At 40.4% G+C, this 72089-nt stretch overlaps 1 protein-coding gene across 1 annotated transcript; it reads left to right on the forward strand.

Annotated features, from left to right (window-relative positions):
* Positions 1-6343: 6343 nt before the first annotated feature.
* katnal1.S (katanin p60 subunit A-like 1 S homeolog) lies at positions 6344-42507 on the forward strand. Its single transcript, XM_018250262.2, has 11 exons — positions 6344-6685; positions 11885-12056; positions 13459-13619; positions 16564-16720; positions 23365-23492; positions 24869-24974; positions 28389-28547; positions 30621-30747; positions 31313-31447; positions 39134-39260; positions 42019-42507. The coding sequence occupies exons 2-11, from the start codon at positions 11895-11897 to the stop codon at positions 42215-42217; spliced, it is 1461 nt and encodes a 486-aa protein (XP_018105751.1). The 5' UTR covers positions 6344-6685; positions 11885-11894; the 3' UTR covers positions 42218-42507.
* The last annotated feature ends 29582 nt before the right edge of the window (positions 42508-72089 follow it).

The raw sequence follows: 72089 nt of genomic DNA on the forward strand, positions 1-72089 counted from the left end.
ATACTCCTCCTCTCACCTAGCCTAAGGTTTGTCTTTATAGGGGAAAGATTGGGGGGGGGGAGTTCGGTCCCTTTCTTTGAAACTAGGGGGCCCATTCATTAAGTTTGAGTGAAGGAATAGAAGAAAAAATGCTTTGAATTTCGAAATATTTTTTTGGCTACTTCGACCATCGAATGGGCTACTTCGACCTTCGACTATGACTTTGAATCGAACGTTTCGAACTAAAAATCGTTCGACCATTCGACCATTCGATAGTCGAAGTACTGTCTCTTTAAGAAAAAGCTTTGACCCCCTAGTTCGCCACCTAAAAGCTACCGAACTCAATGTTAGCCTATGGGGAAGGTCCACATAGGCTTGGCTAACTTTTTTTGGTCGAAGGATAATCCTTTGATCGTTGGATTAAAATCCTTCGAATTGTTCGATTCAAAGGATTATTCGTTCGATCGAAGTATTTGCGCAAAATCCTTCGACTTCGATATTCGAAGTCAAAGGATTTTTATTCCACAGTCGAATATCGAGGGTTAATTAACCCTCGATATTTGACCCTTGATGCATTTGCCCCTAGATGTGAGAGACTTGATCTGTTTGACCGGGAAAGAATGTAGACAGAACAGGAAGAAGAGTACTCCTACATAGGCAATCCTCCAAAAAGGAGTAAATCCTCCTGAGAGAATACAGGATTGGAAGCACCAAATTGTTTCACATAAACCTAAATTGGGGCCAATGTATAGCGTAAGCAGATCTTCATATCTAGTAGCACATCTGTTGGTTTGACACTGTTCCCCTCTTTGCACACTTTTCAACTAGAACTGCTACCTTTATCAATCGAGACCCACCATAAGCAAAAACAATCAACCTAATAACCTGGAGAAAAGAGATCAGGATTGGCCACAATTTAATTTGAAACAGGCACCATTCAGATCATAATAATCCAAGCAATGGCAGCATTAAAAGCTCAAACAGAGAATCAGATTATTATGAGAGACAAGTAATAAAGACAGTATACAATTCACCCAGTTCAACCAAGCTCAGGTTTTTGGAGATGCTTCGCTCAACCAGTGCAGGGATTCTTTTGTGGGCTGAGAGAGCTCAGTGTGAGAATGTTGGAACAGTTGAGAGAAAATAAATTCATAGAAATTCCTTCTCACATAAGAAGAATTTGCCTCTGTAGCTTTGTATTCTCTGGAGATCTACAGTATATAGACATTTTGTCTTCAAAAAAACCGAGACAACATTTTGATCAATTAAAGGAACCGCTGCAGTGATCTCTTTGCATTGAAAGAACAGCATATCCATCTCATGTTTGAGAATAAATAAAGGGCTAAAAATGGCGTCAGTCATTTAATGGCAATAATTGAAATCAAGGTCAGGTGTCAACATTGGGAATTAAGGGAAATTGCATTTGAATCTATTTTCCTGCCATTCAGCATTCACCTCTGCACATACCCAATGTTACACACAATGAACCTTTACTTTTTGTTACTTTACATAGTTAGTTACATAGTTAAATTGGGTTGAAAAAAGACAAAGTCCATCAAGTTCAACCCCTCCAAATGAAAACCCAGCATCCATACACACACCCCTCCCTACTTTTAATTAAAATGCTATATACCCATACCTATACTAACTATAGAGTTTAGTATCACAATAGCCTTTGATATTATGTCTGTCCAAAAAATCATCCCAGCCATTCTTATAGTCATTAACTGAATCAGCATCACAACATCACCCGGCAGTGCATTCCACAACCTCACTGTCCTGACTGTGAAGAACCCCCTACGTTGCTTCAAATGAAAGTTCTTTTCTTCTAGTCTAAAGGGGAGGCCTCTGGTACGGTGATCCACTTTATGGGTAAAAAGGTCCCCTGCCATTTGTCTATAATGTCCTCTAATGTACTTGTAAAGTGTAATCATGTCCCCTCACAAGCGCCTTTTTTCCAGAGAAAACAACCCCAACCTTGACAGTCTACCCTCATAATTTAAGTCTTCCGTCCCTCTAACCAATTTAGTTGCACTTAGTCTCTGTACTCTCTCCAGCTCATTTATATCCCTCTTAAGGACTGGAGTCCAAAACTGAACTGCATACTCCAGATGAGGCCTCACCAGGGACCTATAAAGAGGCATAATTATGTTTTCATCCCTTGAGTTAATGCCCTTTTTTATGCAAGACAGAACTTTATTTGCTTTAGTAGCCACAGAATGACACTGCCCAGAATTAGACAACGTGTTATCTACAAAGACCCCTAGATCCTTTCACATCATTGCAATAGCCATCCTCGTTTTTTATGTACACAGTTCTCTTGGGATTTCATTATTTTCCATCACGAATACTCAGAAAGTAATTGAGAGTGAATGTAATGAGCAGTTGTTTCATACTTGGGAAGATGTGGGAATGAAAGCTGCGTTGCACAAATTCTGTTGCACTGCACTTTGATCTGAAGGTTTGCTGCGGGATCATATTCAAGGTTAAGTGCTGGAGGATGAAATTAGAAGTATAAATCAGCAAGTCTTTATAGAGGACAAAATATGTCAAACAAAAGTATTTGCTTTTCATGATATAGGAAGGAGGATGTTGTACAGTGGGGGTTGCGATACTTGGATTTTGTCAAAGCTTTTGATATAGTGCTGCATAATAAAATTTGCATTTGTTGGTCTTGGTGATAGATAATGTTTCTACAAAGAAAACTCAACCCGCACTAAACCCTAACAAGCAAAACCTTAATCCGCTCCTAACCTGCGATTGTAGGACCCGCACCCTACATGTGCCCGTGTCTTCTGGCTCTGTATGTTCTGAACATGCCTGTGGTTCCAAGAAAGGAAATCTTTGTGAGCAGTGGAGGAATGTACTTCCCCAGTCTAATCCACACCCAACCCTAGCATACAATGGTTGGCAAATCTCAATCCACATCACTAGTTTGCAGACCAAAAAAACCTTTGCAAATGACAATTGATCTGACATGAGAATCTGGACAAACTAGCAATCTGGGCAGCTAAGTGTTAGATGAGATTCAGTGTTTATAAATAGAAGGTTCTACACATGGGATTTATAATATGCAGGTCACTTATATCCTTAATGGCACTAAGTTAGGCAAATCCTTGATGGAGAAGGACTTGACCATAACAAAACAATGGCAGTCAGCAGTGGGAAGAGCAGTGGGAAGAGCAAGCAAAGCAATTGTGTATTATAACGAGTATAAATTGATGAAAGAAGAGACTAATTTGTAAACCCTGAAAACACTGGTGGCCCCATCTGAAATATGTAGTGCAGTTTTGGTCTACAGTTCCCAAAAGAGACATTATTGAAATAGAGAAACCCCATAGAAGATGTTTGAAGCTATTAAAATGTATTGACCAAAGTTCCATCTTAAAATGTCGTAAGAAGTTGTAGAATTCTTTCCCTGAAGTGCTTGTATTTGGCAGATGCATTAGATAGCTTCAAGAAAAGGTTGTATGCTTTTTAGCAAGTGAGAGGATACAGGGTTACTTAAAGTTGCTTTTAGTAGAAGTTGATGCAGATATTGGTCCGATCATCAGAAAGGTAATGTTCCATGAGGCAAACTGGAAATGGCTTTAAATCCCTTCAGAAGAGGACCATATTTGTCCATTGGTCCCCAGATGTATGCATGGCATTAAACGGCACTGAAAAAAATGGTTCTGCCAGGATCTGTGCCAGGGTCCTAAAGATACCCAGTTGGTGCTTGTATTACATCTTTACCAAGGAGCTTTAAATTCCTGGAGAAAGTGACAAACGATTGTACAGGTATGGGACCTGTTATCCAGAATGCTCGGGACCTGGGGTTTTCCAGATAGCGGATCTTTCCATAATTTGGGTCTTCATGCCTTAAGTCTACTAGAAAGTCATTTAAACATTAAATAAACCCAATAGGCTGGTTTTGCTTCCAATAAGGATTAATTATATCTTAGTTGGGATCAAGTACAAGCTACTGTTTTATTATTACAGAGAAAAAGGAAATCATTTTAAAAAATTTGGATTATTTGGATAAAATGGAGTCTATGGGAGACATCCATTCCATAATTCGGAGCTTTCTGGATATCGGGTTTCCGGATAAGGGATCCTTTACCTGTACATTGTATTACAGCAGCTTTACCCAATTGACCCATTCTCTTACTTATTTTTCTAACTGATACATTTATTAGTGTTATATATCTAGTGAATGATTGGAAATTGGAAACTCTTAGAATAATTGAGGCATTTCCACAAGGGTGACAGTAAGTCTATGTATGGTTGTTCTTTGCATCTGGAGTGTCGAATAAGAATTAACCCGTGTCATTTTGGATTGTAAGTGATTTTCAGTTGGCTACTAACCCAAAAGGACTCAAAAAAGTGAATATTAATAATTTAAGACTGTATAAACTGCTCATTGAATAATGTTCCAAAGTATGTCATTGGTTCTGCTAAAAAAAAGTAACAAACAAAATTCATTTGAATAAATATTTGATTTATAGATTTAGATAAATAACTATAGATATACAATTATAACAAATTTACAGAAAGGTTAATGGTACAGAGGGCACAAATCTACATCTGCCAACTTCTTTTGACTTCAGTGGCAAATACCTAATACCTCTAATAGAGGTGGTTCTCATTCTACAAGCACTCTAATTGGAATTTTGGGGGCAAGTACCACTGGTGCCACATCTTCTCCACCGACTAAAATATGCCAGTCGGTTGGTCATATCTTTTCTGGGCTTGGACCAACAATGCGTTGTGTTCTTGAAGTTGTTTTTCTTTCTCAGCCGAACAAAAATACAGTGCCTTATTTCTGTGTTCTTCAATTGACTCTTAACAATTCATCTTTTGTCTTTTTTTTTTCTTCTCTAAATATGCTATATACTGGGCATGTTCTATATGGAAGCCATGATCTCCTCTTGTCGCTGCTAATTTGTGAATTTCTTCTTTCAGCTGCATAAGCATCAGAATACTCTGTCTCATCTCCTCCTCATCATCTTCCATTTGTCTGTTCAATTTAATTATCATTTCTTCAAGATCTTTGATATGTTTTTCTGTATTTTGTTTCTCTTCCTTGTTATATTCACCAAACATGGTGCTTAGAGTAAACTCTCCATTCATTATCTGAGACATTTTGTGCCTTAAGCTACTAAAAAAATGCTTTACCTTTTAAACAAAACAGGGATTGTTTGTCCATATATTGCAATATATTTAAGATGGCCAACTACGTCAAAGTCACTCCATATCTGGCCAGTCCTACGATCAATTTTCATCTGATTCATTAAGAATTCTATTGCTTCATTATACATTTTACAAAGGGACTTAGATTTACCTGCAACTTACTTGCTGCTTTCAAGGTTAAAACTCCCAAATATGGTTGCCCTTTTATGAGACACCAGTGGGATCACCCGACTATAGTTGGAAAGGTCCCTTTAGCAGTAAAGATCTCTTTCTCCAAAGATGCCCCAGTAGCTCCCCATCTTCTTTTCTGCTGATTCACTGCACATGCTCTGTGCTGCTGTCACTTACTGAGCTTAGGGACCCACTCACAATATACAGTACACATAGAATAGAAATGTCACAATATAAGGCTGATTAGTAATTAATACAGATAATTACTACATGGCAGCACAGAAACCAGTGCAATTAGCATCAGAATTTAATAATCATCCCTGTATAATCATCAGCTTATATTACAGACCAACCTCATTTTCTGCTTGATAATTAGTGACGAGCCCTAAGCTTAGCTTCTCAACAGCTGCTCAGAGCCCACTGAGCATGTGAGTGTCACAGACACTTTCCAAGATGGTGACCCCCTGTGACAAGTTTGAAGTCCTGGATCATTGCTGCTATTGACAAGCTGAAACTTTAGGCTGGTGCAATAAGTTCACTATATAAAATATAGGATTTTAGCCCTATTCATTTTTAGGGTTTGGTTCTCCTTTAAGAAATAGGGAATGGCCATGAAATAGGCCAAATGGTCCATTGGCATCTGGGCCCACTGGGAGCTTTGCTGGTATCCCGGCAGGCCAGTCCAACACTGCTATAGCCACCTACATTGTTCAGGGGGTATAGTTTTCCTTTAATATCAGACATTACAAGCACTGTGGCCAAATGCACCACTAACACCACATTGATACCAATAAAAACGATGAAAAATAAAAGGCTGTTACTACATTGCCTCTTTTTAAGGAACAATTTTATTGTTGGGTTTATATCAATGAATCACTGAGCAGATTCTGTGAGGATTCCAGGCCCTGCTCGGCAAAATCAAAGCAGATCTTGTGCCCCAGGCGTCCTTTGTGTCTAAGCATCCGACTGGCAACCATGGCAACGTGGCAAATTCGAGAGCAGGATAACGGCTCGTGATCTGGGAGGCGGGGAAGCGTCTGCATCCGCCATAGAACACAGACACAGCCCCAAATGGCAGCTTTTTGCCTACACCAACCTCCTGGAGAGGGTAGTTAACTAACTAGGCTTTCCTGTCAACGCACCATTGCATATTATCAGCTGTGACGCGAACCCCTGCGAAATTCCCAAAGCATGCTGGGAGATGTAGTTTAGCTGGTTATTTGTGAGGGAGATGTGGCTGCGTGTGGAACTACAAGCCCCAAGAGGCATCGCAGTCACAGCATCGTCTGTAAAACAGGGTGCTCCCTTTCATTACAATCGTGGTGCAGCCTGTAACCTCTGGATTCAACTGCGCGGAATCCGGGTAAGCAGGTGGCTCATACCATTTGTGGGGGTCGATGTGGGGCTTTATAAAGAGATACTGTAGAGTGTAATCATTGTGACCTACTTACAGTTTCCATGATGATAATACAGTGTTATTAGGTGGGACTCATATATTGCTATGGGCCTCCAGATTTTGTGGTTAGGTTGCCAATATAACGTTTTCTGATTGAATATGGGAAGATAATTCCATTTACCTTTGTTTTCCTCTAAGAAAATGTTAAAAGTGATTTAATTATGATATAACACGGCCCCAACTTGTGGCCCAGAAAAACAACTGGTGGAAGGTCATACCAACCAACATTTGAAAAACAGAGGGACAAAAATGTGTGCTGCGCTAAGTGCTGCGAATTGTTCGGTCACTCCCATTTTATGGCCACACCCCCCTAATTACCATGTACATTTTACAAAATGTATCAGGTTATGGAAGTTTGAACACAATTCTGGGAGTTTTAGTGCAGTTTTATCTGTTATAACAGTTTTGCTAATGAAAGTGAATTGCCCTTTAAGCTGCAAGTCTCAGTTCTCCCAAGAGACCTGCTTATGTTAAATTGTTACAATCGTTTCTTTGCTTATCTTAAATTGTTACAAACGAATCCAAGTGCAGCTGCTGGGTGTTCTGGGCTCTCTGCCAACAAGGCTCTTATTTTAAGTACGTTTCAGAAACGTTGTATCTATTTCTTGATACTCAGAGTAATGGATAGCACGCCCAATTTGAAAAAATAATAGAAAATTTATTACAAAAAGGAAAAGAAAAATACAAAAATTCTACAAAAAGATTAATAAAATAACAGTGAGCCCAACACATTTTGACCTTAAGGGTCTTCCTCACAAATAGACAAAAAAACAAAAGGCCTGCCTTTTTGTTTTTTTGTCTTTTTTTTTGTCTATTTGTGCCCCTGAGGAAGAAATCGATGGCTACAAATCTTCCCATGTGCCACTTCCCCAAGGGGTTGGTGAGATATATGTTGCTCATGAGCCATTGGTGGGGGAACACTGAATTAGACAGTCCCTTGTATGGATTGTGAATGTATCATCAATATGTTTCCAATGCTTCTGTGCAAGTCCAGAACTGACTGCCTGCCTGTCAAATCAGTGTCAAATATATTTTGGAGAGAGCTTTGGACCAATCAGATTTCATTGTGAGATCTTTCAGTGCAGTAACAAGTTAGGGCTGTCTGTCCTAAACTGAATTCTTAACTGGAACAAATGAGAAAGCATATGATTAGGCATATGGACCACTGTAGGTTGTTGAAAAGACATAAATATATTATTCTGAGTATACCTGTTTTATCCCAAGAGAGGACAAGGTTTTTGGATCTTAAACCAACTGTTGATGGTGTAGTTTAGACTAAGCTGCAGAAGAGTGCTAGGAGACCGCTCAGGGGAACTGTTGCCCCTGATGTAATTCTAGAGAATATCCTTTGTAACTTCCCAGGATATTAGGTCCTGGAAATGGCATAGCAGAACATGCAAAAGTATGAGATTAAAAATTTACTCCCCAGAGCAGAATGAGGTTTAATCAGCATGGTCACCCACCAGCAGTCATGGTAGGCAGCAAACAAGTAAATCTGAAGAACCAAGAGGCTATCAGCATACCAATGCAAACTGGAACTGGCAAGTTTTAGAGGGGGAGCTGTTGCTTAAATTGAGCTAAATATAAAGAGCAACACTTGGAAACTCTAAAATGAGGAATATTATTATTATCATGGATACCATATTCCACAGCAAGAAAAAATAGAGGGATCTGGTTTGTAAATTTCTGATGTTTATGGGAAAGGACATCTCTGGCACTATAAGAAGTCATTTATTTATATATATATATATATATATATATATATATATATATATATATATATATATATATAGCCCGAGGGAAAGCAGTATATTAATGACAGTTAGAGAAGTGTTTGGATAATGTCAGTATTGGGAACACAGATGAAACAGGTGGATGCTTATTTATCAACATTCTCATTTTAGTGGTTTTTAGAGGTTTCTGAAACCACGACTAAACTCACTTTCTCTAAAACCACGAATATCATGAAATTTATTATAAGATATAAAATTAAAAAGTACAAATGGAAAAAAAAATGCTGAGCGAAGTGGTAAAAAATACAAATACCTCTAAAACCTCTAAAAATGTGAGATTTTTTGGACGAAAACCTTTAAAAGTCTGAACTGTATTTTTGTGGTTTTTACACTTAATAAATCACATTTTTTGGAGTTTTCAATAAATATAGAAAAACCACAAATGTTTTGAAATTTGTAGAAAAAATAGAAATTCGATTGTTAGTAAATAGACCCTGTAATGTTGAGGAGATTGCCTTCAGAGCATAATCCAAGAAGGGAAGTTTCTCTTCTTCAAAGAGATTTTTCCTTCGTTTTTGTACTTCTGCCAAACAAAAATAAACTTATCTGACATGCTAGCAAATTTTTTAACTGTTTTTGGAGAATATAACTACAGTATGTTGTTGAAATAGATGACACCTGTTTGGCACAAAAGATTCCATTTTCTGGAATACAGCAGAATCTTTGGACATTTCAAACATCACTTAATAGAATAAAGTGGTTGTTTTTGGTGTTGGATGCTCTCTTCCCTTTGTCTCTGTCCCGTTTCGGTTCGCCGGAACAATTCTTGAAACTCCAAAAAAATGCATTGAAGCGCTCGACAATGTTTACATGTGCAACTTTTTTGTCCAAATGCATTAAAGTTAATGGGCGTCAAAATTATTTTTTGTTGCAAATTTTTTTGTCTGTGAATTTTCACAGCAGTTTTGCAAAACAATTCGTAGGTCGTGAAATGCAGAATTTTGCCGCAAATCCATGCCTGGCGAATAAATTTGTTCATCACTACTAAACAAGTATGTCCTTTATCCCCGTGTTTGATTTCAGTGTAATTTAATGACCCTAGAATGGCACAATAATCTCTGTATGTAAGATAGGCGCAAGATGTGTTGCATAATGCTGAGAATCAGCATTGTCATTGGTCGATTCTCTTGTTTAAAGGACCAGTAACACCAAAAAAAATAAGTGATTTAAAGAAATGACAATATAATGTACTGTTGAGCTGGACTAGTAAAATTGGTGTGTTTATTTCAGAAACACAACTATAGTTTATATAAACAAGCTGCTGTGTAGCCATGGGGGCAGCCATTCAAGCACAGAATACACAGTAGATAACAGATAAGTTCTGAAGAATCCCATTGTCTACTACAGAGCTTATCTGTTATCTGCTGTGTATCCTTCCTGTTTCAGCCTTGAATGGCTGCCCCATGGCTACACAGCAGCTTGTTTTATATATAGTTGTGTTTCTGAAGCAAACACATCAGTTGTATCAGTGCAGCACAATTCAGTAAAACAGTTTGATTTTTTTGGTGTTAATGTTGCTTTAAGGTTTTGGTCAGTTGAATGCTGACTGGGGAATTGGGTTCCATGTGTAATTATGTTTTTTCTCAAATTCTATAAAGAATTAGGGGGTGCAGTGGTGCTTTATAGTTGAGTTCAGTGTCCCTTTAATAAACTCCATTGAATCCTGGAAGATGTGTGACATCAACATGTGTTGAAATTAGATAATTATTAATATTATATATTGAGTTCCCTATAATCTTTTTTTCATGGCAGAAATACTTGCATGGGAAAATTCATCTAAATGTTTTATCAAATAATTGGTGTTCCCAGATAAACTAGCTATGCACTAGCAAATGGGCATTTCACTTTATTCTCCTGTAGTGTTATTACATTTACAAGAATGCATGTAAAAGGGAAAAAATGTGTGTTGCAGCTTTTAGAAACACCAAGAGGAACTTTTCGGAGGCTCGCAGCTGCTGCCTAATAATAATAACAGTCTCCAATCCCTACCTCAATTTTTCTTTTCAGAATTGGAAGAATGGATAACTTAGCCTTTGAAATCTTTAGTTTTGGAATGAAATGTGCTTCAGCTTGGGATAAAACAGTGACGCTGAGTCCTGGGAACTGTGCTACTTAGAAGATAAATTTATGTATAATGTGTACAGCAGAAAACACTGTTTTGTTATATCTTTTGCCTTTTAACAATGTAACAATTTAACAAATTTAACAATTTGTATTTTGCTTCTGCTTGATTTAGATTGCAGTACATATGTTGAAACAATCTAGAACAAATACATTCCCAACATTTTATAATTATCATTAGTGATGGGCGAATAAATTTGGCAGGCAAGGATTCGCAGCGAATTTCCTTGTTTCACCGCCCGTTAATAAATTCGCAATACTGCGGCGAAAATTCGACAAAAAAAAAAATTGGTGCTTCAGACGCACGTCAAAATGATGTGGGGGTTTCCAAATAACAGATATTTCTGTAATTTGGATTTTCTACTAGAAAATCATGTAACATTGAATAAACCCAAAAAGCTGGTTTTGCTTCCAGTAAGGATTAATTATATCTTATTTGGAAGTACAAGCTACTGTTTTATTATTACAGAGAAAAGGGAAATCATTTTTAAAAATCCAGATGATTTGGATAAAATGGAGTCAATGGGGCAGATTCATTAAGTGCCGAATTTGCGCTAGTGTCCACTTCGCTCACATCACAACACTTCACCAGGTGCAGATTCGCCAGGACAACGCTAATGCACTAAAATCGGAAGTTGCGTCCAGGGCGCCAAACGCTGGCGAAGTTACGCTATCATTAAGTTAAAGTTGAGTGGACGTATATGTTGCAGCAAATACATTACACTACACAAGCCTGGGAAACCTTAATAAAATAAAGTTATTATATTGCCCTACACATGAGCCCAGTGTATAGTTTATGTGCCATCTGTTAGGAAATGTAGGGGGGACGCCGGGTACCCCAGAAAAAAATTACGATCTTTTGCAGCCTATCACCCTGAAAAATGAAAAGACGCCAGCATTTTTTGGGACATTTGAACTATTTTTTTAGGAAGTGCTATCTACTCTATTGTACTTCGCCTGGTCTGAGGTGGCAAAGGCAAGTCTGGCGCAAGAGGTAACGTTCAATAAAATCCGCATCTTAGTGAATTTGCGAAGTTACGTCCATTTGCCAGATAATGGGTTTCTGGATAACAGATCCCATACCTGTATTATTATTATTAAAATTACAGTATTGACAACGATAACAAAACAGTAATAATAAATATTAGTTAGTATATTACTCTAATCTTAATCCAGATGTCCTTGTCTCTAGGTGTGCAAGAATGAATCTAGCAGAGATCTGTGACAATGCTAAAAAGGGAAGAGAATATGCTCTGCTTGGGAATTACGATTCCTCCATGGTGTATTACCAGGGTGTAATCCAGCAGATTCAGAAGCACTTTCAGACTATCCGAGACCCAGTGGTGAAAGTGAAGTGGCAACAGGTGAATGTGATAATGTGCAATAAGTATTATGGCATTTTACTCTTTGTTATGATTGGCTAATACAGGTATGGGACCTGTTATCCAGAATGCCAAGGACCTGGGGTTTTCCAGATTTGGATCTTTATACCTTAATTCTACTAGAAAATCATGTAAACATAAACCCAGTTTTGCTTCCAATAAGGATTAATTATATCTTAGATTGGATCAAGTACAAGCTATTATTACAGAGAAAAAGAAAATCAGTTTCTAAAATTTGGATTATTTAGATAAAATGGAATCTATGGGAGACGGCCTTTCCGTTATTCTGAGCTTTGTGGAGAAGGGGGTTCCTTGTAACGGATCCCATACCTGTACTGATATTTTTATTGTTTCTATCCTGGGCATTCTATCTGCTCTTGGATGACCAACAATTAATGAACTGCTCAGGTGTCAGATTGCTTTTGCTCATGATTCCCTCCTGGCATGACCAAACAGAGCAAACAGGACTAACCTGGGGTTGGACTATGTCAATTCAGATCAAGTCTGCAACTCATTGGTTCTAATGGAATCAAAATGACAGCTACTTTACTGTTTAAACGTTTTTATTGTTTTTCACATTAAACAAGCAGGATTTCAAACCAAAGAACAAAGCTATACAATGAGGCACAGCAATACAACTTGTTGTGGCTAAATGCACAGAAAGGAAAATAAAATCTAGTTTTTAATTGGTGATTTTAATGGCTTACTTGAGACCCTGGGATGGCTCTTCTGTTTGCCTAGGGTACTACAGTAGGAGTGTTACCTTTCGATTTAAGTCTTCTTCCTTGATTCTCTTCATGTCCTGGTCTGGGAGCACATGGGCAGTAGACTGAAAATCTGAACTTGGAAAAAAGCCAAAGGAAGAAGATTGTGTCGCAGTGCTCCTACAGTAGTACCTGGGGTCAGTGCATTTTACACTGACTCATCATTTTGCCACTCCTCCCCAGTAATTGCGACTTTCCATCTCCATTAAATCTCATACATAGAATCTAAGGAAATATATAGTGAATAAAGTACCCTCTCTTGTAAAATATAAGGATATTATTAGTTACCGAGGAGTTTCATGACCATATAAAAACACGAGGCCGAAGGCTGAAGGCTGAAGGTAACTTCTAATATCCTCATATTTTACAACTGGGGGTACTTTATTTATTATAATACACAAATTTTAGTGAGTCATGTGACAGAAATGACATCACTACTCACCGTTTATAACTGATGACATCACTACTCACCGTTTATAAGGATATAATTTACAGGATATTCATGGCTTTTGTGTATTATATTAATATTATAAAATATGGAAAAATGCTTCATCCTTTCTATTATGTGCCAAACAGTACAGTGTGTGATTTCATTGGATGATTTCTGTGTGCTAATTTAGGTATGTCAAGAATTAGTGGAGGAGTATGAGCAAGTGAAAACTATTGTTAGCACCCTAGAATCCTTTAAAATCGAAAAACCAGCAGAGTTCCCTGTTGCAGTAGCAGAGGAACCTGTCAAGGACCCAGCAGTTTGGCCTCCTCCAGTTCCAGCGGAACACAGGTGCGTGAACACAATGCTGTACTATATGTTTACAGGAAGGCAAATAACCTAAACATTAAAGGAATTGTTTAGTATTAAAATAAAAACTGGGTAGATAGGCTGTTCAAAATAAAAAAGTGTTTTCAATAGAGTTAGTTAACCAAAAATGTAATGTATAAAGGCTGGAGTGACTGGATGTGTAACATAATATTCAGAACACTACTTCCTGCTTTTCAGCTCTCATAGTTTCCACTGATTTACCTGGTTACCTGGTAGCAACCAATCAGAGACTTGAGGGTGGGGCACATGGGTCATAACTGTTGCTTTTGAATCTGACATACAGTCATATGAAAAAGTTTGGGAACCCCTCTCAGCCTGCATAATAATTTACTCCACTTTCAACAAAAAAGATACCAGTGGTATGTCTTTCATTTCCCAGAAACATCTGGGGTGTTTTCTGAACAAAGATTTTTAGTGAATCAGTATTCAGTTGTATGAATTAAAACTGGCTGTGCAAAAATTTGGGTACCCTTGTAATTTTGCTCATTTGAATGCATGTAACTGGCAACACCAAACTGCTTGTGAAGCCTTGAACCTCATAGGCAGGTGTGTCCAATCATGAGAAAAGGTATTTTAGGTGGCCAATTACAAGTTGTACTTCTGTTTGACTCTCCTCTGAAGAGTGACAGCATGGGATCCTCAAAGCAACTCTCAAAAGATCTGAAAACAAAGATTGTTCAGTATCATGGTTTAGGGGAATGCTACAAAAAGCTATCTCAGAGGTTTAAACTGTCAGTTTCAACTGTAAGGAATGTAATCAAGAAATGGAAGGCCATAGGCACAGTACTGTAAAACCCAGGCCTGGCAGGCCAAGGAGCGGCATATTCGGAGGATTGTGAGAATGGTTAAAGACAACCCAAAGATCACCTCCAAAGATCTGCAAGAACATCTTGCTGCAGATGGTGTATCTATACATCGTTCTACAATTCAGTGCAATTTGCACATCTGTATGGCAGGGTGATGAGAAAGAAGCCCTTTTTGCACTCACGCCACAAACAGAGTCGCTTCTTGTATTCAAAAGCTCATTTACACAAGCCACAGTCATTTTGGAACAAAGTGCTTTGGACTGATGAGGCAAAAATTGAGTTATCTAATCATAAAAAAAAAGCGCTTTACATGGTGGAAGAAGAAGAACACCACATTCCAAGAAAAACTCCTGCTACCTACTGTCAAATTTGGTGGAGGTTCCATCATGCTGTGGGGCTGTGTGACTAGTTTAGGGACTGGGGCCCTTGTTAAAGTTGAGGGTCGGATGAATTCATTTCAATATCAACAAATTCTTCAGGATAATGTTCAAGCATCAGTCACACAGTTGAAGTTATGCAGGGGTTGGATATTCCAACAAGACAATGACCCTAAACACACTTTGAAATCTACAAAGTACAATATTCTGGAATGGCCATCACAGTCCCCCCGACTTGAATATCATGGGAAATCTATGGGATGATTTTAAGCAGGCTGTCCATGCTCGGCAGCCATCAAATTTAACTGAACTGGAGAGATTTTGTAAGGATGAATGGTCAAAAATACCGCCATCCAGAATCCAGACACTCATCAAAGGCTATAGGAGGCGTCTAGAGGCTGTTACATTTGCAAAAGGAGCTTAACTAAGTATTGATGTAATATCTCTGTTGGGGTGCCCAAATTTATGCACCTGTCTAATTTTGTTATGATACATATTGCATATTTTCTGTTGATCCAATAAACTTTATGTCAATGCTGAAATACTACTGTTTCCATAAGGCATGTTATATATTAAAAGCAAGTTGCTACTTTGAAATCTCAGTCAATGATAACCAAAACTCCAAAGAATTAAGTGGGGTTCACACATTTTTTGATATGTCTGTACATGCTAAATGATCAATTGCAAACTCATTAACAATTATGTCCCATGTGGACCCCTTAAAGTTGTTGACTAACTGCTGACTATAGAGCTGAAAAGCAGGAAGCAGTGTTCTGGCTATTATGTTCCACATCCAGTCACTCCAGCCTTTATACATTACATTTTTGGCTAACTAACTATATTAGAAACATTTTTTATTTTGCACTGCCTAACTATTTACCCAGTTTTTATTTTTACATTGAATTGTTCCTTTAAACAAAAGAAGGCAGTGTCTAATTTCAGGGCTGCCAATTAAAAAAAAATATAATTATGTATAAAAAATTTTAACTACATAAAAGATTTAAGGCTACTTCATTCTAGGGTCTTTAACCTATGAAGGCATGACAATGTCCAGCATATATTTCTCATTTATGGCGTACACTTGTAAAATAGAGAGTAACAGGGATTGTAGTAAAACTTGCAAGGAGATCAAATTTGCAAATAAAAATATGCATGTCGCAATGAAATATTCGTCATTAAGCTTTTATTGCATTGGTTAGGATTTGACCAAATCACAAACTGAATTCAGGATTTGGGGCATCCATATTTATTATATATTTTAGCTTTGCTTACTAGTTGGCTTGTGCTAAATATTTTTCTATACAATTGAATTGGTCCCACACTCAAACAGCTTCTCTGTCCAGGAATTTCCATGCCTCATACAGCATAAACAAAACCATGTTTTGGCCACTCTTCATCTAGTTGGGTACCCACTGGTCCTTGAATGGGGCCAAAACAATGACCTGACCAGTGGATCAGTATATGTTGTGGATACAGTCCTCTTAGCAGTTACTATAGGCCCCCATGTGATCCAGTTGTTGGCTTTGTAGAGACATTTGGATCAGGCTTGTTTGACAAAGATATGTTTGCCCAGTTTAAATGTAATGGCACACAGGACTTTTCAATAGTCTTCTCAGGGACTGTCACCAGGGAGGATGGGCATCTGACAGCCTGCACAAATGTAGACAATTTCTGTTTTTTCCTCTGTTTTGCTGTTTGCTTGATATAATTTGGGTTCTCCAGGGCTCCTCAAGTCAGACGACCTAACAGAGAGGTAAAGCCCTTAAGGAAGGAATCTCCAGCAGTACAACCGCATGGACCTGTTGGGAGAGCACAACCCATTTCGAAAAGTGATAGGCCCTCCAACAGAGATGGCAGAGCACGAGGCAAAGATGATAAGGTAAGAAAGATGCCAGTGCTGTCACCATCCAGTTTTTTTAAATGGGACCCAAACATTGAAAAGTTGAAAGTTACAAAGTGGCTTTTCTACTCACAGTATAAAGATTTCCCCTAAAATTTGGGATCACAATAATACTGTATGTTGTGCCATAGGTGCAGAGATTTTTGGATAAATGCTAATGAACACAAGTTATTTTACAAATGGCAGAAAGTATCCCTATAAGACTGGGGTGTTCTCTTTAAAATGCCATATTTTAAATAGTGAACTTATTGCACCAGCCTAAAGTTTCAGCATCGCAACAGCAGCAATGATCCAGGACTTCAAAATTGTCACAGGGGGTCACCATCTTGGAAAGTGTCTGTGACACTCACATGCTCAGTGGGCTCTGAGCAGCTGTTGAGAAGCTAAGCTTAGGGGTCGTCGCAAATTATCAAGCAGAAAATGAGGTTGGTCTGTAAAATAAGCTGATTCTACAGGGCTGATTATTGAATTCTGATGCTAATTGCACTGGTCTCTGTGCTGCCATGTAGTAATTATCTGTATTAATTACTAATCAGCTTTATATTGTGACATTTCTATTCTATGTGTACTGTATATTGTGAGTGGGTCCCTAAGCTCAGTAAGTGACAGCAGCACAGAGCATGTGCAGTGAATCAGCAGAAAAGAAGATGGGGAGCTACTGGGGCATCTTTGGAGACACAGATCTTTACTGCTAAAGGTCTGTGGTTGCCTTGGGCTGGTACAGAAGCACAAAACATAATGTACAGCATTTCTAGCTACTTCTTTAGTTAGGCTTTAGTTCTCATTTAAAGATAATAAGAGATCACAAATAAATCCCTAGAACAGTGCTATCCAACTTCTGTGTTATCGAGGGCCGACATTTTTCTGGCCTACATGGTGGAGTGCTGATAATGGAAGCCATTGTTGACCACTCCCTGTTTTTAAACCACACCCACTTTAAACCATGTTACCACAAGACCATATCCACATTAATTGTAGGGATATCACTTATCACTTTTATCCATATAAATCCATATACCTCCTCATCCCCTGTGGATAACACAGCACCCCCAACACGTGATTAAACACCTTAGGGACCCATAACAATAATTTATTTTCAAATTCTAATAAACCCCCAGAAAAAATACCAGGCTTATGTTTCACAGATAGAGTATGGTAACACAGGCAGATAAGGGCATACAGGCTGAGAAGGGCACACAGGCTGAGAAGGGCACACACAGGAAGCATATGGAAGGCAGAACAGAGTAGGAGACAGGGAAACCCATCAGGACCACTCTAAGATGTACTACATACAGTGACACAGCGCTGGTGCCCCATCAGCATTTTCTATAAAGTGTGAACAGGTGACCAATGTGGCAGTTTCAGTCTGGGTCTCAGGTAGAACAGTATAGGCCTTTAGGGTGTGAACAATAGAGGTGTCAATGGTGTAGAGGGTGTGAACAATGCAGGGGGATTAAATGTGTGAACAATACAGGAGATTACATCTGAATTTGAGGTTTAAACAGTGCAGGGGCAAATTAATCTGGTAGTGATATCATATAAATTTTACACATGGTAAGCAGACACAGCAGGTAGGTGGGGGGCCACATAAAGGGGGGGTCGCTGGCCGCCTGTTGGACAGCCCCGCCCTAGAAGAATAGTAGTATTATGAGATACACAACTTTTTATTTTTATTTCAACCCATCACTCATTAATTAGTTAAAGTTCATTCTGAGCTTTCATTTACTGTTTAAAAGATAAATGTTAGCAGCATTTTAAAGGACAGGGAAAGATGGGTTCATGGAGGGGGGGGGTGATCTTAGGCAATCCAGTTACTAAGAGGGTATACCATTCTATTCTGCCAGTGGTCCCATTCTATTTTGCTTGTGGTGTCATTCATAATAGATCCCACCCAACCTTTTAGTGAAGAGGGAGTTGCAAAGCATTTCATTAACTTGAGAAAAACTTAAAGGGTAAGTTAAAATGTATCTAGACTACACAGAATACTCCTCTGAGCACTTTTTGCAGTTTACATTGCTATTTGAATGTGTTTCTGATATTTGCAGTTTTAGGCTGCTTCTAATAGCAGGCTTGTATTCCAGAGTCAGAGGGTTAACTGGCTGTGTAAGCAATGCATTGTTATTTAGCATTGCTGAGATACAGGCTTTCAATGAAAGCTGCTAAGCCAAAAGAGAAACAGTCTGAATAAGGGTACTGTACAAAAATTCATTTTTTGGTTTTAGATCACATTTATTCACACTCATTGGCCCCAGTTATGAATTATTCTGAACATAGGCGTGAATTGCCATTTTAATAACCTGCTTGCAGTTGTCTCTAGAAAGACAGGATCAAATGCTGTATTCACTTAAGGCAGCTCTTAGATTTCTGCTGATAGACAGGACTCCTTGCAGTGTGAGCAGAAAATGAACTGCAGTGCTTGTGGCAGCTATAAAATGGGATAATTCCTCCTTAGAGAAAGATCCTTCAACCAGGATGACAACAGACTAAGTACCCCAGAGAGCTGTACCTGCCTGTGCAGCTGGATGTTATCAGTGTATTGAAATATTTTAGTATTGTATTGTAAGATGCACCTTCCTTTAAATCCTTCTGGGATTTCACAAATCTGTTGCATCTCTGGGGTTCAAAAAATTATCATTGCATTGTTCAATATTGAGCATTCATTTGGATGGATGTTTTGCAGGTAAATTGGTATTGAGATAAATGCTGCCAGGCATGGGTTTGATGGCGCATGAATGCCTTTGATAATTGAGATGTTTGAGCAGAAAAAAGAGGATGGCTCCTATAATTCAAGCGGCATCTGTCCAATTATACAAAGATGCTTTGTATCTCATTCTCCTTTTCATTTATATTTTTGGCCCATGGTGTATTCCTTTCTACACCTGACACCATGTTTAGATGCTTCCCAATAGTCCCATTAACCTGTCCAGGGCCCCACACATGTACAATATAGAAACATTTCTAATTCTAAGCATTAGTGCATGGTCCTGGACATCCAAAATGGACTAATGAGAAGCAGCTGATGAAAGGGTAAATAGGAATATAACTTGGGTCAGTTATTTTTCATTAAAGAGGAGCACCAGCCAAGTCCAAGGGAGCAATCATAACGATTTTCACTTTTCTAATCCTTAAGGGGATTCTGTTGTGAATTTTATTATGTCATTTTTATTTCTAAATTACACTGTTTACACTGCAAATAATTCACTCTACAATATAAAATTTAATTCCCGAACTAGCAAGTGTATTTTTTTAGGCAGCCACCTCAGGTCATTTTGCCTGGTTATGTGATTTCAGAAAGAGCCAGATGGAACTGCTTTCAGGCTGTTTTTCCTTCTCAATGTAACTGAATGTGTCACAGTGGGACCCGGATTTTACTATTGAGTGCTGTTCTTAGATCTACCAGGCAGCTGTTATCTTGTGGTAGGGAGCTGTTATCTGGTTACCTTACCATTGTTCTTTTGTTTGGCTGCTGGGGGGAAAGGGAGGGGGGGTGATATCACTCCAACTTGCAGTACAGCAGTAAAGAGTGACTGAACTGGGGCAGCTGTGAAACTGACAATATGTCTAGCCCCATGTCAGATTTTAAAATTACAAATAAAAAAAATCTGTTTGCTCTTTTGAGAAACTGATTTCAGTGTAGTAATTCTGCTGGAGCAGCACTATTAACTGATGTGTTTTGAAAAAAACATGTTTTACCATGACAATATCCATTTAAAGGAGAAGGAAACAAAAAAAATGACACCTACATCATTAGGTTTGCCATCAACACCCTTCTGAAACGCCACATTAAGTGTCAGGACTGCCAGAAGTACCCAACGGCGCTGTTTACATTCCCGGCGGTCACAGTGAAGATCCAAGATGGCGGCGCCCATGCTGAACACATGGCTGCAGCGTCACTGCATGATGATGTCATCACTGGTGCCGGGATCTCGTCATAAAAGGGCGCCCAAAATACTGTGATGGCGCCCAATAATAGGATTTGCTGCCATTGATCCTGGGTTCCTGTTTGTGTTTCCTGATTCCTGCTCCCAGCCTGTTTCCAGCTCCCAGCCTGATTCCTGCTCTTGCCTTGGTTCTGACCCCCTGCCTGAACTCTTGAAATAAGATTCTGATCTGCCTGCCCTCGTTAACTCCTGCCTAACTCCTGTTAACCACTACTACTGATTCTGCTTAACCCTTCGGATACCGCGACCTTGCTCCCTCAAGAGGGCTTCCTCCTTGATCCAGACTACCTCCCTGGAGGGAGCTCCCAGCTCCCTGACAATTAAGAACTCCTTTATCCCTGCGGTTTTTGTGCACCCGCGTTCTGAACTTTCGGCACTGTGAAAATTTTGGCGCAGCCATTTTTAAAAATGCGCATCACTTCCGCTCTGTGCATCGTCTTTACTGCACATGCGCTTCCTACGTGACCCACAAGTTACAACAGACCTCAGTCAGATAAACCCGATTTCTGGCTGCATTCTTTTAAGCTCCCCTCCTCAGCTCCTGCGCTCGCTCACTGACAGACCGTAAATTAAAAGCAGAGCGAGCGCAGGAACTTCAAAGCTAGTTTCTTAGCAACGGGGAAGCTGCATGGGCTATTGGAGTTTGTAATTAATGAGGCGGGGGCAGCATAGTCATCGCTACACAAGGAAGACAAAAGATTCTGGTGCGCATGAGCTGGGCACGGCTGGAAACTATTGTGCATGCGCGTGCCCTATCCAGATGGATTTCTGGACAGAAACAAGGGTATGCTTTTTCATACATGTTTTGATTTTTTTAAAAATCGATTTCAGCAAAAAGATTAATGAGGGAATGCTTGCTGGTAAATATATACTATTCATTGGCAACACTTAGAGCTTAAGTATTTTTTTGGCTTTCCTTCTCCTTTAAGGCAGTATAAAAGCATCCATATTGTGTTTTTTTTTGTCAAATACACTAATTAAGCACTGAAATGCAGACAGCAGCATGCATGTTCCTCAAGGCTGCTCATTAGGGTGAATGACTGGCGTGCAGGCAGAGAGACTGAAGAACAAACAGTCTTAGCAACCAAGTATATCAGCATTAGTGCCCCAGTCACTGTATCCCTCCTGATCATTGTCAGACACTGCATCAAGCAATCAGCATACAGGCTTTGCCTTTCCCATTATAGCAACTATAGTGATTACTTAGCCATTTCTCCCTTCAGAAGTCCCCAGTTAATTGCTTTTAGGAAGAAATGTTATTAAAGGAGAATTCAACCTACCCCCCCCCCCTCAGCATAACTGCCCCCTGGGGAAATGCCCCTAATTTTATACTATAACCCTTCTGCGCAGATTCAGGCAGATCGGAGTTCCACGCATACATCTTCTGGGTCTTTGGTAAGCTGAGTGGGAGACCGGCGGAGTGGCGTATGCGCAGTTGGAGCAATTTGCCGGTTTGCATGCGCAGAAACTCACGAAAATTGCCGAATCGCTGGAAGAAGACACGAAGACCCTGAAGATGGATGTGTGGAACTCCAATGCCTGAATCTGCACCGAGGGGGTAAGTATAAAGTTAGGTACATTTCCCCGGGGTAGCTATACTGGGGGGGAGGAGGGAGGGGGTCTTAGTGGGGTGGGGGTAGGGGGTTATTTTGAAAATGGTTTAGTTCTCCTTTATAGGGGTCACCTTCAAACACTTTTTTTCAGTTCATTTGGTTTCAGATTGTTCACTGTAAATAAAGACTTTTTAAAATGACTTTCTATTTTCTATTTGTGACCGTTTTTCTAATATTGAAGTGTAAAGTTTCATTTTTCACCTTCTAAAGCTGCTCTGGGAGAGGTGGGGGCGGGTCATCGACTCTTTAACTGTTCTAAATTGATACATTTAGTTGATACATTTCTTATCTTTGACCCTGCTGAGCAGAATCTCTGAGTTTCATTACAGGCAGCTGTTAGAATTGATACAATAGTTACTAATATTCGACAGATGTTACTGAGAAATGTATCAACTAAATGGAGCAAATTGTAACAGTTCAGAATCTGCACCTGGATCACTGAGCTGCCAGACTGAGACACTAGAGACTGGTTGGGATTTGGGATGTGGTTGGGATGTGCTTAGAATTGTCAGTTCTATAACATAATAAAAGTTACCTTAAAAGTGAACCACCCCTTTAAACTTTATTTTGGGAAAATGGTAAAAAATAAAAGCAACTGAAAAAAGTATTGTTTTTTAAAGTCTGTGTCTGTGTTTTAAAGTATGACATTTTAACGGTAGAGTTGAACTAATAGTTCTATACTGATTGTGTTTTCTAAACTTTCAACAAAAATAAACTATTCTTTGAGTATTCAAATGCATTCCAATTACAGGTATGGCACCTGTTATCCATAATGCTCAGGACCTGGAGCTTTATGGATAATGGATCTTTCTGTAATTTGGATCTTCATACCTTACACCTACTGGAAAATCATGTACAGTAAACATTGAATAAAGCCAATAGGCTGTTTTTGCTTCCAATAAGGAGTAATTATAGTTAGTTAGACTTAAGTACAAGTTACTGTTTTATTATTACAGGGAAAAAAAACTGGATTATTTGGATGAAATGGAGTCTAGGGGAAACAGCCTCTCCGTAATTCATAGCTTTCTGGATAACGGATCCCATACCTGTATTATCTTATTGATTTTAGGGAAGAAAAAATCAGCAAGATGCTGGTGCAGATGGAGAGCTAAAGAAATTTGATGGGGCAGGATATGACAAGGATCTAGTGGAAGCTTTAGAAAGGGACATCATCTCCAGGAATCCCAATGTGCGCTGGTAGGTAAAGTTGTTTTCTCCTTTTAAATGATCTCTTCTTGTTGTGTTCTTGTTTACAGAGTAAGCATTGGGTTTATGCTGACCTGCTATTACAAAGAAGAACATGATTTTGAAAAGCATGATTTTGAAAAGCAACTAAATTGTCTCTTTTAAGGTTAAAATGTTGTTTGAAAGCAGCCCTTTCTTTTCTAATTTTGGAGGAGCATTCAGATGCTTAAAGGATCAGTAACATCAATTTTTTTATTAAAAAACCACAAAGACATATTAAACTTTTAAAGTCTTAAGTCTTTATTAAGAAATAACTTACCGAAACCCCGCTTGCGCTCCTCTTCAGAAAAGGCGACACGGCGATGATCCATCATGCGGTGCTCGATTTCTCCTCCCTGGAGAGAAATCAAGCGCCGCACAATGGATCACTGGATTGCCTTTTCTGAAGAGAAGCGCAAGTGGAATTTTTAGTAAGTTATTTATTAATAAAAGACTTAGCGATTAAAAAGTTTGATATGTCTTTGTGTTTTTCTTTTCGTTCTTTACTAACGTATTTTTTAATAAAAAAAATGATGTTACTGGTCCTTTAAATTAAAGCTTAACTAATGTAATTCTTTTTCTTTTATAAATATATAAATTACTGGAATCCTTGCAGTATCTCCTCCATGTTTGAAAGTTAATAACTGCCGAGCTTAGCATCTCTCTGAAATATCAGCCCCTTCATTTCAATCAGCTGGAAGATCATCATAGCATATGTGGTTTTCAGAAATTAGAATATCCTGTGACATTAATATACAGTTTTAGAAACCTTTTTATGAACCTTTTAAATATATGGCTAAAAATAAGGAACCAAAATGTCACTTAAATACTGAATTCTGAATATAGGTATGGGATCCATTATCTGGAAACCTGTTATCTAGAAAGCTCAGAATTATGGTAAGGCCATCTCCCATAGACTCCAATTTAATAAAATGATTACATATTTTAAAAACGGAATTCCTTTCTTCTGTTGTTCATAAGACAGTGCCAATTAGTATATGATTATTTTTTATTGGAGGCAAAACAATCCAATTGGGTTTATTTAACGTTTACATAATTGTTTAATACACTTAAAGTATGGAAAGATTCCTTATCTGGAAAACCCCAGGTCCTAACATTCTGCATAACCGTTCCCATATGTGTATTGAATAGGGGTTTATTGATATTCTTAATAGAATACAGTGTCTTCTGTTTGCTATGGTCAAAGGTCTGGGTTCTTTTGGGCTCTAATAAGAGAGCTCTCTCACCCATACGGAACAGCTTTGCCACCTAGAACACAAAAAGACCATGAATGTTACCCATAACATAAACACAACAAATTGCCATGTTTTAATTTCCTTTCCAAATAGGGAAGATATTGCTGATCTGGAAGATGCAAAGAGGTTACTGAGAGAAGCTGTTGTGCTTCCAATGTGGATGCCTGACTTTTTCAAAGGCATCAGAAGACCATGGAAAGTAAGAATACCTTTACATTATTGCTCTTCTTTTGTTATTCACATGGTCTTGTTGTGATCATTACTGTAAAAATGCTTTTAGTGGACCATATATTTCAGTATGTTTCATTTTGTGTGTGTGGGGGGGGGGGTGGAGCAAACCAAGTGTCTGTTTATTAAAATTGCATGTCAGGAGGAAGTGTTTCTGTCGTGTACTACAAGACTACGCGTCTGATAGAGCTTAGCACTGTTACAGGTAATGTACAAGAGAATCTCAGGAGTAGCTCTGCCATAAAATACCGAAGATCACAGAGAAGAATGAAATTCATGCTAAAGTGTGAGGTTTTTTTTTTTTTTTTCATGCCAACATCCTCTCTGCCAGGTAAGACTACAGATGTGTGACTTGCAGGAAGAAAACGATGTGCTGTGTAATCTTCTCAATACATATCAGTTGCTTGATGAAAACCAGAGACAAGGGGACAAATTTACTAAACGGCGAAGTGATTAATGCGGGCAAACATTTTGACAGCGTGACGTCATTTCGGGATGTTGCTGATTTACTAACGTGTGCTGGCATAACTTCGCTAGCGAAGGTGATACTCTAGTGGTACTGTGCTCCCTATTCCTGGCAAATTTGCGCTCTGGCGCGGATTTTACTGAACGTTACGTCTTGCGCCAGACTTCCTTCACCACCTCAGACCAGGCGAAGTGCAATAGAGTAGATAGGAGTTCCTAAAAAAATAGTTGAAAATTTTTATAAGTCTCAACTTTACATTTTTTCAGGGTGATAGGCTGCAAAAGAGTGTACATTTTTGGGGTAACCAGCTTCCCCCCTACATTTCCTAACATATGGCACATAAACTATACACTGGGCTCATGTTTAGGGCAATATAACAACTTTATTTTATTTTATTAAGCTTCCCTGGGCTTGTGTAGTGTAATCTATTTGCTGCAAAATATACGTCCATTGAACTTTAACCTCCCGCCGTATACAAATTAGTGCAACTTTTCTTGGCGCAGTAACGCTAGCGCAACTTCGCCAGCGTTCGGCTCCCTAGACACAACTTGGGATTTTAGTGAATTAGCGTTGTCCTGGTGAATCTACACCTGGCGCAGTGTTACGATGTGAGCGAAGCCGTCGTGGTGAATTTTCGGTGGTTAGTGAATTTGCCCCAATCCAACCGAAGGGACCGCTCCAAATGCACCTGCCTGGACTGTACCTCCTCTGCTGATCGGGTGCTCAGTCCGCAGCTTCGACACTGCTAAACAACATGGAACCCAAAGGAAGGACGGCACTCCGATAAGGCAGATGACTGGTTTATTGCATAGCTCTGCAGTAATATCACGCCTTATGCGTTTCGGGACTCAATTCCTTAGCAGAGCTATAAACCAGTCATCTGCCTTATCGGAGTGCTGTCCTTCCTTTGGGTTTGATGTTGGTGAATTTGCCCCAAGATATTGTGTAAAGCAGAACAGTTTCACTAAGAAGCTGAATGCTTTATTTACCAGTAGGTCTTTCCAGCTGACACAAGGTCACCCATTCCGATTAGAAGAAAAGAGGTTTTTTTTAGGGATGCACCGAATCCACTATTTTGGATTTGGGCGAACCCCTGAATCCTCCGTAAAAGATTAGGCCGAATCCCGAATCCTAATCTGCATATGAAAATTAGGGGTGGTAAGGGGAAAACATTTTTTACTTCCTTGTTTTGTGACAAAAAGTCACGCAATTTCCCTCCCCACCCCTAATTTGCATATGCTTATGCAAATTAAGATTCGGATTTGGTTCAGCCGGACAGAAGCGAATCCTGGATTTGGTGCATCCATAGTTTTTTTTTTTTTTTTTTTTTTTTTTTTTTTTTTTTTTTTTTACAGTGAGAGCTGTGAAGATGTGGAATTCTCTCCCTGAATCAGTGGTACAGGCTGATACATTAAAAAGGGGTTGAATGACTTTTTAGCAAGTGAGGGAATACAGGGTTATGGGAGATAGATCATAGTACAAGTTGATCCAGAGACTGGTCCCATTGCCATTTTGGAGTCAGGAAGGAATTTTTTCCCTCTCTGAGGCAAATTGGAGAGTCTTCAAATGGGTTACTTGATGGACCTGTGTCTTTTTTTCAACCTAACTTACTTTGTAAAGCCAAACAGCAGATATGGTATAAATAAACAAGCAACCAGGCCAGTGGTTGAGGAAGTCAGCAGACAGTAACAAGTAAAGCAGGCAAATGGTCTGGGAAAGCAGCAGACAAACAAGTAGAATAATCAGGAGATCAGATTGTAGAGAGCAGGGTTGGACTGGCCCACCGGGGTAAGCCCTGGACTTGTCCTGCTTCATGTCTGCTACCTGCCACCAGTCATTCAGAGAGCAGCAGGGATTGGTAGCGTTTAGCTGTGGCAGGACCCTGAAGGTCAGGTTCTCTGGTGGGCTATAAGAATCCCAGTCCAGCGCTAACATTGTAAGGCAGGAACACACTCACTTGCAAACCTCATGACGTAAAAACTATACCGCTGAAGAGAGCAAATAAAGCTCAAACATTCAGCAATTAAATAGCCCCTCAGTTACATGCTGCTGAGGCTGAATTTACAGGTGAGAAGCAGAGGAGAAAGAAGTCTTTACAATTAATTGCAACACTGAGACCAAACAACCTCTAGTAGCTCAACTAGGAGGAGCAGTGCCCAGCAAACATGTAAACAAGTTCCTAGTTGAAGAGTAGTAAGGACGTGTCGCTTATAAGTGCAGTAATGTGCAGTAATGAAAGCCTTTGGAGCAAGACTAGGGCAGGACAGGTGAGCTACTGGACGATAATGTAACTGATGATTTACAATCTTCAATGTGCCCCACAGAGGGGAGAGACACCTTCCAACTTGCTTTTTTTAAGGGGCAGATTTATTAAGGTTTGAATGGTAAATTTTAAATTCTCAAATTTTTTTTTGTTTCAAAACTGACAAATTTGAATTTAAAAGCGCCAACTCTAATGTAAATTCAAATGTGAGATTTATCACACCTCTACCATGGAAACAATAATTTGAATATTTGCCCACCTAAAACTTGCCGAATGTCAATGGCAGATCTCTATTGACCCATATGAAGATGTCAATAGGCTTCCTGACATTCGAGTAAAACTCGAATCGGGTTTTCATTCGAAACTCGATTCGAGTTTTCGGCTCAGTAACATTTGTTCGAATTGTAGACTTTCAAGTTTTTTCTTAAATGAGATAACATTCGCGTTTTGACTACATTCGAATTTATTAGAGTAAAAAATTATTTACATCAATTTGAAATTCGACCTTTGATAAATCTGCCCCTGAATCTTTCTATTTCTTTTGTTGTTTTTCATTATAGCCTTGTAATATATATTTCTAATGCAATATTCTATTCTATGTATGTGCATAGTCACCCCAGTGTGTTATGCTGATTATTATTTTTTTTACCCCTCAGGGTGTTCTAATGGTTGGACCCCCTGGAACAGGCAAAACCATGCTTGCTAAAGCCGTAGCCACAGAATGTGGAACAACATTTTTCAATGTATCGTCTTCAACATTAACCTCTAAGTACAGGGGAGAGTCTGAAAAGCTGGTCCGCTTATTATTTGAAATGGTAAGTGCTGCGCCATATAATTTGAGTCAAGAACACTTGGCTGTGATTACTATATTGATCCAAAATTATAGCATGAAACCCACTCTAGAAAGTTCAATTTAGTTTAGTGGTGGCCATTATGATATGGCAGTGTGTGTGTGTGTGTTTTAAGACATTTTTTACATGGGAATTAAAGCTAAATACACTGCAGTTTAGGAATGTTACAGTACAAGTGCTCATTATGTGAAGACCTAACATGTAAGCCTTTCATCTTGAGTTAATGTCAACGTTATTTTCTGTTTGCTCGGTTAAAAATGAGCATTTACAAAAGCAAAAATAAAAACCTTTAAAAAAAATAAATAAAAATGAACATTTACATTTAAAAAGTGCGCTAAATCATGTAGGTAGGTTTCTTGCAGATTTATGTTCTTGCAGATTTATTGTATCTGTAGCAAATGGAAACATGCAAAAAAAATAATTTGGTAATAAAAAAAACACCTGCAACACTTCTTTAAAGGAACAGTAACACCAAAAAATGTAAGTGTTTTAAAGAAATGACAATATAATGTACTGTAGTCCTGCACTGGTAAAATATGTGTGTTTGCTTCAGAAACACAACTATACTTGATATACACAAGCTGATGTGTAGCTATGGGGGCAGCCATTAAAGTGCAGGATACACAGTAGATAACATCCCATTGTATACTACAGAGTTAGAGATAGACGCTAGCGGTGATTCACACTCTATCGGCAGGCGACTTTTCGCTTAGGCAAATGGACGTTACTCCAGAAATTCACAAAAATGCGGATTTTACTGAAAGATACCTCTTTCGTCCAGACTTGCCTTCGCCAGCTCAGACCATGCGAAGTGCATTGGAGTGCATAGATCTTCCTCATTCTTCAGTTACTTACATCATATTTTCCTAGTGGAAAAACGCTGGTGTCTTTTTTTCTTTTTTCAGGGTGATAGACTGCAAAAGTCCTAAAAAAATATTTTTGTGTAACCGGTTTCCCCCATACGTTTTCTAACATATGGAACATAAACTATACAGTGGGCTCATGTGTAGGGCATTATAACAACTCTATTGACTTTATTAAAGGGATCCTGTCAATAGTGCTACTCCAGCAGAATTCTGCACTGAAATCCATTTCTCAAAAGAGCTAACAGATTTTTTTTATATTCAATTTTGAATTTGAATGGGGCTAGACATATTGTCAATTTCCCAGCTGCCCCTGGTCATGTGACTTGTGCCTGCACTTTAGGAGAGAAATGCTTTCTGGCAGGCTGCTGTTTTTCCTTCTCAATGTAACTGAATGTGTCTCAGTGGGACATCGGTTTTTACTATTGAGTGCTGTTCTTAGATCTACCAGGCAGCTGTTATCTTGTGTTAGGGAGCTGCTATCTGGTTACCTTCCCATTGTTCTTTTGTTTGGCTGCTGGGGGGGGGGGAGGGAGGGGGTGATATCAGTCCAACTTGCAGTACAGCAGTAAAGAGTGATTGAAGTTTATCAAAACACAAGTCACATGACTTGGGGCAGCTGGGAAATTGACAATATGTCTAGCCCCATTTCCGATTTCAAAATTGAATATAAAAAAATCTGTTTGCTCTTTTGAGAAATGGATTTCAGTGCAGAATTCTGCTGGAGCAGCACTATTAACTGATTCATTTTGAAAAAAATGTTTTTTCCCATGACAGTATCCCTTTAAGGACTTTCTAACAATGTGAACTTAGATGCTGCTACAGGTATGGGATCCATTATCCGGATAATGGATAAAAGACACTCCTCTCTCTGTTCATTGGCTTATGTAACCTAGCATGTATGAGTGCCCTTAGTTTGTGTGTGAGCACAGTGCCTCATGTGAGCCAGAGGGATGGACTTTAGCTTTCATTTGGCAGTGTTTCTATATGGGATCATCCAGTAGCAAAAAACATTTTTCAGGCAAATGCTTCATTTATGTGATATTTGTTATAGAAATCAGCAGTGTTCACTATAATCCCTTTAAAATGTAACAAGGAGAGGAAGATAATTTTAGTGGGCCCTGCTTAGTGCAGCGTATTTATGTTTAACAAAGTTCGCCTTTCTTCTTTCAAGGCAAGATTTTATGCCCCAACAACGATTTTTATTGATGAAATTGATTCCATCTGTAGTCGAAGAGGTACATCTGATGAGCATGAGGCAAGTCGCCGGGTCAAGTCGGAACTGCTCGTCCAAATGGATGGTAATCTAATAAGAATCCGCTCAGACTTTTTAGGTCAAGCTGCCTGTTAAATTCTGTAGTTCTAGACTCCCCAAAGGACATCTACCTGCACCCCAAAATACAATATATATTTTATAACATACCAAGAGTCTTTATGTTTTGGAGTTAATATATAATAGGAAGTACAGTTTGCAATGTTATTTGTCAGCAGCATTCCAGAAGTATATTCTTAGCTTAATTTCCCACTTTTTTTTAAAGTTAATGTAAGCAAGATTATGAAATAAACTGCTGCCTAGAAAAGTCTGTGCTAAAGTCGAAAACTAGCTATTCTCTTTGCAGACACCCTGCACAGATATTTTCCCTGTTGGATATAGTATGTATTTGAAGAAACGTGTAGGAACACTCTTCTTTGTCTTTTAAAGTCGAGCTGTGAAAACAAAGATTGAAGGATTGATAGTGATGCTCTGAATGTTGGAAACATTTTTCCAGCATTTCTCCTGTGTTTTGAATGCAGACAACAAGGCAGTCTTGCACCAATGTCAACAACTTTGTACATTTAATTCTTGTTCTTGTGTTTATACCCAAGGTGTTGGAGGCGCTCTAGAAAATGACGACCCTTTAAAAATGGTTATGGTTCTGGCTGCTACAAATTTCCCATGGGACATTGATGAGGCTTTACGAAGGAGATTAGAAAAAAGGATCTACATTCCCTTACCTACAGGTACTGCAAACAAATGACTCTGCCTACTTAGCAGAATTAGAGATTTGAATAGAGAACATTTTTTTACTTAAAGGGATCCTGTCATCAGAAAATATGTTTTTTTTCAAAACACATTAGTTAATAGTGCTACTCTAGCAGAATTCTGCACTGAAAACCATTTCTCAAAAGAGCAAACAGCTTTTTTTATATTCAGTTTTGAAATCTGACATGGGGCTAGACATTTTGTCAATTTCCCAGCTGCCCCTGGTCATGTGACTTGTGCCTGCACTTTAGGAGAGAAATGCTTTCTGGCAGGCTGCTGTTTTTCCTTCTCAATGTAACTGAATGTGTCTCAGTGAGACATGGGTTTTTACTATTGAGTGCTGTTCTTAGATCTACCAGGCAGCTGTTATCTTGTGTTAGGGAGCTGCTATCTGGTTACCTTCCCATTGTTCTTTTGTTTGGCTGCTGGGGGGAGAAAGGGAGGGGGTGATATCACTCCAACTTGCAGTAAAGAGTGATTGAAGTTTATCAGAGCACAAGTCACATGACTTGGGGCAGCTGGGAAATTGACAATATGTCTAGCCCCATGTCAGATTTCAAAATTGAATATAAAAAAATCTGTTTGCTCTTTTGAGAAATGGATTTCAGTGCAGAATTCTGCTGGAGCAGCACTATTAACTGATTCATTTTGAAAAAAAATGTTTTTCCCATGACCATTTAAACTACAGCGTCTTCACTTTGCGATATAAGTCCACTCCAAGCAGTCTTTTAAGATCGAAAATATCATGAATTACAAAAATACAGTCTCTTTTTATATTGAAACTTAAGAGACTGTGGCTCTTCTGCTTTCACAGTACAAATCCCTATACTGTATCTTCCTCTTGAAAATGTAGTCTTAATGGCTAGTTACATAAAAGAAAGCAATGTGAGACTGGGGTACTTGGGGTCCACTGGAGAACCTGACCTCAAGGGTCCACCACCACCAAAGTCCCTCTGATGTTCAACATTAAACCATTCTCAGAGATCACCCTCATCCTGTGCTGAAGCCTTTCAACTTTGAAGAGAGAAAGATGGCAAAGCCCCATTTGTAATTTTTTTGACCATTTATAAAATTATGTTTTAAAAACTGATTTCCAGAATAGCAGGGTCTAAGGACGGGTTGTCGTACGAATTGTTTCGTTTCCCGAAACTTGTGTATTATAATAAATAATGTCCCATTCTGTTATAAAATATAAGGATATTAGAAGTCACCTTGGAGTTCCACTTTGGCCTTGTGCCTTTATATGATCACAGAACTCATTGGTGACTTTTAATACCCGTATATTTTAAAATAGAGGGTATGTTATTCACAACATATTTGTTTTGAGAAAGGTCGCAGAGAGGACTGAGACATTGGAATTCCGAAGCGATACATATGCCATCCTGCCAGCGATTCAAATTCTTGTTGGCAGGATTAGTCGCCCGCAGTTGAGAAGATTTGTCGCTGGGCGACTAATCTCCCCGTCTGCCACCACCCTAAGAGATCAGCAGACATGTTTTCAATTTCGTAAAAAGGTGTTTGCTTGATCTGAAGGTGATGTAAATCATGATATGCATGCTGTCATTATTCCACCATTCTATTGATCTATTATTTTATAAACGTGCCAACAATGTTTTTGCATCTTTTTGCTTATAACAGGAGTAGGTGTGTTCAACACATAAAAAGTATCTCGGGTCAGTAGATAATACGAAAAACAAAGTGTTTCAATGTGTCATTATCCCAGAAAGCACATTGATATCTGACAGGAAAAAAATATTTTTTAGAGGTAAGTGATTACAAATTAAAACTGCCAAATGGGCACTTTTTAAAGGGAAAACTATATCCTAATACAATGTAGGTCTCTATATAAATATATTGCACAAAACAACTCATGTGTAAAACCCTGCTTCATGTAAATAAACCATTTTCATAATAACATAATTTTTAGTAGTATGTGCCACTGGATAATCCTAAATAGAAAATTGCCATTTTAAGAAATAAGGGCCGCCCCCTGAGATCCTACGGTGCACACAAACAAACCATACATTTTAGGTCTCAAGAGCCAATTAGCAGACAGAGTTGTGTCTTTTGCTTCCATACTTCTTCCTGTTACAGTTAGAACTGCAGTATTTCTGGTCAGGTGATCTCTGAGACAGCACACAGACCATCACATAATGGTTGTTCAAGGCAAGAGACTTAAAAGGACAATATTTACTTAAATATATATACCAGTTTGGTAAGATTCATAGGTGTCTCTCTTCCTTCCATCACCGACATTTACACCACTCGCTGCATCCGTAGCATTGGACCAGCATTGTGGCTGATCCAACACACCCCTCACACTCACTGTTCACAGTCCGGCCATCTGGAAAAAGGTACCGAAGCATTAGGGCCCTCACTACCAGACTGTGTAACAGTTTCTTTCCCCAAGCCATAAGGCTCCTGAATACTCAGGGACCGGACAGATCTCTCTCACACACACACTCCATCTGACATTACTATATACCACAACATTACACAGCCACTGTACGCCATTGTATGGATGAATAGCCATTGGATACAGTTGTTCCCTATGAGCACATCTGCACTTTGTCATGTTCTTTATCATGTTCTTGCTACTGTCATGTCACAATGATACACCCATCATGTCTGACGTTTAGCATTATTTATTTAACATATTACACCTGCTGAGTGTGCTCTGTCTTGTCCTGTCCCTGCACATTGCTGACCTGTCTCGCAGGAGTTGCATATTTTTGCACTTGCACTTTTTGTCTGTTGTCCAGTACTTCTATGTTGTGTTGTGAGCACCATGGTTCTAGAGGAACGTTGTTTCGTTTCACTGTGTACTGTACAAACGTATATGGATGGAATGACAATAAACTCACTCCTAACTTGACTTGAATATGCCACTTAATATGATATAGCATATCTGTTGCTTAAAGGAAAACTACAAAATGAATACTTGAGTTTATATCAAATTAAGTGGCATATTAAAGAATATTGTCATACCAATATATATACACTGTATATAAATATTACCCTTTTACAACTCTTGCCTTGAACCACCATTTTGTGATGGTCTCTGTGCTGCCTCAGAGATCACCTGACCAGAAATACTACAGCTCTAACTGTAACAGGAAGAAGTTTGGAAGCAAAAGACAGAACTCTGTCTGTTAATTGGCTCATGTGACCTAACAAGTATGGTTTGTTTGGTATGTTTGTATGCACAGTGAATAGTACGATCCCAGGGGGCTGTCCTTAAACTGGCAGTTTTCTATTTATGGCACATACTACTAAAAAAGTATATTGTTATGAAAATGGTTTATTTACATGAAGCAGGGTTTTACACATGAGCTGTTTTATGCAATATTATAGAGACCAACATTGTTTGAGGGTATAGTTTTCCTTTAAGTATTAATGTTGTGGGCATAGTTTTCATTTAATCTGATTTTGCTAACAACTTGCTGGGCCAAATTGGGATGAAGTGTTTATTCTTAATGGGACTAGAGCCATAAGCAGATCAACATGCTGATGGAGACCTTGCCTGGTGTTGATTTTTAAACCTTCTGTACAGATATCTGGCCAAAAATTGGAAGGGCCAATACCAATGCAATAAACTGTCAACTCATTCTGTAGGGACTTTACATTCTTCATCTCTCTGTTATGTGGTTGCTAAGGTCACAAATCCCTTAATAACCAGGTGGTGCTTTGAATGGCCAACATGAGAATTAATAGTACAGGCCCGGAAGAAGATAACAGAATATAGCCAATCTAAAAGGGGTTGTTCACATTTGAGTTAACTTTTAGCATGATGTTGAGAGTGATATTCCAAAACAATTTGCAATTGGTTTTCATTTTTTATTATTTGTAGTTTTTGAGTTATTTAGCTTTTTATTCAGCCGCTCTCCATTTTGCAATTTCAACCATCTGGTTGCTAGGGTCCAAATTACCCTAACAACCATGCACAGATTTGAATAAGAGACGGGAATATGAATAGGAGAGGACCAGGAAAGAAAGCTGAGTAATAAAAAATAACAATACATTTGTAGCCTTTTTAGATGGGGTCAGTGACCCACTTTTGAAAGCTGGAAAGAGTCAGAATAAAAAGGCAAATAATGAAAAAACTTTATAAAACAAATAATGAAGACCAATTGAAAAGTTTCATAGAATTGGCCATTCTATAACATACTAAAAAACAAAGTAAAGGTGAACCACCCGTTTAATTTCAAGTTGATTTTATGCTCCTGCTGCTAGTTCCTGATTGTGAACACTCTAATGGCCACTGGCGAGTTAGTGCTGCACAAAAACAAGGAGTAAATAAAAACAAGTTTTTCCAACAAGTACTCATGCCCCCCCCCCCAAACACATACTTTTCATCTGCAGTGCGTCTGTGGAAACAATCAAGCAGGTGAAATTAAACATTGAAATGGAAGTGTCGCCCAAGAGAATTTCCGTTACTATTTTACCGTGTTTTACTGCGGCTGCTTTAAAATAATTGAATCCAATTCCGATTCAGTGACATATTTACTGGCACTTCAACGGGCTGTTAAGCAGAGCATCAATCCAAAATGAGCTGAAACAACTGAGGACAATTAAGTGGCAATGATAAAACCCCAGGCACATAAGTTGGTGATTTTTCACTCAAAGGCCAAGGTCATTGTGATTCATCGAGAGTCGGACGTCGTGACTTAAGTGTCTAGACTTCAGCTACAGAATGCAGCAGCCTGATCTCCTGTGACCATGCGTGTATCCAACAAATAATGCCTCCATAACAGTATCAGGACTTGTGATTAGTCGTGGGCGTATTTCTCCTGTTTTGCTTCGCCGAAAAATTCATGAATTTCCAGCGAAAATCGAGAAACGGCAGAAAATTTGCGAAAAATTTGTGAAACTCGAATTTTGGCACCGGTGTTAAAGTCAATGGGCATCCGAATAGTGTTGACAAACAGCGATTTTGATGCAATCGACTTTTCGGATGCGCGTCCAAAAGTTTTTGATTCCGGTAAAACGCAGAAATTTGTTGCGAATTCGTGCCAGGCGAATTTATTCATGCCAGGCGAATTTATTCGCCCATCACGTGTTGTGACTTCACTGGTTAATGGGGATCTATCATGTGCTGATTGTATGCAAATCATTTTAACACTTTAATGTCTGTATCTAATTAAATGCTCAGTTATGGGATCTATCAGCGCTAGACTCGGGGGCCCCACCCCAGACGCGAAGTGCCCTCTGGCCCCCCTGCCTGAGCTGCATCATGGCCCCCTCGCCTACCTTTTTTTTCTTTCAGCTGCACCGGGGGCCAGGGAGAGCGGAAGCGGCTTCCCAGCAAGGATGAATCTGGGCCAGCGAGCCCACCGGGTTCTTTTCTGTTGTCCCGTCAGCCCAGTCTGACTGGGATCTTTTATCTGTAATGGGATCACCATAACCTAATGATACTGAAAATCATTTAAACATTAAATAAACCCAATGGGATTGTTTTGCCACCAATATGAATTTATGCAGCTCAGGTACAAGGTACTTTTAGGTTTTATTATTACAAAGCAAAAAAATCAGACAAAAAAACGAAGGATTGTTTGATTAAATTCGCCATCACATGTGTCAGCGCTGTACATACCTGTATTTTGATAAAAAATTTCTTAGTTTAGTAACTGTGTGTTTTCATTGTGGCCATGTTTATTACATAATTCCCGGAGGTAAACAGTTTCAAAGCTCGCAAGTCTGTGTGAGTCAGATGTAATAGCAGTCTCCCTTCAGCTGAAGGATAGTAATACTCACACGTTCCTATAAAAATCATAGGAACGTGTCATTATCAAGTAACTGCTGCCCCCGTAATCGTTCCCCCAAGCCCCCGCAAACCTCCGTTCACCCGACCCTCCGACACTGCTAAAAGACCTTCTGAGACGTTTCAGTGACGCTGGGCTGGGGCGGCCTTCCATAGGCTGATTACAAATGAAAACAGGAATTCAGCCAATGTAAGGATCTCTCTGCCCCCAGAATCACTGAAGCAACCCAGCTCTCTTGGAGGCAAATTTACTAAATGATTTACTAATGGTCGCCAGCGTAACTTCGCTAGCGAAAGAGATAGACTCTAGCGGTACTTTGCTCCCTAACGCATGGCAAATTTGCGTTCTAGCGATAATATTCTTTTCACTTCTGGTCAGTGATCAGATCACTTCCAGCTTCGCGGATCTCTGGTTTGGGTTAAAGGTGGAGGTAGGGTCAGGTTGCGGAGTCACGGTGGGCATATAGTAGGCCTGGGTCAGGTTGTGGGTCAGAGGTCTGTGGCACAGATCTGCCCAACTGGACCCGCGCAGGACTCTTAACATGCGCATGGGACATCATGTTGTCTGCACTTAATCTTCTTCAGAACGGGTGATAAAATGTCAGAAGTTCCCTTCCAACCGACATTAATGTAAATCACCATTAGGGTATTCGCACACCTCAGCGACAAATCACCTCTTCTTCGGGGCGACAATCTCCCCGAACTGCCTTCCCCTACTTCCCGCCGGCTATAATGAAAAATCGCCAGCAGGATGGCACTCACGGTGCTTTGTTTTCTGAAGTTGCCCGAAGTTTCCTTGTGAGGCCCGTGTGCCCTTACCCTTAGGGAAAACATGCAGTACCTATGCTTTTTGGGTAACTTCCGGCTACTATATGATGCATATGTTTTCCCACATTTACATTAATACTTGGGATTAGGGATCTTCACGTGTTTTTTTTTATCAGTGCTGGAGGAGCACAAGCACCAAAATGTCCTGTGTGCCTTTACAGGGATATTCATCTTTTGCAAAGTCCTACCAGAGTGGTATAAACTTGCTCATAGGCATCTCCATTTAATATACGTTTATACAATAACATACCCTTCTATGTGACACTGAGAATGATATTTAGTTAGATATAGACATTCATGAGGTAAAGATAATTATTTCCGCAGAATCAGCACATTCCCTCTTGGGTGACTTGGGATCATGTGAGGAGCCGGGTGCTGTCTGAATGTAGGACGCCGTTGATTTCCATATTACTTTTAACTCACCAGACACGAGTCATTAGGAAAGTTGTTATTAATTCTGCTTCCCATAATATTCCTCCAGTTCAAGGACATTTACTAGCAGACAGGAATAAAAGTATAAATTATGGAAGCTCAATGTACTTTCCTCCACCTGGGACAATTACATGCGATGAACAGACTGCATGTCCAATGAATGTCTGAGCCGTGCAGCCTTGCTCTTAATTGTCTTTAATGTAAGCCGCTATCCTCTGAAGGACCTAATGTATTGAGGAAATTATGAGGACATTGGGTTGTAACCGTATATAACATTAATCACAGATTTAAAAAGGACGTCTACATTAAAATAGTGTACCAGTTATTATTTGATTGAGAAGCCATAAATCTAGGTTTATATTGCTGATACTGCAACAAGAATTTAATCGCTGCTGCTGATCTCTCCAAATGAAATCCCTTCTGGTCTGTTGGGTTGCTAACATTTAAAACTTGACATTTTTTCCACCGACAATACATGCCAGCTTACATGGAATTTAATTATGCATCAAATACATAAATATGTGATGATTTTAGACACTGGTCGAAGAGAATGAATTGCAATACACTCCGATTCATCCGGTTGTGCTATATAGGCTTATAGTCGGTTATGTTGACATGTAACATTCTCGTTGTGTTTTACCAGCTAATGGAAGGGCAGAGCTGCTGAAAATAAATCTGCGGGAAGTGGAGTTGGAGCCTAGTGTCGACCTTGAAGTTATTGCTGAAAAGATTGAAGGGTATTCTGGAGCAGATATAACCAATGTTTGCAGGTACAGTTGCTCAAAAGTGAAAGGGGCGCTATCAGCAAAGCCTCTTAAATTGAAAAAAATTTGCATCTATTAAAGGAAAACTATACCCCCAAAATGAACACTTAAGCAACAGATAGTTCATATCATATTAAGTTGCATATTAAAGAATCTCACCAAACTGGAATATATATTTAAGTAAATATTGCCCTTTTACATCTCTTGCCTTGAGCCACCATTTCGTGATGGTCTGTGTGCTGCCTCAGAGATCACCTGACCAGAAATACTACAACACAGGGGTCCCCAACCTTTTTAACCAGTGAGCCACATTCAAATGTAAAACAAGTTGGGGAGCAACACAAGCATGAAAAAGTACCCTGGGGTGCCAAATAAGTGCTGGGATTGGCTATTTGGTAGCCCCTATGTGGACTGGCAGCCTACAAGAGGCTCTCCCTGGCACTATACTTAGTTTTTATGCAATTAAAATTAGCTTTCAAGCTTAAAATTCAAAAATAAGCACCTGCTTTGAGGACACCGAGAGCAACATCCAAGGGGTTGGAGAGCAACATGTTGCTCACGAGCTACTGGTTGGGGATCACTGCTACAACACTAACTGTAACAGGAAGAAGTGTGGAAGCAAAAGACACAACTCTGTCTGTTAATTGGCTCTTGTGACCTAACATGTATGGTTTGTTGGTATGTTTGTGAGTACAGTGAATCCTACGATCCCAGGGGGCGGCCCTTATTTTTTAAAATGGCAATTTTCTATTTATGATTACCCAATGGCACATACTACTAGAAAAGTATATTATTATGAAAATGGTTTATTTACATGAAGCAGGATTTTACATATGAACTGTTTTATGCAATATCTTTTTATAGAGACCTACATTGTTTGGGGGGTATAGTTTTCCTTTAACCAACTCTGGCAGAATGTTAGTGGTGTCATCTGTCTACATTTAATATCTATACATCCGTGTGCTTCCATGTTTGGCCAGCCCCTTCCCACCAATCAATCCCCTGCTGTATATATAGAGTAAACTTATCTGCAATTAAGGCCTAATAGTTGGCACATAGTGCAGTCAGAGCATGCCTTGGGTTGCCAACACACATCAGGGAGTAAGGCTGATACCCATGGGTGTAGGGGGGAGCAAGTAAACTACAGGTATGGGATACGTTATTTGTAACCCATTATGTAAAAAGCTCTGTTACGGGAAGGCTATCTCCCATAGACTCCATTTTATACAAATAATCAATTTTTTTAATAAAAAAAATCCTTTCTCTCTGTAATATGTACCTTGTACTTCATCCCGAATAAGAATTAATTAATTCTTATTGGAGGCAACACCAGCTTATTGGGTTTATTTAATGTTTACATGATTTTCTAGTAAACTTAGGATATGAAGAGCCAAATTATAGAAAGATTCGTCATCTGGAAAACCCCAAACCCCAAGCATTCTGGATAACAGGTCCCACCCCAAACCCCAAGCATTCTGGATAACAGGTCCCATACTTGTAATATCAGGGTAGCATCCCACTGAAGATGAATTTATCCTTGCGGTGGGAAGTTTAAAAAACATTTTGTATTGTTGGGAATTAAATTTACAAACAATTTCTTGGAACTAGCTGTAGAAGTCAGGGTGGGGCAACTGCCCCCTTCTGCAGACACCCATGCTGATACCAGACATGGTTGTTTCTCAGCCTGCGGATAAACACAAGAATCAGCCCCTGGGGTGCTGCTGCAATGAGTTAAGAAACTCTCCTCAGGTGGCAGCAGCCCGCAGGTTGCCAAGGGCTGTAAAAAGCCGCTCCTGGTAGAGCTGAAAATTCTATTTTAAATTAAAATTTTGGCTCAGCTAGTGCAGATAGAGCAAAGACCCCAGGCGACAGCGAAGACCCCATAAACGCCTCTGATTGGCTCCTATGCTAGATCAGTCTTTCCCTGTGCCTGTAACCAGATCCATTGTGTCGGCATGGGTGCTAGAACATTTCAGCAGATATTGGAATAGGAATGCACGAGGATACATTTTTCCACCAAATCTGCTCCAGGCCGACACAATGGACCCAGGTGCTGGCACATGGAAAGGCTGATGCCAGCGTAGGGGCTGATTCTGCGTTTATCCGCTGGCTGAGAAGCAATCATGTCTGGCATTAGCCTAAGACAAACATAAACAGACATACACATGGGTTATGGGAGAATTATTAATACACTAATGCTGTATGTCAAAGATTGTACAACAACCTTATGGCTAGGGTACAGTATTTATATCAACTGCAGTTGGCAGCTATAGCCTGTGATATAAACACTGTGCCGTAGCATCAGGGATTCTTATAAAGCACAAAGCTGATTTAGATTGTTGTGCACAAATTATACATCTTGTACATTCACTGTACTGCAAAGATCCCATGAGTCTCGTGGCGCATATGGTGTATTCTCCACTGCTATTTCTCAGCCGCTAGAGAAGCACTTCAGTGTTTCCAGGCAGTCTGAGCTTTTCTGGCCTGTCGCCACTAGTATCAGATGGATTCTACTCAAGCAAATGAAAGGCAGCATGACCATGGTTTGGGCACTTTATTGCCTGATTAGAAACACCCATGAATAAAATGCCCCATGGTCCTTAATAATATGCAGTTGGGGGACACAAATTGCCCAGCCCTTGTAGTTCTCATTGTTGACCAAAGGATTTTTCTTCTCTGTATTCTACATGAGTCAATGGCTTAGATGTTTAGATCTGTCTGTTTTTTCGTAGAGCCTGTAGCCCAAAATCCATTTCTCTTTCAGGGATGCATCCATGATGGCAATGAGGCGCCGTATCCAGGGTTTAACCCCAGAACAAATCCGGGCTCTGTCCAAGGATGAACTTCAGATGCCGGTGACTGGGACAGACTTTGAATTAGCGCTAAAGAAAGTATCCAAGTCAGTTTCTGCTGCAGATTTGGAAAAATATGAAAAGTGGATGACTGAATTCGGTTCTGCCTGAAAAATTTCAATATGTTCTATTTTACTGTGTGAACATTGTTTATCTTATACAAGAAACATTCTCCTGCTTGCACTGGAATTACCATTTTTTTAACCTAAAGTGGATGTGAACTTGTGTTTCAGTTACATCTCTCGGCGCCCAGTTGACCGCTTTGCTGTCCTCATATGCTGCCGAATATCAGTGTCTCTTTAATTACAACGACTGATGTCACTTTAAGTTAATGGCTTGTGAACAGAAAATTAGTTCACTATGATAACCATAAGGTTGCGGCTCGTAAATTAATCATGTTAGACAGGAAAGGATAATTAGATAAGGTCAGCAGAGAAGATGCCTCTAAACTTCTTAATCCTTAACAAGACCAGCAAAGCATAGCCTACAGATTTCATAATTACAGACACTCACTGGAAGTACAAAGTTCTAATACATCTGCATTCAATGCCTACTTGGATTTTTCTAATAAAAAATAAAAGGGCTAAGTGGGCAGCATGTCTATCTGTATATGAGCCTTCCCTGAATTTCTCCCTAAAAGATATCTGACCAAAAATTGGTAATATATTTATCTGGCAGGTTTAAAATTTGGTGTATTGATGTGTTCATCTCCAAACTGCCTGCATTGGTCTTCCATTATGATCTGATAATTGGTCTGGGGGCCCAGCACATACAATAGGTGTTCCCACAACCTTTAGTATAAAACATAGTAGATCACCAAGAGCATTGTTTGGTAAGTGTGTGGAGCATAGTACTAAATATTAAAGGGATACTGTCATGGGAAAAACCTTTTTTTTCTAAATCAGTTAATAGTGCTGCTCCAGCAGAATTCTGCACTGAAATCCATTTCTCAAAAGAGCAAACAGATTTTTTTATATTCAATTTTTAAATCTGACATGGGGCTAGACATTTTGTCAATTTCCCAGCTGCCCCAAGCCATGTGACTTATGCTCTGATAAACTTCAATCACTCTTTACTGCTGTACTGCAAGTTGGAGTGATATCACCCCCTCCCTTTTCCCCCCCAGCAGCCAAACAAAAGAACAATGGGAAGATAACCAGATAGCAGCTCCCTAACACAAGATAACAGCTGCCTGGTAGATCTAAGAACAACACTCAATAGTAAAAACCCATGTACCACTGAGACACATTCAGTTACATTGAGAAGGAAAAACAGCAGCCTGCCAGAAAGCATTTCTCTCCTAAAGTGCAAAAACAAGTCACATGACTGGGGGCAGCTGGGAAATTGACAAAATGTCTAGCCCCATGCCAGATTTCAAAATTGAATATAAAAAATTCTGTTTGCTCTTTTGAGAAATGGATTTCAGTGCAGAATTCTGCTGGAGTAGCACTATTAACTGATGTGTTTTGGAAAAACATGTTTTCCGATGACAGGATCCCTTTAAATTAAAAAAACAGTTTACTTCTTTATTTAAACAGATTTATTTAAATATGTTTTGTTTTTGTGTTAATAAGTGATGCTGTCTGCTGTGTTTATTCATGTCATAAAACATTGTGTATGAGTATTGTGCTAATATTACTATAATTGTGGAATTCCTTCATTTAAAATGAATTGTATTTTCTCGAAGCGTCCCACAGCTGCCACTTAAAGTCAACTTCCCCCAAGGAAGCAGGATTTCTTTTCAGCATTAGCCAGTCCCTCTTTAGTTTTAGTCATCCTGTTTCCAATGAGGTTGGGGTTTTTTTGTCTTTTTATTTTTTCATTAGATTTGACTTTCAAATTATTTGCAGGGCTGTATTTCTGGGTGGAGCCACCTGAGATACCAGACCCATAAACCCATAAACACCCTTCCCTCTTGTTAATTGGCCCTGTTGTAGTACTGCGACTACATAGTCACTGCCCCTTGGGTGCCTATATATAAATACTTCCAGATTCTATGTATTTTCTGGTACCTGCCACTCTCTGTACTTCCCTTCTAGCAAGAAACAGACAAAGAACAATCCATGATTTATGGCAGGGAAACTAGATAAATTACTAGATATATAATATATATATATATTACTAGATATATAACAGAATCAGCCTCAGTTATCCTTTATTTCAGGGGTCCCCAATCTTTTCAACCTGTGAGCAACAGTCAGCAGTAGAAGGAGTTGGTGGGCAACAGTAGCATAAAAAATGCTCTTGGGGCGCCAAATAAGTGCTGTGATTGGCCATTTGGTAGCCCCTATGTGGATTGCCAACATACATTGAATCTGTTTGGCAGTGCCCCTGGTTTTTATACAACCAAAACTTGCCTCCAAACCTGAAATTTAAAAAAAAAAAACTCCTGCTTTGTAGCCACTGGGAGCAACATCCAAGGGGTTGGTGAGCAACATGTTACTCACAAGCTACAGGTTGGGGATCACTGCTTTATTTGAATGGTTCATCTAAAATGACTATAAAAGCTGCTCTGTAATTTGATTTATTTGGGAGTGGGAAAACATCAGAGGAGGCTGGCACTGGCCTGAATCCACAAAGAAGTAAAGCCGGAGTCAGATTGTAAAAGATTCAAAAGCTTACATTTTATTCTACATAATAAAGAACCAAGGCCTGATGCGTTTCGTGTCTACCAGGGACACTTGCCAGCCTATAAGTGTCCCTTGTAGACACGAAACGCATTTCCGTTGTCTGCTCCCTTTGCTGAAGGTCTGGGCTCATATGCTGGTTATATTTTCGTATTATTTGGGAGTGGTACCAATTGCCATGTAAGGCAGGTCAAAGCAACTAGTGAAGTTATGGTAAGTCCTCACATCACAGGCAAAGCCCAACAGAGACCTCCAAATTATGGTTGCACAAAGTAAAGTTCAGGAGAGCAGCACAGCTCCAGGGAACAATTTAGTAATCACAAACCATGGTGTTTTGGAGGGAGTGTGGGGGACTTATTGTAGGGAAAAAAATATCTTTTTCATTTACTTCTTATTAATTATTATTATTATTATTAATTACAGAAGTTTAGCTTCCACCTGACCAGGCAGTACGGCTCTCCGCATCTCCATGAGGATTTCCATCAGTGAGGTACTTGCGTAGTCAATGACAGTCCACCCCTGTGAAGAGCAATAAGTGAAAGAGGCAGATCAATAAAAGAAGAGGAGGGGCAGAATAAAAGGAGAATGAGTGAAAATACAAACAAGAAAGCTGTAACAAGATGAGTAAATAGGGAAAATGAGAAGAGGAAAGGATGAAAGAAGGGAAACAAAGGAATGGGTAGGCAAGAGAAATACGAAGGAGAATTAGAAAAAAAAAAGACACGACTAGCTGAGGAAGAAGAGCAGTTGTGGCATGAAAAGTGTCTATTGTGGGATTATAGAAACTTTCCATGTGTAAGGTTAGGCCTCCAATAACTAAGTATCTGCCTATAACTGTGTCCAAAATTCTTTGCACTGGGTGCAGGTGATCCATGGGTCTACGTTCTCCAGATATCAAGTAATCTCTATAAAGTCAATGTAAGGAATCATCCCTCTGCTTGGCTTGAACCAAGGACCTTTATGTATTGCAGTCTGTTGCCTTACCTCTTCACTATTCAGGTAGATTGGAGTTATAGGCTTACCCTGTTCTGAGGATCTTATGGTTAGCCCTGGTGCTCTTAATTATACTCGGCTGCTCTGCATTAACTGGCAGGTGCAGCCTATCCCTAATTAGCTCCCATCAGAGGGCCCTTATAAACCATGAACTGGCTTCTCTCCCTGCCAGTTCATAGGTATACCTACTGGACACCCAGTCCTGATGTCTAAGTTCCAGTCTGACCCTGTTCCTGGACTCTCTCCCGTGCTGGTATTACCCCGTTCCTGTTTCCCAAAGCTTCCTGTTTTCCTTTTTGGCTAGTGTATGCCTGTCCCTGGACTTTTGTTTACCTTGAGATGCTGAGCCAGTAAATTGTTAATTTCATTATCCTGCCTGTTTTTCTACTATGGAATTCATTTACTTTATGTCGGCTAAATAAATCCTTTTACTGCAAGCATCCTTCTAGTCTCCTTGCCAGTCTACTCCCTCCTAGTTGTTGCTTTAACTATTAACCCATAGTGTCGGACTGGGCCGGCGGAAAACCGGGGAAAAAACCCGGTGGGCCCCAGCTGGCCCAGACCCGGTCCTAGATTGGCCCCTGTATGGGAAAAAAAAGTTGTGCAGCGCTGTATGCCCGGCATTTGCGCATGCGCACGGTGGGCCTGACGTTCACGCATGCTCGCGGTGCATCTGCCATTCGCGCACAAGGTTTTGCGCATGCGCACAGGGCCCCCGAGGTTCAGAACCCGGTGGGCCCTGATTGCACCAGCCCAACTCTGTGGCCCTTCAAGTCATTCCAATGTGGGGTTTGGGCTGTTGTGCATGACCGTAAAAGCAACAGAATGGCTACACTGCAAAGGAAGATGCAAAGGTGGTCTTCTGTGTTTATTGAAGGCAACAACAGACCCACACAATATTTTAGGGAGGAACCCTGGGCTTTTGCTATTTTAAGCCCTAAAGTCCTTGATGTTGCTCATCATGGAGAAGGGTTCTTTGCAACTATTCTAACCAGTACCTCGCACAAAATATATGATACACCCCAGAAAAATAGGAGAAAGAGGGTGACAATTGGAATCTGGATGCTAAGTGGCTGTTGCAAAGAATAAATGCTAGATAGGATTGACAGGAGCTTCTTGTCCTTAAGAGCTTACAATTTATAATTATACTGACAAACCTAATTATCTTATAAGATTTGAAATTTGTATGGAGAAATAAATTACAATTCACTGCCAAAAGGGCATCTTTTTGCTAGCTGCAGGGGGTTAGAAATATCATGGGAGCCAGTGGAGTTTTCTCATGATTTAATGAAGCCTCAGACACAGGTTGCAGGTTCTCCTGTGTGCCCGAAAGCTGCTCACTAATTGCCGTGTAAAAGGAACAACATTAATATAGCATTATTTATTGTACAGTGGCTCAGTGACTTGCAAATTTAAAATGACAGTCACGGCTGGTCTCTATGACCTCAGCCATAATTATGAGATTTGTAACGCTGCTTTAAAGCAAAGGAATCTGTTCGCTGTCAGATCTGCTTTGGAGAAACACTTAATTGCACGTCAGTGACTGCACTTTCATTGTTGTCTCTAATTCTCTTGCTCCATTTTTTATTAGATTCATCTGACATTTAACTATTAGCTTTTAGGTTACAGATTGAAGGATGAAGTTAGGGTTTAAAGATTTTTGGCCCAGTTTTTTTTTTTTTTTTTTTAATTGATCTTGTTGACTGCTGGACAGCTTGTTTTTGTTACTTCATTCCCATCAATTAAAGTCTTCTGTATGATTTAGATATGTGCTAAGGATGAGGAAGATTACCCACCTCTTTTATTGCTTTTCTGATTATCTTTGTGCCATTTTATAATGTTAGATATCATACCCCCTTCCCTTACTTGACTTATTATTGTCTTAATACAATTTGTTCCTTCAGCACACCACTTACTTCTTCCTTGGTGCACCACTCCCAAGCTGCCTCCAAGTCAGCCAAATTCCTTATCTTGAATAAGGAGATATGAAACAGTGGATAAATAACACAAGCTTTCGGGAAAACCCCTTCCTCAGGTGCATTACACACTAAGTGAGTGAAATTAAGTACCCCTTACATCATGTGACTAATCACCAATTTCATTAACCCCATAAAATTTAAATTTAAAAAATTAAAAATGATTTTATGTTTTTGGAGCAATACTATGTACAGCAGGTAGGGTGCGTCATGGGAGCTAATATGGCACCCATATACGCCAACACCTTTATGCATGATTTTGAAAGCAGGCATATTCTAAACAGTAAATGGAGTAACCATATCTTATACTATTGGCGCTATGTGGATGATGGCTTTTTGATATGGGACGGAACTATTTATCAATTTGAATGTACGTTTAATGATATCAACCAAATACAGGATATCATTAAGTTTACATATGAATATTTGACTTCGATTTTTTTAAAAAAAATTCGATTGGTGTTTTTTTATTAGAATTTCGAAGTTATGGGAGTTTAAAATGAGTTTTGGTTGTTTAATAACCAATCACTGTCCTTATTTGATTGGGGAACCCTGAGCCCTAGTCTAGATTTACCACGGACGACACATCTCCTTGTCTGCCCAGACCCTAAACCGTGGCAGCTGGACAAGTGTTCCTTCATAACTGACTATCACTACCCAACTTAGTTGCTCTTCTCAGGAGTGGGATGGGCAAATTTTTTCACCTTGTTTTTGCCGACGCTCATAGACTTGTAAAAAAAATGTGCATCAAAAAATACATTTGATGCGCTTCAAAAATTGACAGCCATAGACTTTAATGGGTGTCGACAACATTTAATTTAAGTCAAAAAGTCAAGATTGACTGTAAACAAAATCAATAAAAAGACCTGTTTCTATGATACTAAGATTTCTGTTCTTTGGACATACATGTGCCAAAAATGCTACAAAACTGTATATGTCTGCTTGATTTATATGTACAAGGCCATACCAGTGCTTTGTAAATGGTAAAAATGACACTTTCCTCCCGTCAGTCTATACATCTCAATACCATGCTAGCCCTTACTATTGTTAACTGCCATTGCTTGCTGCAACAAAGCATTCCTAGGCCCTTGTTCATCAAGATTTTGGGGCGCTGTTTCATTGGTGTCTTGCAGGGTTATGTAATGAAAGATACACATTTTGCTACAGTTCTAACAGCTTTGAAATAATCAGAATTAACTACTCCTAAGGCTCGCTTAGTGCTTACAATTTGGTTCTCGTATTTTATCAGTTAAATCCATGTATTGCACCAACAATTTTGTCATGGTTCAGGCTGGTCCAAGAAGTCGCACATACATTACAATTTAGTCTTTTTAGACTTTTGTGCATCCAGACGTGTCAATTTAATTCAGTAACTTTCGTTGCCCTTCAAAAAACATGACTCATTATGTAGCCACATGTTTGTACAGGTAGTTAGTAGTAATAGTTTTTTGTTTAGGTTGGTGCTTATCTATTGGGTCATTACCATAATGGTTGTTTATGGTGTATAATACCAATGATGCTCTAGATATTATTCGAGATGTCCTAAAAGTTGACATTTTGCTCCCATGAGCAGCGTTATATAACACATAGTTAACAGCTGAAAACACCCATTTAATCATCTCTTAATGTTATTAGTATGCTGGAGAATCATTATAGTCATTACTTGGATAATAGCTGTAGTATTACAAAGATGCATCCATCTCACTCTGGCATGGGGTTACAATTCATCACAACCAAAACGAAATATTGGCATCAAATCAGTTTAATATTTCCCTTAGCCTTTAGTTTCTCCTTGTGGATTTCAGAGCCTGTCCATCTCATGAGCCACTTTAATTTAAAAGACTTTAACATATACACTATATAGTCAAAAGTATGTGAACCGCCCCTTCTAATTACTTTCATTGGCTACTTAAGCCACACCCACCATTACTGACACAGGTACAATGGCATTATTGGCAATTTTACGTTTCATACTTTGTGGAAACCATTTGGGGAGGCGGTGTGGTGGTGGCCTGGCTCTAAGATACCTGTTGCTTTACTGACTCCAGGCCAGCCTTACTTCATACACACCCCCGATCCAACTGAGGGCAATTATGAATTTAAGGGCTATTTAAGCCTGTTCCCCCCCTACACCCTGTGCTGGATTATTGGCTCAACTGCTACTCCAAGCCTGGTGATCCTGATTTCCCGTTGTGTTACTGAATCCTGTTTCCCTAAATATATCCTGGTAATCTTGTCTTGTCCCTGCCTTGTTCCTGTTCCCTAGTATCCCTCCTTGCTCTGTTTTTGGACTTCCCGGTTTTGACCTCAGCCTGATATTTGACTTTGCAAGAACTCTGCCCACCCTGACCTTTTTGCCTGTACCTCATTCTGTTTTGTCTACTTTTATTTTTCCTGCCTTATATCGCTCTGCAAAGGTCTGTGATTATTTTTTGCTTAATAAATACCAGCCTAACCGTCATCCTAACAGGGGTGCAATGTACTGTAGAGGCCATGCAGCAATGATAATGAAGACAATAGTAGGGCGACCCCTGCAGAAGTGACCTCTACATTAGACAGAAATGCACTGATTCTCAGAAATGCACCTTGAGAAAGTGAGTACATTGCAGATATATACTGACCCAAAGAACCGAATGAAGAGAGAGCAGTAGTAAGAAAACAAAGGTTACATCTGACCAGAGAGGACAACAGGCACAGTCATTTAAAGTTAACAGTCCCTAAAGAATCTGCATTTAAAGAGTTTCATTATGTTTAACAAATCACTTAAATATGGGCTGATGCCTTTGCACTAGAACAGTGCGATCTCTGCACAGTTTATACTATAACTGTATACAGGGCCGCCATCGGCGGGGGACAGGGGGGACAAGGGTACCGGGCCCGGGCATGAAGGGGGGCCCGGCAGCGCTGCATTTTTTTTGAAGATCCGGCCCCCCCCTTAAGAGCGCCCGAGCCGTACGCCTTGCCTCTGCGTTGCCGAATGCGGAAGTGCCGAAAAGCCGAAGCCGATGCGCCGAAAAGACGCGAAGTCACGAAAACAGCCGAAGTCCAGAAGGTCAGAAAAGACCCGAAGTCACGAAAACAGCCGAAATTGAAGTCCTGAAGCGGTGAAAAGACCCGAAGTCACGAAAGGAGTACTGAAGTATTGAAGCCATGAGTTCAATACTACTGAACACCAGTTTGTGTAGTTTTTTTTTTTTTTATATATCCCCTGGCCACCAATGTATTATTTTAATATTTTATAGGCCCCTGCCACCAATCTTTTTTTAAAACATTTTTTTTTTTTAAATTTTTTTTTTTTTGGGGGGTCCCAATTTGTTTTTAACTTATAAGGGGGCCCCTGCCACCAATGTTTTTTTTTAATTCTTTTTTTTGGGGCCCCAATTTTTTATAAGGGGCACTGACCATCAATAGCTTTTTATAACTTGTGTGGGGGGGTTACTTTTTTAGCACTGATGTCTGTGTGGTCTTTTAACTGTGATGTAGAGTGGGCGGGATATGGGGTGGAGCTTGGTTGACAGTGTCGGCGGGGCCCAGGGGACCCCAAAAATGTTGTACAGGGCCCCGTGGTTTGTAATGGCGGCCCTGACTGTATAACACATGATATAGATTCATTGACTGTTGTTGATATTTTCTCTGCTATTGGTTTGACTTATTTTCAGTACTTGCCATGAACAAATCTTGGCTAGATAAGAGAGGCAGCCAGGGTGTTCTGGAACCACTCAGTACATATGCAAACCCACAATGCCTCATCTGTTCTCATAACTAAGCCAGCAGAATAAAATAAAGCCATATAAGATAGTATTGCCATGTTCCATTTCTATAATGTATTAATGAGTGTCATTTTAGACAACACGTAGAAGGGGTTTTGGAGGTATTCTATGATAGAGCTAGCGGATTTATTAAATCTCAGAATTGTATTTGGAGATGGGACTTGACAAGTACTCTCGACGGGACATGACATTAGAATGAGACAATGCTGTGTCTACTTGGTTGCATTCTACCAATTATTATTATTTCCTTTATTGTTACTTGTGTCTGTGATAGGGGGGTTATCATAAAGACCCCCTACTATATCTTCTTCCCCTTGTCATTAAGATATACAGTACAAGCGTAACTTGGATGATTTCTTGGACAAGCATAATAGCATAAGATATTGTGATACTAAACTACAATTTAGTATACATATGGGTATATAATACACAAAAGCCATGAATATCTTGTAAAGTATATCCTTATAAACTGTGACTAGTGATGTCATCAGTTATAAATGGTGAGTAGTGATGTCATTTTTGTCACATGACTCACTGAAACGTGTGTATTATAATAAACAAAATACCTTGTTGGAAGATGTATATATATGGTCATGGACCTCCTCTGTGACTTATACTATCCTTATATTTTACAAAAGGGGGTACTTTATTCACAATATATAGTTTGTGAGTGTATGGAGGGATCGGTGTGTGTATGTGCACTGGGATTTATTTAGAGGGGTTGAACTTGATACACTTTGGCCTTTTTTCAACACAACTTAATTCTTTAACAAAAATCAGTGCTTCCTCCAACCTCCACCATTTGTATTTGGAAGGGGGCAGTGAAGAACCATTTGGTTTGGTTTTTGGGGTAGAGGAGGAAAAGTGTTGCCCAATGTTTTTTGGGTCTCCACACTAGAGATGTCGCGAACTGTTCGCCGGCGAACTTGTTCGCGCGAACATCGGGTGTTCGCGCTCGCCGGAAGTTCGCGAACGTCGCGCGACGTTCGCCATTTTGGGTTCGCCATTGTTGGCGCTTTTTTTTGCCCTCTCACCCCAGACCAGCAGGTACATGGCAGCCAATCAGGAAGCTCTCCCCTGGACCACTCCCCTTCCCTATAAAAACCGAAGCCCTGCAGCGTTTTTTCACTCTGCCTGTGTGTGCTGAAGAGATAGTGTAGGGAGAGAGCTGCTGCCTGTTAGTGATTTCAGGGACAGTTGAAAGTTTGCTGGCTAGTAATCGTTTTGATACTGCTCTGTTATTGGAGGGACAGAAGTCTGCAGGGGTTTGAGGGACATTTAAGCTTAGGTAGCTTTGCTGGCTAGTAATCTACCTTCTACTGCAGTGCTCTGTATGTAGCTGCAGTGGGCAGCTGTCCTGCTTCTGATCTCATCTGCTGACTGCTGCAATAACAGTAGTCCTTGTAAGGACTGCTTTTATTTATTTTTTTGTTGTTTTACTACTACTACTACTACTACTACTATAAGAGCCCAGTGCTATTAGTCTAGCAGTGTTGGGGAGTGGGACTGGTGTGCTAATCTGCTGCTCCTAGTAGTTCAGCAGCACCAACTTTAATTTTTTTTTTTTAATATTCATTTTTTTTTTATTTTACTTTTTTTATTTTACTACCGCTGTAGTAGTGTATAAGTTGACCTTTTAGGCATTATTTGCCCTGTAGGCATTATTTGCACACTGTTTTCTTCAACCCGCCATCGAGCTGTGTGACCTTGTTCACATTCTGTCTAAATATCCATAATATTACCGTCTCCAGAAAAAACACCGGAGTCACTTTTTTCAAGCAGCCATAATATATTTTACGTAATCCGTATCCACCGCTGTAGTAGTGTATACGTTGGCCTTGTAGGCATTATTTGCACACTGTTTTCTTCAACCCGCCATCGAGCTGTGTGACCTTGTTCCCATTCTGTCTAAATATCCATAATATTACCGTCTCCAGAAAAAACACCGGAGTCACTTTTTTCAAGCAGCATTCATATATTTTACGTAATCCGTATCCACCGCTGTAGTAGTGTATACGTTGGCCTTGTAGGCATTATTTGCACACTGTTTTCTTCAACCCGCCATCGAGCTGTGTGACCTTGTTCCCATTCTGTCTAAATATCCATAATATTACCGTCTCCAGAAAAAACACCGGAGTCACTTTTTTCAAGCAGCCATAATATATTTTACGTAATCCGTATCCACCGCTGTAGTAGTGTATACGTTGGCCTTGTAGGCATTATTTGCACACTGTTTTCTTCAACCCGCCATCGAGCTGTGTGACCTTGTTCCCATTCTGTCTAAATATCCATAATATTACCGTCTCCAGAAAAAACACCGGAGTCACTTTTTTCAAGCAGCATTCATATATTTTACGTAATCCGTATCCACCGCTGTAGTAGTGTATACGTTGGCCTTGTAGGCATTATTTGCACACTGTTTTCTTCAACCCGCCATCGAGCTGTGTGACCTTGTTCCCATTCTGTCTAAATATCCATAATATTACCGTCTCCAGAAAAAACACCGGAGTCACTTTTTTCAAGCAGCATTCATATATTTTACGTAATCCGTATCCACCGCTGTAGTAGTGTATACGTTGGCCTTGTAGGCATTATTTGCACACTGTTTTCTTCAACCCGCCATCGAGCTGTGTGACCTTGTTCCCATTCTGTCTAAATATCCATAATATTACCGTCTCCAGAAAAAACACCGGAGTCACTTTTTTCAAGCAGCATTCATATATTTTACGTAATCCGTATCCACCGCTGTAGTAGTGTATACGTTGGCCTTGTAGGCATTATTTGCACAGTGTTTTCTTCAACCCGCCATCGAGCTGTGTGAGCTTGTTCACATTTTGTCTAAATATTGATAATATTATCGTCTCTAGAAAAACCACTTGAGTTACTTTTTTTCAAGCAGCATTCATATATTTTACGTAATCCGTATCCACCGCTGTAGTAGTGTATACGTTGACCTTGTAGGCATTATTTGCACACTGTTTTCTTCAACCCGCCATCGAGCTGTGTGAGCTTGTTCACATTTTGTCTAAATATTGATAATATTATCGTCTCTAGAAAAACCACTTGAGTTACTTTTTTTCAAGCAGCATTCATATATTTTACGTAATCCGTATCCACCGCTGTAGTAGTGTATACGTTGACCTTGTAGGCATTATTTGCACACTGTTTTCTTCAACCCGCCATCGAGCTGTGTGAGCTTGTTCACATTTTGTCTAAATATTGATAATATTATCGTCTCTAGAAAAACCACTTGAGTTACTTTTTTTCAAGCAGCATTCATATATTTTACGTAATCCGTATCCACCGCTGTAGTAGTGTATACGTTGACCTTGTAGGCATTATTTGCACACTGTTTTCTTCAACCCGCCATCGAGCTGTGTGAGCTTGTTCACATTTTGTCTAAATATTGATAATATTATCGTCTCTAGAAAAACCACTTGAGTTACTTTTTTTCAAGCAGCATTCATATATTTTACGTAATCCGTATCCACCGCTGTAGTAGTGTATACGTTGACCTTGTAGGCATTATTTGCACACTGTTTTCTTCAACCCGCCATCGAGCTGTGTGAGCTTGTTCACATTTTGTCTAAATATTGATAATATTATCGTCTCTAGAAAAACCACTTGAGTTACTTTTTTTCAAGCAGCATTCATATATTTTACGTAATCCGTATCCACCGCTGTAGTAGTGTATACGTTGACCTTGTAGGCATTATTTGCACAGTGTTTTCTTCAACCCGCCATCGAGCTGTGTGAGCTTGTTCACATTTTGTCTAAATATTGATAATATTATCGTCTCTAGAAAACCACTTGAGTTACTTTTTTTCAAGCAGCATTCATATATTTTACGTAATCCGTATCCACCGCTGTAGTAGTGTATACGTTGACCTTGTAGGCATTATTTGCACACTGTTTTCTTCAACCCGCCATCGAGCTGTGTGAGCTTGTTCACATTTTGTCTAAATATTGATAATATTATCGTCTCTAGAAAAACCACTTGAGTTACTTTTTTTCAAGCAGCATTCATATATTTTACGTAATCCGTATCCACCGCTGTAGTAGTGTATACGTTGACCTTGTAGGCATTATTTGCACACTGTTTTCTTCAACCCGCCATCGAGCTGTGTGACCTTGTTCACATTTTGTCTAAATATTGATAATATTATCGTCTCTAGAAAAACCACTTGAGTTACTTTTTTTCAAGCAGCATTCATATATTTTACGTAATCCGTATCCACCGCTGTAGTAGTGTATACGTTGACTTTGTAGGCATTATTTGCACAGTGTTTTCTTCAACCCGCCATCTAGCTGTGTGTATTATCGTTTCCAGAAAAACCAACTGAGTTTTTGTTGTTGTTGTTGTTTTTTTAAAAATAATGCCAGGCAAAGGCAGGCCGCCACGCAGAGGCCGTGCTAGGGGCCGTGCTGCTATGCAATCCTGTGGCCCTAGCAAATTTCCCAGTTTTAAAAAGCCAATGACCCTGAACTCCAAAATGCTGAAGAGGTAGTTGACTGGCTTACACAGCACACCCCATCCTCTACCGTTTCTAACTTTACCACAACATCCTCCTCATCCTCCACTGCTATGGCCACCCCACGTAACACTTCCTCCACCACCGGTGCCCCTTCTTCACTGGGGTCAGAGGAGTTATTTTCCAATGAGTTTCTTGAACTGAGTAATGCGCAACCATTATTGCCAGAAGAAGATGAAGGAGATGAGGACCTTACACCAGATTTAATTCTGGCAGAGAACACGATAGAGATGGACATAATGAGTGATGAGGAGGAGGTCCCCGCTGCTGCTTCCTTCTGTGATGTGTCAGAAGAAATTGATGCATCTGAGGAGAATGATGATGAGGAGATTGATGTTTTGTGGGTGCCTAGTAGAAGAGAGCAAGAGGAGGGTAGTTCAGATGGAGAGACGGAGAGTCAGAGAGGCAGTAGGAGAATAAGACTTAGAAGAAGCAGGGAGGACAGCCCGCAGGGATCAGCAGGGCAACAACATGTATCGGCACCTGTGTTCAGCCGGCCAACGCACCCGCCATTGCCGCCAATACCGCCAACTCCGCCAACTTCTACTGTTACCGCCAGATCGCACACTTCCAAAAAGTCAGCAGTGTGGGATTTTTTAATGTGTGTGCCTCTGACAAAAGCATTGTAATTTGCAATGAGTGCAGTCAGAAACTGAGCCTTGGTAAGCCCAACAGCCACATAGGTACAACTTCTATGCGAAGGCACATGAGCGGCAAGCACAAAGCACTTTGGGAGCAACACCTCAAAGGCAACAGGCAAACTAAAAGCCACACTCCTTCTGGTCCAGCATCTTACTGCTCTACCTCTGCTCTCCTTGACCCGTCTGAACCACCCTCCACTCCGCCTTCCACCTTGACCACCTGTTCCCATTCCCAGTCATCTGCCACCAGCCAAGTTTCTGTGAAGGCCATGTTTGAGCGTAAGAAGCCAATGTCTGACTGTCACCCCCTTGCCCGGCGTCTGACAGCTGGCTTGTCTGCACTCTTAGCCCGCCAGCTTTTACCATACCAGCTGGTGGACTCTGAGGCCTTCCGCAAATTTGTAGCAATTGGGACACCGCAGTGGAAGGTACCCAGCCGCAATTTTTTTTCTAAAAAGGGAATACCACACCTGTACCAACATGTGCAGAGCCAAGTTACCGCATCTCTGTCACTTAGTGTTGGGCCAAAGGTCCATATGACTACTGACGCATGGTCCTCCAAGCATGGTCAGGGCAGGTATGTCACCTACACTGCCCACTGGGTGAACTTGGTAATGGCTGGGAAGCAGGGAATGGGTAGCTCAACAACAACAGTGGAGTTGGTGTCACCGCCACGGATTGCACGCGGTTCTGCCACCACCTCTACTCCTCCATCGCTCTCTACCTCGTCTTCTTCTTCTTCTTACTCTGCTGCTGGGTCCTCCTTCTCCTCCTCCACACCTGTGCACCCCCAGCTCCCCCTAGGCTATTCGACGTGCCAGGTACGCCGTTGTCACGCTGTCTTGGGGATGACGTGCCTGGAAAGCAAAAACCATACCGGATCTGTACTCCTGTCATCTCTGCAGTCACAGGCCGATCGGTGGCTGACCCCACACCAACTGCAGATCGGAAAAGTGGTGTGTGACAATGGAAGCAATCTGTTGGCAGCGTTGAGACTAGGCAATTTAACACATGTGCCCTGCATGGCACATGTGTTAAATTTAATAGTCCAACGTTTTGTCTCCAAGTACCCAGGATTCCAGGACGTTCTCACCCAGTCCAGAAAGGTGTCGGCCCATTTCAGACGTTCCTACACAGCCATGGCACGCCTTGCTGACATTCAGCAGCGCTACAACATGCCAGTCAGGCGTTTGATTTCTGACAGCCAGACTCGCTGGAATTCAACGCTCCTTATGTTGGAACGTCTGCTGCAACAACAAAGGGCCGTCAACGAGTACCTTTTTGAACTGGGTGGTAGGACTGGATCTGCACAGCTGGGGATTTTTTTCCCCCGTTACTGGGTGCTTATGCGCGATGCCTGCAGGCTCATGCGACCTTTTGAAGAGGTGACAAATATGGTCAGTCGCACCGAAGGCACCATCAGCGACCTAATACCCTTCGCTTTCTTCCTGGAGCGTGCCGTGCGACGAGTGACAGATGAGGCTGTAGACCAGCGTGACGAGGAGCTGGAAGCGCACGATTTCTGGTCGGAATCACCAGAACGAACCCAGGCACCTGCTGCAACGCAGGGAGAGGTGCCAGAAGTGGAGTCAGAGGAGGAAGGTGGCTTTGTGGAGGAGGAGGAGGAGGACCAACAGGAGCAGGCTTCCCAGGGGGCTAGTGGTGACCTTTTGGGGACCCCTGGTCTTGTACGTGGCTGGGGGGAGGAGACCGTGGATGATGCAGTCCTTGATAATGAGGAAGCGGAGATGGATAGCTCTGCATCCAACCTTGTGAGAATGGGGTCTTTCATGCTGTCATGCCTGTTGAAGGACCCCCGTATCAAGAGGCTTAAGGAGAAGGACCTGTACTGGGTCGCAACGCTACTAGACCCTCGGTACAAGCATAAAGTGTCAGAAATGTTACCAACATACCACAAGTCCGAAAAGATGCGGCATTTACAAACCAGCCTGCAAAACATGTTGTACAATGCTTTTAAGGGTGATGTCACTTCAGGAACTCATCAACATTCCAGGGGCAGAGGTGCCAGTAATCCTGCCACGAGCACACCTGCAAGGACAAAGCCCTTTGGCCAGTCTGTAACGTCAGACATGCAAATGTTTTTCTGTCCAAGGCAGCGCCACAACCCTTCTGGATCCACCCTCAAAGAACGCCTCGACCGGCAGGTAGCGGACTACCTGGCATTAACTGCAGATATCGACACTCTGAGGAGCGATGAACCCCTGGACTACTGGGTGCGCAGGCTTGATCTGTGGCCAGAGCTGTCACAATTTGCCATGAACCTCTTGTCTTGCCCAGCCTCAAGTGTGCTCTCAGAAAGGACCTTCAGTGCAGCAGGAGGGATTGTAACTGAGAAGAGAACTCGCCTAGGTCACAAAAGTGTCGATTACCTGACCTTTATTAAAATGAATGAGGGGTGGATCTCGGAGGGTTACTGCACGCCGGAAGACTTGTTCTGACTTCTATGCAGCTGTCCTTCTCTTCAAGCCTCATGACTCCACACACAGCTGTCCTTTAGCGTCCTCCTCCTCCCTCCGCCACCGTTACAAACTAGGGTGCAAACCCTACTGGTTTAATTTTTTCTGGCCTCTGTGCTTCAGTGGCTGCAACCAAAAAAACTGGGCAAACAATGTCTACAAGGTCAACGTATGGCAAAAAATGACTATTTTCAGCATTTATATGGCATATTTTTTCTGGCAACTGTGCTTCAGTGGCTGCGTCCAAAAAAATGCATATTTTCTGCATTTATATGGCATAATTTTTCTGGCAACTGTGCTTCAGTGGCTGCGACCAAAAAAATGCATATTTTCTGCATTTATATGGCATAATTTTTCTGGCCTCTGTGCTTCAGTGGCTGCAACCAAAAAATTTATATTTTCAGCATTTATATGGCATAATTTTTCTGGCCTCTGTGCTTCAGTGGCTGCAACCAAAAAAATTTATATTTTCAGCATTTATATGGCATAATTTTTCTGGCAACTGTGCTTCAGTGGCTGCGACCAAAAAAATTACTATTTTCAGCATTTATATGGCATATTTTTTCTGGCCTCTGTGCTTCAGTGGCTGCGGCCAAAAAAACTGGGCAAACAATGCCTACAAGGTCAACGACGTTGACCTTGTAGGCATTGTTTGCCCAGTTTTTTTGGCCGCAGCCACTGAAGCACAGAGGCCAGAAAAAATATGCCATATAAATGCTGAAAATAGTAATTTTTTGCCATACGTTGACTCAACGTATATGGCAAAAAATGACTATTTTCAGCATTTATATGGCATATTTTTTCTGGCAACTGTGCTTCAGTGGCTGCGACCAAAAAAATGCATATTTTCTGCATTTATATGGCATAATTTTTCTGGCCTCTGTGCTTCAGTGGCTGCAACCAAAAAAATTTATATTTTCAGCATTTATATGGCATAATTTTTCTGGCAACTGTGCTTCAGTGGCTGCGACCAAAAAAAATGCATATTTTCTGCATTTATATGGCATAATTTTTCTGGCCTCTGTGCTTCAGTGGCTGCAACCAAAAAATTTATATTTTCAGCATTTATATGGCATAATTTTTCTGGCAACTGTGCTTCAGTGGCTGCGTCCAAAAAAACTGGGCAAACAATGTCTACAAGGTCAACGTATGGCGAAAAATTACTATTTTCAGCATTTATATGGCATATTTTTTCTGGCAAACTGTGCTTCAGTGGCTGCGTCCAAAAAAACTGGGCAAACAATGCCTACAAGGTCAACGTATGGCAGTTGTTTAAAGAGAACAGTAGATTACTAGCCAGCAAAGCTACCTAAGCTAAAATGTCCCTCAAATCCCTGCAGACTTCTGTCCCTCCAATACAGAGCAGTATCAAGCAGATTACTAGCCAGCAAGCTTACTATCATCTGTCCCTGAAATCACTAACAGCTCTCCCCCTACACTATCTCTTCCAAGCACACACAGGCAGATTTTTCAGATACATTTTTGCCCTTGATCCCCCTCTGGCATGCCACTGTCCAGGTCGTTGCACCCTTTAAACAACTTTAAAATCATTTTTCTGGCCAGAAATGTCTTTTCTAGATGTTAAAGTTCGCCTTCCCATTGAAGTCTATGGGGTTCGCGAACCGTTCGCGAACCGCTCGCATTTTTGCGCAAGTTCGCGAATATGTTCGCGAACTTTTTTTCCGACGTTCGCTACATCCCTACTCCACACCCTGTTCCACTGGGGCTGTATCAATTCTTGAGCTACATGGGGGGGGGAGGGTAAGGCTTAATCCACAAAATCCAAAAGAACGAGGCCCTTTCACATGGCATTGACTAAACAGTCAAGCGTTCCCAGCCTCTACTACTACTGGCATTGGACAAGCTTGTAAATGTTGCTGTTATGGTATGTCACTTTCCTTAAGGAGAATTTGTTGACTATTGCATTATGCTAAATGGAACCTAAATATAATGCATAATACCAGAGCTGTATATTCAGAATGAATATAATGATCCACATTTTGGCTGCACTATCTTCCTGTTTTTTTTTTAGACAATTCTACAAGTTTTATGATTGCCTTAAATGTGACCCCCTTTCCGCTGTTTATACGGTGTCTCCCAACAGCCAGCAAGTATCAAATGCCCCAGTCTGCAGCGTCTGGCACTTAATCAATAAACATTTAAGCAATACAGTAGGTTATAAGCTTCGGGGCTTCAACGGTCAATACTATAGAGTATATGATACGTTCAGTAAGCCCATTAATGTTCTTGCATGGAAACTGCTGATTTGTTGAAGCTCTGTGTGTAGAATATACGTCAACATGTCTAGAATTGTAAAGAGATGTACAATTATACAGAAGGAATAAAAAAGGGAAAGTATAAACAACTTTTTTTTTTATTATAAATAATGCTGCTTATAATAAACTAGATTTCCCCTTGCATGTACTGTACATAATTTACTTGCCTATATAAACAAGATTATAAGCTTTTTAGGCTGAACAATATGGCACCAATCAATGCCCAGGATGTTACAGGTCTCATTAACTCCACCACCATCTCACTGTGCAACCATCCCTTCATATGTCAAAATCCTTGACTGAAATTAATTGCATGAATATAATTGGTACCCAGGCCATCACACCTTGACATTAAAGGACAAGGAAAGTCTAAAATAGAACAAGGCTAGAAATGCTATATTTTGTATACTAAATATAAACATGAACTTACTGCACCACAAGCCTAATCAAACAAATAATTTATGCTTTCAAAGTTGGTCACAGGGGGTCACCATCTTGTAACTTTGTTAAACATCTTTGCCTGACCCTGACCCTGCACATGCTCAGTGTGGTCTGGGCTGCTGAGGGATCATCATAAACAAAGCTGCTTGAATTCTGTATGGCTGGGAAGTAAGGCAGGGGCTCCCCCTGCTGTTCATGAGTATGATTGTTTCCCTGCTCAGCAGTTAGGGACCGTCTGACAATTCCTATCCACAGCAGTAAATGAAGGGAGAATTTCACTGCATACAGTCAGGTTTCTTATAAAAACGGTACACATTTTTTAATTAAAGTATATTGGAGATAGGTTTCTTTTTCAAAATGAGATTTTATTTTTTTGCCTTTCCTTGTCCTTTTAGGGGGGGCGCATAGTACTATGACAGGGTCAGTACAGAAGGGGTCAACAAATAAAGCAATACTTTACATGTAATATATGCACACGCTAAGGGCCCACCAGGAATAATGCCCACACCACTTCATACATTTATAATTTGGTAAACAATTAATAAAATTCAAACATTCAAATTCATTCATAGATTCTGCATTTTTGGCACTAGGTGGAGTACACTGTGAAAGCAAACGGCAGATAACTTTCAATTCTAAGATCCTTGGGAAATGCCTTCAGACTTCTAGAATTCTTGCAATTTCCTTTTAGATCTGGTTCCCAGAATGGTAATTTGGCTTCCCTAGGAGGTTCCCAGAATGTAACCTGGCCGAAACCGACATATAATCATTGGAGGGGCCCAGCTCACTGCTACTTGTACATGACCCCCACCCACCTACAGGTAGCAGAGTAGCTAGAGGGGCAGGATTTCTATATAACTATAGATGAAGCAGGCCCCACGAAACTACAAGGCCTGTTTCCTCTAAAGTTACACTAGTGGTGACTGTTATAAACCATGTTTTCAACTATGTTTGGAGCAAAGGAGGGATTGCTCAAAAATTTGTCCCCAAAAATCATAAACCAAAATAAGCTCCAGTGCTTTACAGTAAACCAGAGTAGCCTTTGACTGCTTATGGCTAGAATTGGGCTTGAGGAATATAACAGAATCCTTGCAGTGTTTAGTGAAGGTAGATCACTCCTTGGGAAAGCTCTTTATTCTCAAGGAAAGCTTTACAACTTGAATAATGGGGGGGGGGGGTTAATACATATTTGGACACCTGCCTGTCCAACATCTCATTCCCAAACAGAAATGTCTCATACCATTGGCTCTCTTTTTGCTGCTATAACAGCCTCTGCTCTTCTAGACAGGCCTTTCACAAGATGTTGGAACACTGTTGCTGGAATTTACTTTCATTCTGACACAGGGGCATTAGTGAGGTTAGACATTGATGTTGGGGATCAGGCCTGAGCTGCTGTCAGTGTTCCAGTTCAGACCACAGGGGTTCAGTTGGGTTGAGGTCAATAATGTGTTAATAAGATGGAAGGGCTTCCCCAAACTGGTAGGTCACTGGTAGGAAGGAAAAAGAAAAAAGGTTAAGAAAGAGACATTTCTGGCTAAACATTTCTGTGACACTAAACCTAACATATCCCAGTTGAGATGGCAAATTCCTGAGGTGGTGAATAGAGACACAGGTAATGTCAATTAAAGTTTCTTGTTAAGACGAGGGGCATATTGGATTTGGTCCTAAAATACATTTTATCCTAAGGGCCTCAATAATAGGTTTTAGCTTCGTGTGTTTTCTATAGTGACCCTAACCCTGAATTTTCCTTTATCCCGACAATTTCCTTTCCTTTCACAGATAAGATATACTGGGGGGACTGCATTAAGTTAACAACCCCACTGGCAGTGACTATACCAATAGTGATTTTGCATAAGTCTATGTTGAATTTTTTATGTATAAATGGGATTTGGCATTTTTTTACCTGTACAGGTGTGGACTCCTAATTAACACTAGATTATTTCATCACAAATTGGACAATTAATGATTATGGAACTATGGCTATGGGAGGTGGGGCTTTAAATTGTGTGTCTGCACTGCAGTTTCAGCGAAGGGAGGGTGTACCCCCCGAAACGTTGATACTTTTAGTGAAACAATAAATGGGGTAAGCTCCCCAACTGCATAACTTGAGTGTGTTCAGCTCCATATATTTGCAGTTGCTAAGGGAACAAGCCAGGTCAACGGATAGCCAGCACCACCAGGAGTGTGTTGGATCTACTACATACTTCCACACTACTACCACAAAGAAGAAAGGATGGAATTGTCAAGAGGTTATTGTTTGATATATGATATAGGGGCACCTCGGCAATGGTGAATAATAAGCAGAAGGGGTGCCTACATACTTTTGGCAACATATGGCCAGATTCTATTCAGTGAGAAAAAGTTATCTCATGGTTTATCACGTGAAAACTCATGTTCGAGATTCAATTAGAGGAGAAAAGACTTTTCTCCAAATTCAGTATTTCCCCATAGAGTTCTAACATGATAAACAGTGAGATTTTTTTATGAATTGAATCTGAAATTGAATCTTGTCTGTGAGTTTTTACGTAATAAACCTTTCTCACTGAATTTAATCTGGTCCATAGTGTGTTATATATTTAAGACAGCACCGTTTTCCTTTAAATCTGCACAGCAATGTCTGCCACCAGGGCCTGGCGCCCTAGTCAACCCCCGAACGAATGCGTGCACTCGAACAGGCACAACGGAGGGAGATGGCGGGGAGGGGAGGGAGCGAGGGGAGGGAGGAGATGGATGGAGCGTGAGAGAGGAGATGGAGGGAGGGGTGACCGAAGGAGAGGAGGAAGGGAGAGCGATGAAGGGGAGAGCAACAGAGGGGATGGTGACTGGAGGGAGGGGAAAGCGATGGAGGGGTGGGTGAGAAAGGGAAGGAAGGGGAGTAAGACTGATGGGTGCAGACTAGGGGTAGACAGAAGACAATTTTAGAGGTAGCTGTCCAACATCATTGCACCCTAGGCAGCTGCCTCTTCTGCCTACCCCTAGTTACAGCCCTGTCTGCCACTCTTCCAGACCTAGGTCTTGCTAGTAGAATTGGTTGGCTGATTTCATGAGCAGGATGACTTACAGGTACAAAGCTCATTTGAGGTATAAGTACAGATTGTTTTCCATATTCCTTTAGCTCCAGCAGATATGGATAATGAGACCCATCAGTATTGCAGACTAGCCATGTTCAGAGATGTCCTCAAAGATAGTTCCTTCTATAGTCCATCTGTTTTATCCACTTGGATCCTAAAGCCTTGTAACTTTCCATGCTTAATAATAAGCTGATATTTTGTCAAATTTCCAATTATCCAGTTAATAAGGAGAAAGAAGAGCTATGGAAGATTTCCCCTAGCTTTCAGTCAAACGGATTTCTGTGCCAACAATTACTGTCACTTTTATGTACTGCAATACACAGCTTGTAATGAGTTTTCTTCATAAAAATGAGGAGCTGACTGGAGAATGCTGGACCCATATCATCCATCATTCTGTTGTTGCATAAACGAATAACCCCTGAGGCTGACGGAACGTAACCTCGCAGCCACCCAAGCAAACTCCTGCCGGTGCATTTTATCTGTCTTTTAATGATTCCAAAAACCTGGCAGCTATATTTACTAATATATTCTCTAAAGGCAAGAGAAAGCTGTGAGTGAAAAGCAATATCAGAGCATGGGAAAGACAAAAAGGAGAATATTTGTTCATGGTGACTAAATAAAATGAACAAAAAAAAGTGTTTTCCAGCATCGCATCAATATATTCTTCCTGTTATCCCATCTCATAGGACATTCATTACCTATATTGTACAGGTATGGGACCTGTTATCCAGAATGCTCGGGACATGGCGTTTTCTGGATAATGGATCTTTCCATAATTTGGATCTTCGTGCCTTAACTCTACTAAAAAATCATGTAAACATTAAATAAACCCAATAAGCTGGTTTTTCTTCCAATAGCGAATAATTATATCTTAGTTTAAATCTAGTTTGCTTACTAAACTAACAAAGATGGCGCCATACTGACACTGTATATAGGGTACCTTTTTCACTGGTATTGTATAATACAAATATTGTATATGTTTGCACAACATTTCTAGACATTTTAGCCATAAAGGCCAGCGGGAGCTCCAATTAATAAAGGAGTGGTCCCAATCCAACGGGAACCAATATGCCATCTATAATTTTCCCAAGAATTTTTGATTGGGATACTGGCTAGACCAATGCCAATACCCCCCCCCCCCCAGTTTCCAGTTAAAGTGGATGTAAAGGCAAAAAAATCCCATTTTTACTTTCTTTAATGAAAAAGAAATCTATTTCCAACATACTTTAATTAAAAAACATCTACCGTTTTTATAAAAAACCTGACTGTATGCAGTGAAATTCCCCCTTCATTTACTTGCTCTGACTGCTGAGGATAGGAAACTTCAGATGGTCCCTAACTGCTCTGCAGGGAAAGGATAACACTTTCAAAACGGCAGGGGGGAGCCCCCCTCCACCTTACTTCCAAGAACTCGAGCAGCGTTGTTGTTTCCCCGTAGAGCAGCCGGCGACCGACCATTTAGAGTCGTATCCACAGCAGTCAGAGTAAGTAAATAAAGAGGGAATTTCACTGCATACAGGCAGGTTTCTTATAAAAACGGTACAGATTTATTATTGGGGATATAAAGTAAAAATGGGATTTTATTTTTGCGGTTACATCCTCTGTTTCCAACTTCAGCTGCAGAGACAAAGATCATGGAGCCAGATTTAAGCAGATAATCCAGGATGTGGCATCCTTGCAACAGGATCTTGACAAACTGGCAATCTGGGCAGCTAAGTGGCAAATGAGATTCAATGTTGATAAATGTAAAGTCATGCACCTGGGATGTAAAAATATCCAAGCCACTTATACCCTTAATGGGACTGCACTAGGCAAATCCATTATGGAAAAGGACCTTGGAGTCCTTGTAGATGATAAACTTGGCTGTAGCAAGCAATGCCAGTCGGCAGCATCAAGGGCAAATAAGGTCTTGAGCTGTATTAAAAGGGGCATAGAGTCACGGGAGGAGGGGGTCATTCTTCCACTGTATAGAGCACTTGTAAGGCCCCATCTAGAATATGCCGTACAGTTTTGGTCTCCATCACTCAAACAGGACATTATTGTATTAGAGAGGGTACAGAGAAGGGCAACTGAGCTGGTAAAGGGAAAATCTTAGCTATGAGGAAAGACTGGCCAAATTGGAGATGTTCACACTGGAGAAGAGGCGCTTAAGGGGTGATGTGATAACTATGTATAAATATATAAGGGGATCATATAATAATCTCTCTAATGCTTTATTTACCAGTAGGTCTTTCCAGCTGACACAAGGTCACCCATTCCGATTAGAAGAAAAGAGGTTCCGCCTAAATATTCGGAAGGGGTTTGTTACAGTGAGAGCTGTGAAGATGTGGAATTCTCTCCCTGAATCAGTGGTACAGGCTGATACATTAGATAGCTTTAAGAAGGGGTTGGATGGTGTTTAGCAAGTGAGGGAATACAGGGTTATGGGAAATAGCTCATAGTATAAGTTGATCCAGGGACTAGTCCGATTGCCGTTTTGTCGTCAGGAAGGAATTTTTCCCCCTCTAAGGCAAATTGGAGAGGCTTCAGATGGGTTTTTTGCCTTCCTCTGGATCAACTGGCAGATAGGTAGTTAATTAAAAAAAAAAAAAAAAAAAAAAAGATTGAACTCGATGGACATGTGTCTTTTTTCAACCTTACTTACTATGTTACTATGTTACTATGTAACTGGGGTTCTATTTGGAGGGTTTGGAGAAAAGTTTGGAGAAAGTTTGTATTAAATTTGTGTGTGTGGCTGCACAAGTAGCAACAGGGGTATTATGTGAGAGTGGGAGCAGGTTGTGAATGCTGGGCCCCTCCAAAGATTTTTTTTGTGCAAGGGGGCCCAGTGCCTGCTTGTTACAACACTGCTGTGAAGGACATTTCCACAGCTACTTGCTTGAAAACGAAGCATTCTGTGGTTTCTGTTGCGTTTTCCCCAAATTGATCTTTTTTTGATTTTTTTTTTATATTTCATCTTCATTCTCTAGCTTGCTCTTTTACAAAGCATTTCTTTTAGTCTGTAGTATAAGAGAACTACTGTAATGTACAGAACTACAGCTCTATTTGTTCTCCTGTCATTGTTCCCTTAGCTTTTATGGCTTCTTTGTTTCCCTGGTGCTTAATAACATTTCTGCAAAACTCCAGTCCTGGTATCAATGTCATGTTCTCCCAAGGCACTTGTCTCCATTGTGTTTTTTTGTTTAGTATTACGGCATTATTGGTTCTTTCATCTATTATCACTTCAAAACCACAGAGGATCCATGTTGTAGCCATATTCTGTATCATTGCTACAGTAGAGGCAGACAATGTTCATAGGCCGAGTGACTGGAAGAAAAATACCCAGATCACAACCATTGTCCTTCCATGGAGCAAGAATCTGCTGTATTATTTACTCATGAACATAGCTGATTAAATGGTAGAGACACTTGCATTCCATCGGTAGAAATCACAATATATTGGTGGAATGGGGGATAGGAAGGCTTCATTGTGGGGTCCAGTATCATTGGAAACAATTGTCCCCTAATCTAGTACCACTTTATCAAAGCATTCCTTTAGCACTTCACTCTGTGATTGGCTGTTACACCATAATGGCAACCTGTACAAATTGGGCCCCAAAACAAATCCATACATTTATTAAAGGGGTTGTTCACTGTTAACTTAACTTTTAGTATGATGTAGAAAGTGATATTCTCAGACAATTTGCAGTTGGCATTAATTTTTAGGTTATTTAGTATTTTTATTCAGCAGCTCTCCAGTTTGCAATTTCATCAGTCTGGTTGCTAGGGTCCAAGTTACCTCAACAACCATGCACAAGATTGGAATATGAATAGGAGAGGCCTGAATATAAAGATGATTTACGTTATATGGAAACCTGTTATCCAGAATGCTCTGAATTACGGAAAGGCCATCTCCCATAAACCCCCATCATATCCAAATAATCCTAATTTTTAAAAATGATTTCCCTTTTCTCTGTAATAATGAAACAATAGCTTGTACTTGATCCAAAGATATAATTAATCCTTATTAGAAGCAAAACAAGCCTATTGGGTTTATTTAATGCTTAAATTAGTTTTTAGTAGTGATGGGGAAAACTGCAAAAAGTTCACAAAATGCTTTGAGGTCAAGGAGCGTCAAAATTATTTTGACACGTGTGACTATTTTGTCCAAATGCATTAAAGTCAATGGGCGTCTGAATTATTTTGACACGTGATAAATTTATGCGCGCACCGATTTTGAATTGCGACAGTTTTTTTTTTTTGTCTTAGCAAATGTTTTGTCGGCAGTTTTAGTCGCAGTTTTGCAAAAACTTGGAAACGCGGAATCCATGTCTGGCGATCAAATTTGCCCATCACTAGTTTTTAGTAGACTTAAGGTATGGAATGATCCCTTATCCAGAATGCTTGGGACCTGGGCTTTTCTGTATAACAGGTCCCATGCCTGTATATGACAAGGGCAGGGCTGCTTTGTGTCAGGCTATGTTGCAGCGTGACATGATGTTAACAATAAGCGTCTTTATAATAGACTTTCCACTTTTTGGGAAATTAAGTGTCTGGGCATCTTCAAAAAGGTACTGGCTGTTATGAGCTAAACTTTCTCACATACAGGCAATGCAATAGAATGATGTGGATGTTCATATGTTTGTAGTGAATTCTGAATAAGCATTTAAGGGCCTTTACATGTATTGACAAGTAGAAGCCACAAGATGGAGCAACATGTACTAGATGAGCCACACTGGATAACTGAGCTCAGATACCAAATGTTCTGTACAAGCTTCCCCGGTATATTCAATACTTGTTGTTGGAGTGTTATCGAGTGCCATATCCTCCAAGGAATAATATTTTCTGCTGTATGGCTGCTCATGAATCCCCGAGAAACTCTCTGTACAAAAGAGTAATGTCATTTTTGTGTTGATGGATATAACATGAAAAACACCCAGCCAGTTCCTTCCTGATGGTGATCCCAATGTGTCCTCTGTGGATATCACTATAGTGTTGTAGACAACATAAAACACTGCTATGTACTTTCCCTGGTACTTGAATATGTTGATGTTTTCAAACATAATAGAGCCTAGTCAACTTTGTATTATATCCCAGCATCCCCAGACCTGCATGCCCCCTGATGAATACAGTGCTGCCATTAGGCATTATGTTGCCCGAGGTGGTTGACACTTCCCAGTATGTCTACTGCATGTGTATATAGACAGAGTCAGACCCAGTCATGGCCCACCAGGAACCTGATTTAACGGCCCACAGCCCAGATTTCTGGGTCCCATAGGAGCACTTGCAAAAATTGATAATGCTCCTGGGGGGCATACCACGCCTAAAACATTGCTGCCCTAGACCCGGCCTTTTTGACCTTCCCACAAATCTGGGCCTGCACCACCCAGCCACCGAAGGACCCACCGCCCAGCAACCACTGCTCCGCTCTGATTCTGCCCCCAGCCAAAGCCGCTTCTGCTCTGTTATTTACTTTGCTGTTGAAAGATGGCCCTGCGTTCCACAGTAGAATGAATGGCAGTAGAAAGTAATAGTGGCTGATTTTCAGGCAGGTAGCAAGGTCCAACAGTGTCAGGGTCAATCAGGATTTTTGCTGGTGTCCCAGTGGACCATTCACACCCTGTATACGGACCTTACCAGAGATGTCAATTAGCCAGTGGCGTAACTATAGCAGAAGTAGACTCCGCAGTCGCTGTGGGCCAGTTTCCTGGGGTCATCTTCCTCTATAGTATTATAGTAACCAACAGATCACTTGATGGTAATTGGAGGGGGGCTGACGCGGTCTTGTTTCATTGATGCAACTAGCTCTGTGTCATTAGTCAGATAATGTTTCACTCCAGGCATCTGCCCTGTGCCCACCAATACAGCATTTAGCATTCTTATCTGGCATGAAGTGCAGAGCACAGCCAGATCCCAGATAGGAGTGCTCTTTAAGTAACTGCAATGGGATGGTCTTTGCTCCCCTTAATTCTGTTGCAAGTCTATCCAGGTCCAAGTAAATAACCTCTTATATCCTAGAACAGGGGTCCCCAACCTTTTTTACCCCTGAGCCTCATTCAACTGTAAAAAGAGATAGGGAGCAACACAAGCATGTGAGCGCAGCGGAGCTCACGGGCGCCGTCTTCTTCTCTTCGGTAATCTTTGTGTCTTCTTCCTCCACTCTGGCAATTCCCACCTCTTTCAGCGCATGCGCAGTTGTTGTGAACCGAAAGATTGCTCTAACTGTGCTTGCGCCATTATGCCGTTCACTTCACGAAGATTACCGAAGAGAAGAAGATGGCGCCCGTGAGCTCCACTGTGCTCAGTCTGCATGTGCGGTCACTATTTCAAGAGGGGACAGAATTCTGGGGTAAGCCAACAGAGGGGGGGCTAGCACAGACTTAACATCACGGGGGGTTTAGTTCTCCTTTAAAGGAGAAATAAACCCCCCAATAAGAAAAGCCCCTACCTACCTTTCCGGATCTTCGTCTTCTTCTGTAACTGAGTGCTGTAGGTGCATTTGCAGTTGGAGCAGTTCTCCGGTTCATAACAACTGCACATGTGCCAAAAGTGTCAGAAAGAGGACCCAAAGAAGACCAGAGATCTGGAAAATGGCGCCTACAAGCTCCACTTCGCTTTTTAGGGGTAACAAACTATGCAGGGAGGGGGACTATCTAGGGTGTAAGTAGGGGCTTTCTTTTATTGGGGGATTTAGTTCTCCTTTAAAGCATAAACACAGATGTGACAGAAATATCTTTGGCACTTTCTAACAGGGAAATATGGGAATACACAAAGCCATTCCAGCTGAGGATGTTCCCAGAAGCTGGCATGTATAATTGTATATGCATCTGTATATAGTCAGCAGCATGGCTTTCCTTTGCTCAGGAAATCCACTCCCAGGCCCAGCTGCTCCTCGCCCGGCTCAACAACCCACATGACAGACGGGCATGCTGAAGAAAGTGGCTAGAAGCCAGGCAGCACAGGGCCCTCAGCAAGTATTCGTATAATGTGGGAGTAAATGGCAATCAGTTGATCATTCCTTCCACATTATGTTTATAAATGGCTGGTGCATTTGACAGCATTCTCCAGAAAGCTTTTGCAGGATGCTGATTTATTATTTAGTTATTTAGGCCAGATATATATATATATAGATATATACTCAGTCTCAGACACTGTGCAAATGTTATATGGGAAGCCCACGCATTACTAAAGCAAGTATGAA

The sequence above is a fragment of the Xenopus laevis genome, chromosome 2S (genome assembly GCF_017654675.1).
Source record: "Xenopus laevis strain J_2021 chromosome 2S, Xenopus_laevis_v10.1, whole genome shotgun sequence".
Lineage (NCBI taxonomy): Eukaryota > Metazoa > Chordata > Amphibia > Anura > Pipidae > Xenopus > Xenopus laevis.

Bases quoted from the DNA above. Each gene is read 5' to 3' on its own strand.
- katnal1.S (XM_018250262.2), top strand. From the start codon at position 11,895: ATGAATCTAGCAGAGATCTGTGACAATGCTAAAAAGGGAAGAGAATAT. The intron at 12,057-13,458 runs GTGAATGTGATA...GTGCTAATTTAG, and splicing joins TGAAAGTGAAGTGGCAACAG to GTATGTCAAGAATTAGTGGA. The intron at 16,721-23,364 runs GTAAGAAAGATG...TATTGATTTTAG, and splicing joins CACGAGGCAAAGATGATAAG to GGAAGAAAAAATCAGCAAGA.